Consider the following 72089-nt stretch of genomic DNA (forward strand, 5'->3'; position numbering starts at 1 on the left):
TTTGCACAATGTCCCAACTTCATTGGAATTGGGGTTGTATCAGTACAACACTACTAAATCCTCACTTTTACAGCCACTTTTCTTTGGACAAGTCAGGAGATGGATCCATGAAATCAATCAATCAATCAACTTTTTTCTTATATAGCGCCAAATCACAACAAACAGTTGCCCCAAGGCGCTCCATATTGTAAGGCAAGGCCATACAATAATTATGAAAAACCCCAACGGTCAAAACGACCCCCTATGAGCAAGCACTTGGCCACAGTGGGAAGGAAAAACTCCCTTTTAACAGGAAGAAACCTCCAGCAGAACCAGGCTCAGGGAGGGGCAGTCTTCTGCTGAGACTGGTTGGGGCTGAGGGAAAGAACCAGGAAAAAGACATGCCGAGAAGGGGGGCAGAGATCGATCACTAATGATTAAATGCAGAGTGATGCATACGGAGCAAAAAGAGAAAGAAACAGTGCATCATGGGAACCCCCCCACAGTCTACGTCTAAAGCAACATAACCAAGGGATGGTCCAGGGTCACCCGATCCAGCCCTAACTATAAGCCTTAGCGAAAAGGAAAGTTTTAAGCCTAATCTTAAAAGTAGAGAGGGTATCTGTTTCCCTGATCTGAATTGGGAGCTGGCTCCACAGGAGAGGAGCCTGAAAGCTGAAGGCTCTGCCTCCCATTCTACTCTTACAAACCCTAGGAACTACAAGTAAGCCTGCAGTCTGAGAGCGAAGCGCTCTAATGGGGGTAATATGGTACTACGAGGTCCCTAAGATAAGATGGGACCTGATTATTCAAAACCTTATAAGTAAGAAGAAGAATTTTAAATTCTATTCTAGAATTAACAGGAAGCCAATGAAGAGAGGCCAACACGGGTGAGATATGCTCTCTCCTGCTAGTCCCCGTCAGTACTCTAGCTGCAGCATTCTGAACCAACTGAAGGCTTTTTAGGGAACTTTTAGGACAACCTGATAATAATGAATTACAATAGTCCAGCCTAGAGGAAATAAATGCATGAATTAGTTTTTCAGCATCACTCTGAGACAAGACCTTTCTGATTTTAGAGATATTGCGTAAATGCAAAAGGCAGTCCTACATATTTGTTTAATATGCACTTTGAATGACATATCCTGATCAAAAATGACTCCAAGATTTCTCACAGTATTACTAGAGATCAGGGAAATGCCATCCAGAGTAACGATCTGGTTAGACACCATGCTTCTAAGATTTGTGGGGCCAAGTACAATAACTTCAGTTTTATCTGAGTTTAAAAGCAGGAAATTAGAGGTCATCCATGTCTTTATGTCTGTAAGACAATCCTGCAGTTTAGCTAATTGGTGTGTATCCTCTGGCTTCATGGATAGATAAAGCTGGGTATCATCTGCGTAACAATGAAATTTAACCAATACCGTCTAATATACTGCCTAAGGGAAGCATGTATAAAGTGAATAAAATTGGTCCTAGCACAGAACCTTGTGGAACTCCATAATTAACTTTAGTCTGTGAAGAAGATTCCCCATTTACATGAACAAACTGTAATCTATTAGACAAATATGATTCAAACCACCGCAGCGCAGTGCCTTTAATACCTATGACATGCTCTAATCTCTGTAATAAAATTTTATGGTCAACAGTATCAAAAGCAGCACTGAGGTCCAACAGAACAAGCACAGAGATGAGTCCACTGTCCGAAGCCATAAGAAGATCATTTGTAACCTTCACTAATGCTGTTTCTGTACTATGATGAATTCTAAAACCTGACTGAAACTCTTCAAATAGACCATTCCTCTGCAGGTGATCAGTTAGCTGTTTACAACTACCCTCTCAAGAATCTTTGAGAGAAAAGGAAGGTTGGAGATTGGCCTATAATTAGCTAAGATAGCTGGGTCAAGTGATGGCTTTTTAAGTAATGGTTTAATTACTGCCACCTTAAAGGCCTGTGGTACATAACCAACTAACAAAGATAGATTGATCATATTTAAGATTGAAGCATTAAATAATGGTAGGACTTCCTTGAGCAGCCTGGCAGGAATGGGGTCTAATAAACATGTTGATGGTTTGGATGAAGTAACTAATGAAAATAACTCAGACAGAACAATCGGAGAGAAAGAGTCTAACCAAATACCGGCATCACTGAAAGCAGCCAAGATAACGATACATCTTTGGGATGGTTATGAGTAATTTTTTCTCTAATAGTCAAAATTTGTTAGCAAAGAAAGTCATGAAGTCATTACTAGTTAAAGTTAATGGAATACTCAGCTCAATAGAGCTCTGACTCTTTGTCAGCCTGGCTACAGTGCTGAAAAGAAACCTGGGGTTGTTCTTATTTCTTCAATTAGTGATGAGTAGAAAGATGTCCTAGCTTTACGGAGGGCTTTTTTATAGAGCAACAAACTCTTTTTCCAGGCTAAGTGAAGATCTTCTAAATTAGTGAGACGCCATTTCCTCTCCAACTTACGGGTTATCTGCTTTAAGCTACGAGTTTGTGAGTTATACCACGGAGTCAGACACTTCTCATTTAAAGCTCTCTTTTTCAGAGGAGCTACAGCATCCAAAGTTGTCTTCAATGAGGATGTAAAACTATTGACGAGAAACTCTAACTCCCTTACAGAGTTTAGGTAGCTACTCTGCTCTGTGTTGGTATATGACATTAGAGAACATAAAGAAGGAATCATATCCTTAAACCTAGTTACAGCGCTTTCTGAAAGACTTCTAGTGTAATGAAACTTATTCCCCACTGCAGGGTAGTCCCATCAGGGTAAATGTAAATGTTATTAAAAATGATCAGACAGAAGGGAGTTTTCAGGGAATACTGTTAAGTCTTCTATTTCCATACCATAAGTCAGAACAAGATCTAAATATGATTAAAGTGGTGGGTGGACTCATTACTTTTTGAGCAAAGCCGATAGAGTCTAATAATAGATTAAATGCAGTGTTGAGGCTGTCATTCTCAGCATCTGTGTGGATGTTAAAATCACCCACTATAATTATCTTATCTGAGCTAAGCACTAAGTCAGACAAAGGTCTGAAAATTCACAGAGAAACTCACAGTAACGACCAGTGGATGATAGATAATAACAAATAAAACTGGTTTTTGGGACTTCCAATTTGGATGGACAAGACTAAGAGACAAGCTTTCAAATGAATTAAAGCTCTGTCGAGGTTTTTGATTAATTAATAAGCTGGAATGGAAGATTGCTGCTAATCCTCCGCCCCGGCCCGTGCTACGAGCATTCTGACAGTTAGTGTGACTCGGGGGTGTTGACTCATTTAAACTAACATATTCATCCTGCTGTAACCAGGTTTCTGTTAGGCAGAATAAATCAATACGTTGATCAATTATTATATCATTTACCACAGGGACTTAGAAGAGAGAGACCTAATGTTTAATAGACCACATTTAACTGTTTTAGTCTGTGGTGCAATTGAAGGTGCTATATTATTTTTTCTTTTTGAATTTTTATGCTTAAATAGATTTTTGCTGGTTATTGGTAGTCTGGGAGCAGGCACCGTCTCTACGGGGATGGGGTAATGAGGGGATGGCAGGGGGAGAGAAGCTGCAGAGAGGTGTATAAGACCACAGCTCTGCCTCCTGGTCCCAACGCTGGACAGTCACAGTTTGGAGGATCCAAAAAAATTGGCCAGATTTCTAGAAATGAGAGCTGCTCCCTCTAAAGTGGGATGGATGCCGTCTCTCCTAACAAGACCAGGTTTTCCCCAGAAGCTTTGCCAATTATCAATGAAGCCCACCTCATTTTTTTGGACACCACTCAGACAGCCAGCAATTCAAGGAGAACATGCGGCTAAACATGTCACTCCCGGTCTGATTGGGGAGGGGCCCAGAGAAAACAACAGAGTCCGACATTGTTTTTGCGAAGTTACACACCGATTAATGTTAATTTTAGTGACCTCCGATTGGCGTAACCGAGTGTCATTACTGCCGACGTGAATTACAATCTTACCAAATTTACGCTTAGCCTTAGCCAGCAATTTCAATGTCCTTCGATGTCGCCTGCTCTGGCCCCCGGAAGACAATTGACTATGGTTGCTGGTGTCGCTAACTTCACATTTCTCAAAACAGAGTCGCCAATAACCAGAGTTTGATCCTCGGCGAGTGTATCGTCGAGTGGGGAAAAACGGTTAGAGATGTGAACGGGTTGACGGTGTACACGGGGCTTCTGTTTAGGGCTACGCTTCCTCCTCACAGTCACCCAGTCAGCCTGCTTTCCCGACTGCACGGGATCTGCCAGGGGGGAACTAACGGCGGCTAAGCTACCTTGGTCCGCACCGACTACAGGGGCCTGGCTAGCTGTAGAATTTTCCACGGTGCGGAGCCGAGCCTCCAATTCGCCGAGCCTGGCCTCCAAAGCTACGAATAAGCTGCACTTATTACAAGTACCGTTACTGCTAAAGGAGGCCGAGGAATAACTAAACATTTCACACCCAGAGCAGAAAAGTACGGGAGAGACAGGAGAAGCCGCCATGCTAAACCGGCTAAGAGCTAGTAGCTGCGCTAAGCTAGCGGATTCCCAAAAACACACAAAGTGAATAATGTGCAAATAATCCAGAGGTGATTCAGCAGAAGGAGTGCCCCAATGAAGGCACCAAACAGGCCATGAAGCAGCACAGGCAACGCACGACAACAGCGAACGCACGACAACGGTGCTAAAATAAAATAAAAATAAAAAAAATAAAAAAATAAAAACGAAAGCGTTAGCAAGCTAGTTAGCTTGCCAACGCTAATGAAAGTTAGCTGATAAAAGTGCTCTGTCACGATGTTTCGACCGTTAGAGGTCTTCCTTAGGCGTTGGAGCACAGTAAAAAAGTTAAAAAAAGTAAAAAGGTAAAAAAGTCTTGAAAAAGACTGTTAGTTCAAGTCCAAAGCAGCAGGTAGCAGTCTCTGTGTAAACAGTCCCAACAGAGAGCCCAAAGAGTGCAAATGCAAACAGTGTGGTAAATCTGTCTGGTTTAGGTAGCTGAAAAAATAGTGACAGTGCAAGAATGAGAACAGTGAGGGAAGCCATCAAGACATCCATGACAGCAATGATGTACGACAGACTTCTCATTTATTGCCTTATATAGATTGGCACAGAGAGAAGAGAGAAGGCAGATCAAGTTTAGGCTCGAGTACCCCATGTGCCTTCTGGCAAACTGAAGCTGAAATTTCACATCATCTTGTTAGGAATTTCCTTCTCATTTGAAGCTCAAGTCGGTACACACACACACACACACACACACACACACACACACACATAGATAGATAGATAGATAGATGCTTGATTTCCATGAACAGATAGCTAGTTGCTTCACTGAAACATTTCTGTCTTTGCATGTTTGTCATTTGTTTGTTGTGCTTTGTTTATTTTGCTATTGGTGGGCAAACCAGATGGTCATCCCATTTAGTTTGGTCTGCTTGATGTTTCTTCCTGTACTCAAAAAGGCCTGATGAAGTTTTTCCTTGCCACTGTTGACAATGTAGTTGCTCACTGGGTGAGAAAGGTTAGTAGTTCATTTTTTAAGTGCTTTCATTGTCTGCAAAAAAAAAAAAAAAAAAAAAAAGCTTCCTAACAATAAACCATGGGTTTGTAAAGAATTTAAAAATGTCTTAATTAAAAGAAAACACATTTTTATAAAGGGAACAGTTATTAAAAGAAAGCAAGCTCTAAAGCGATATGAAAGGAGATAAAGAAAGCAAGACAGACATATGAGAAGAGGATAGAATATAAGTAGAGTAGCGGTGACATACGGACAGCCTGGAGAAGGGTCAAATGCTTGTAATCTATCACCCAGGGATCTGATAGTAGCAAGAAACTTTTCAAACCTGAAAGCATAAATTCCAAATGTGTTTAATATGTGCTATTCTTGCTTTGAAAAGCATAATTTCTCTGCAAATATTTTAGCCTTAAAAGACTCTCTTCAGTTTGATAACCACGTTGTGATTAGTCAGGAGAGGGTCACTGATCTTTTAAGTCAGGTTAACCTTCGGAAAGCTCTGGGTCCAGATGGCATTTCTGGGCGCACTCTGCAGTGCTCTGCTGATCAGCTTGGAAATGTCCTCCATCATTTCCTCCAAATGTCTGCCAATGGTGGGCAAATTCCTGCCATCTGGAAATCTTTGACTGTGATACCCACAAATGCTGTGCAACTCAGTGATTTCAGACTCATAAAAAAATCATTATGAAAGTAATATTAAAAACATTTTTGAAAAGATTATCAACAAAATTATTGTAGATTTTGCTTCAGCATTTAACACGATGTAACCTCATCTTTTTCCTAATTGAAATTTGCTAAGTGGTTTAACTTCTACCACCAACTTGAATTGTGGATTTTAGATTATTTACCAAATGTAGAGAAGTGGGTTCTTGTCAACAAATCTTATCAGATAGCATTACCAGCTCACAGGGTGACCACAGGGATACATCCTGTTGCCTTTACTCTTCTTCCTGTACACTGACAGATGCAGGAGTCACAGTGAGGGCTGCTATCTTGTGAAATGGCACTGATCTCTGTTTTCCTTCTTCAGGGTCCACACTCAGACCATACAAATGCTCTCATTAATTTAATTCGGTGGTATGATGGAAACTGCTTTGATAGAGACATACTCAAAGCGCGTGTCATTCATGTTGAGTGTGTTGTGAAAGTCAAGTCATACATATATCCTGGAAATGTTATGATGAACAACTGAAATTGGACTTGAATACAGATACCATTATGAAGTGTGATCTGTAGAGAATTCACTTCATTCACTACCTGAATTCCTTTTCAGTCAGTCCAGTTAGCCTTGTCATTTTATCAATCTTTATTGAGAACCTTCTGACACTGTCTTTTATCTGCAGGGTTTTTCAGCTTGACATTAAAAGACAAGAACATTTGAACATTGTTGAGATCTTTAAGAGATCTGTCTACACTTTGCAACCAACAAATTATCACAAAACTAAGACTATTTTAACGAGAGCCTGATTGATAAATGAGGGTAAAAAACACTTTGGCTATTGGAAGTGGTGCATTACATAATTTGTTCAGCACTGGCACTCCAATGGCATACTTTACCATGCTGTCAAGCACAGCTGGGACCCCATCATCCCTTGGTCACATTAGGTACAACAGACAGAAGCAAAGTGACCACATGCCATTATTGTCAGTCAGAGTGGTTACAATAGACAAATGGGTGCTATGCTGCTAGTTAGGCAAGACCTAAATAAATGAGAAGTCTGTTTATTGCAAATGCCAATGATCTAACATAGCTACTGCCAATCTGAGTGAAGGCAGTGTGATATAAGTTGTTTAGTTATTGATTATATTTATAGTTGTTTATAATTCAGTTCATGTTTAAATGGTAAAAGATCTAAGTTCACTCATTTTTTTAGACCCATTTGCTCCAATTAAGGGTCACAGGGGAGCTGGAACCTATCCCAACAGACATTGGGCAAAAGGTATGGTACACCTTGGACAGGACACCAGTCTATCACAGGACTACATATAAACAGACAAACACAGTCACACCAACGGTCAATGTAAAGTCTAAAATTCCCCTAACCTGCATGCCTTTGGAAGTGGGTGGAAGCCAGAACACCCAGAGAGAACCCACGGAAACACAGGGACAACATGCAAACTCCACACAGAAAGGCCCAGGTGGGAAGCAATCCCTGAACCTTCTTGCTGAGGGGTAACAGGGCTAACCATGAATCCATTGTGCTGCCCAACATCAAGGTTGTTGGCTATATTTATAGTTATTTGTAAGAAAGGTCATATTTACTCAGTAACACATCAAGCCTAAGGTACATTTCTTGTTTGATAAGGAAAGGTTAAGAGTGGCTTTTTATATATATTTCGGCAAATATATTAGTGTTGTAAATTTTTCACCCTACTGGTATCATATCTGCCACAAAAAAAAATCATATCATTGCACTCTAATTATAACTTCAGTTGGACATGTTCTCGTTAATTAACTTGGTGTGGACTTTAAAAGTTTGGGTGGCTTATTTTCTCAGTAATCATACATTAAGTGGATTTAACGGATGAAACTCCCAACATCTGCTAAAATTGCTAACATTATTAGTATACAACATTAAATCTGGCAAGAATTTTATTCAGTGCAAATCTTGCAACAGAGATGTCTTAGAAGATCCTTTAGGATGTTTCACCACATAAACAAGCCGTATTATTCCAGGTGTTTGAAATAAAATACTCCAAACAAAGAGACATCTCTCCACAACAGCAAGCAATCACAAATCATGAGTGTCAGTAAAGCTTTAAGCCAATCAGGGCAAACTTCTGTTGTCACAGGGGCGGTTCCCAGTTGGTGTAGCTGCGGAAGAGCAAACCAGTGCCTGACTGTAAGTGGCTTGCTCCTGTGAGGTTTTAGTGTCATGTGGCATGGTGACATTGTGCTGCACCGGAGAAAGTCAGACTAAATTTGGAACCAACATTCAATGTGTTAGGTCTAGACACAGAATAAAGTCAAATGCACCTAATGAAATTTATGCTGTGCTGAGAACCACTTTGCACCAGGTAGAAAATTGCACCCTGAATGTATTGGGCACAATTTTAATGTGTCTTCAATCTGCCTTTGACAAATAAATATACGTAGTTGTAGTGGGGGTTTCATGTTCATGTCTAAATACACATACTGTAAAAATTCTCTTGCTATTGCTATATCCTCCTGACTGCCAGGATATATATACGAGGTCTGTTAGAAAAGTATCCGACCTTTTTATTTTTTTAAAAAACCATATGGATTTGAATCACGTGTGATTGCATCAGCCAAGCTTGAACCTTCGTGCGCATGCATGGGTTTTTTCACGCCTGTCGGTTGCGTCATTCGCCTGTGAGCAGGCTTTGTGTGAGCAGTGGTCCACCCTCTTGTCGGATTTTATTGTGAATAAATGTCTGAACAATTTGGAGCTTTGCTGCATCAATTTTTTCCAGAAACTGTGAGAGACCTCCAGGTGGACACCATTCGGAAAATTCAAATGGCTTTCAGGGATGATTTTATGGGGATTACACAGATTAAGGAGTGCTCCAGCCGGTTTAAAGACCGCCCACAGCTGCTGAGAGCACGCCGCGCTCCGAGCGCCAATCGACAGGCTCAAACCCCGCTGAAACAACAAGATCATTTCCAACGTGAAGGCTTTGTTGATCCGGGACGTCGTCTGACTTACACAAAAATGGCAGGACACGTGGACATCAGTACTTTTTCGGCACATTCCACTGTTACAGGAGTTTTTTTCATGGAAAGAAAAGCGGACGGATGCGCCACCGTGCCGCTCATGGCGCGGCACAAAACCACCTCCGTGTTGGTCTCACAGGACGGCTTTGAGATGGGCTTTCAGACGGCTGTCGGTGGGTTTCAGTCGTGTGACTATCCGAGAAATTGTGGATGAGCTGGACATGCCAGAACATGTCCTGTGAGGCTTCATCACAGCATTGCTTTGCGCCATGCAGCTCCACCGCGACGCGTGGAATTCCTCCGCACGTCTGTCTCAATGTGCCGAAAAAGTGCTGATGTCCACATCTTCCGCAATTCCTGTGCTAGTCAGAGGACGTCCCGGATAAAACACAGCGTCCAGTTTGGAAAGTAACGGCACATTCCACTGTTACAGGAGTTTTTGTCATGGAAAGAGGAGCAGAGGAATTCCGGACGTCGGGACGGAGCCGCATGGTGCAAAGCAACGCCGTGATGAAGCCTCACAGGACATGTTCTGGCATGTCCAGCTCATGCTCAATTTCTCGGTTAGTCACACGACTGAAAACCCACCGACAGCCATCTGAAAGCCATCTCAAAGCCGTCCTGTAAGACCAACACGGAGGTGGTTTTGTGCCGCGCCATGAACGGCTCCATGGCTCATCCGTCCCGCTTTTCTTTCTATGAAAAAAAACTCCTGTAACAGTGGAATGTGCCGAAAAAGTGCTGATGTCCACGTCTCCTGCCATTTTGTGTAAGTCAGACAACGTCCCGGATCAACAAAGCCTTCACGTTGGAAATGATCTGGTTGTTTCAGCGGGTTTGAGCCTGTCAATCGGCGCTCGGAGCGCGGTGCGCTCTCAGCAGCTGTGGGCGGTCTTTAAACTGGCTGGAGCACTCCTTAATCTGTGTAATCCCCATAAAATCGTCCCTGAAAGCCATTTGAATTTTCCGAATGGTTACCACCTGGAGGTCTCTCACAGTTTCTGGCAAAAATTGATGCAGACATTTTATTCGCAATAAAAATCTGACAAGAGGGGTGGACTACTGCTCACACAAAGCCTGCTCACAGGCGAACGCAAACCGACAGGCGGTGAAAAAACTCACGCATGCGCACGAGGTTCAAGCTTGGCTGATGCAATCACACATGATTCAAATCCATATGGTTTTTGAAAAAAAATAAAAAGGTTGGATACTTTCTCACAGACCTCATATATAATATATATATATATATGTATGTATGTATGTATGTATGTGTGTGTGTATACTAGCTGGGGTACCCGGTGCTTCCCGGGTTAACCTGTTTTAGACATAAGCCAATGCCAATCATTTTAATCAAAACAATTGCCCAACATTATTTTTGTAATGCTGATGTCTTATAAATACTTGTATAATAGTTAATGGGCTAAAGTTTGTCCAGCAGAACTATAATGGCTGGACTCCACAAACTAAGTGGAAATACTTGGTTAAAAGACAAACACATTTGAAGTCCTTCATGCAGACTTTGTTTTGCAATCAAATTTGTAACAAAATTACACACTAAAGGTAGGTAACAGTAAATGTAAATATCAATGAATCAAAACTGATGTAGTGGTGTATTTCACTGTTTTCACATTGCAATTTTACAAACATAAAATGAAGAGAGAAGGGCTGATCTCAGTCAGAGGTGCTGGCTCATTGTTGCTTGTGGACTGCCTTTAATTTTACTCAAAAGTAGCTGCCAGTGTACTGGAGTCAATACTAAAGTTAATCGGTTTAGCTTTTAGCTGTCACTTCTGCTAAATGATTTAGGCATATATATATATATATATATATATATATATATATATATATATATATATATATATATATATATAATATATATATATATATATATATATATATATATGGTGTGGTGTGTGTGTGGGTGGTGTGTGTTGTGTGTATGTGTGTGTGCGTGTCCCGGTAGTCAGGGATGAGAAGCAAAAATGTACCCTTTAAACTTCTCGATTAAACTTCCATGACAATGTCACAGAAATGCCCACTAATGCAATGTGTGCTCAGTGTAACACCAGTGTGTTTCTCGAGAAGCAGCTCACTTCTATTTAAAGCACGATACACACAAGCTATTCTAATTATGTTCTTATGCTGCGTTCAGAACACTCAGACACTTGAAAAGACCCGACATAAAAAGCCCCACTTCCGCAAAGTGTGTTCATGTAATTACCCCAGTAATTTGAGACAACTACTTAGCCTATACCACAGGATACCTTTGGTTACCACTGTTAGATAATATCTGTACTAATTCCTTATTTTATACTAGTTCTCAAGTGTTTGCTTTGTTATCTGTTTAACAGTGTCTGGAACCTCGTTTAAAGTTTCAAGAAGAGTTAAGTTTCACTTCCATCACATGTGCAAGTTTCAGATTCAGAGAGAGCTCCCCCTGTTGGAGAGAGCCAGTAACATTAGAAATGTGAGACTAAACCACACCCACTGTAACGTCCACCGAGTATAAAAGGGTTGTACAAGCTACATACGGGGTCTCTTCACAAGATGGCTGCTGTCTGTGAGGGACCCAGGCCTGGTTTTCATGTGACCTTCAATAAACTCAAAATGAGAACTATAATGTTTTGGTTCTTGGAAAGGGGCAGTATTTTACATAAAGAACTGGGGGAAATTACACCATTATTCTTGAGGCTAAATGATAAGCTGTCAAAGACATTTTTGCTGATGTGTGATACTGGTAACTTAACTAACTGTACATAGAATGTAAACATATACATATAGTAGTAATGTCTTGTTAAAAATTAATTTAAAGATGCATTTTCAACATTAGTAACATTGTTGTCTCAGCAGTCACAACGGGGGCCACCATGCCTGTGACGTTAACTTGGGTAAATCAGGCACCTCGGGTTTCTCAAATTCCTCACAATTTTCTGAGCAAAAATTCTAACCCAAAGTAGCATTCAAGGCATTTTTGCCCATACTGGATGCCGGAATCTCTGAACTGAGGGTTCTGAACACAGCATTTCAGACCTGAAAATATGGTGTTGCAGGAAAAGTTCTACACAGAAACAAACATAATAATGAAGTTTTTTTGCTTCCACTACTTTAGCCAGCATCATTTATTTTTCTGAATATACAGTAGCTCATTTTGGCAAGCATTCTAACTGCTGCTGGCAATGGCTAGCATTCTGTCTTCAGCTTACTTTAGTTAGCACAGTGAGACATTAATTTACACCTCAAGGTCTGTTTTATAGAATTTACGGAGTGGAGAGTTGTTTCCAATTGTTTGTTTCACAGCCTGTACATATGGGGAAAAACTTTAAATGACTTTTTCTCGAGGCCGTCAAATATGGCCGTCGGGTATTGCGAAGGCTTCGCGTCCATCCATCAGTCCTATTACAGCCCTATTCACAGGGAACATTCTTGGGACACAGAACTTGGACAAGTTCAAAGGTGGCTAACTGTGATCTATTTTAAGTGTTATTTTAAGAGGTTAAAAAGTCACATTCTGTTTCAATCTGTTTGATCTGTTTTTGAGTGGCGGGGGTGACAGCCAATCAGAGTAGAGCTGCTCCATAACGTCAGTGGCTGCTCTCTCCAAAACCGCTTAATTTTGTGTGTTTATATACGTGTTTCTCATATATTATGTAAAAGCTAGGAAGAAATAAACACTTCTAAAACTAAAAACGTTGTTTTTGGAACCTAATAACACCTCTGAACTTAATATTTCACAGACAATACCATGGTGATGTCACAGGCTGGAAGCTAGCTGCAAAACTCAGTTTCGTAAATAAAACCTCTTTGTCATATATTATGTAAAAGCTAGCAAGAAATAAACACTTCTAAAACTGAAAACACTGTTTTTGTAACCTGAAAACACCTCTGGGGTCTGATCTACAAATATTCCTTGATTTGCACAATTTCCGCTCTTGTCAAAAGCTCATGTACACACACACACACACACACACACACACACACACACACACACACACACACACACACACACACACACACACACACACACACACACACACACACAAGACCTCCTGCAGACACTGTTAAAATGTAAATATTGTTTTTGATTGACTGATTGACAGAAGGCTTTATTGAACATGTACAAATTGTATGTAATTAATTAAACAACTGCATATTATAAAGAACATATTTCTCAAATGGCTGAGGGTTTTTTAGCATTGCGTTGTATTTACAGATATGGCAATTATAGGCTCGAAGATTTTTGTTGTTATTTTATCATGGTGCTATAGCACAAACTAGTAAAATCAGACAAAAGTGCATTGACTAAATATTAAATGTTATCGTGCAAATGTTTTGCTTGTCTAGCAATTTTTGGACTAGAAAGGGATTCAGACAATATATGGCAATATATGTCTCTGTTGGTGGCTTGATAGGCAATATGTCAAGTGCAATGTTCAAAGATTTGACTTTGTTTCGCTGCCTATCCTCTATATATTGGGATTTAAATGTCAATTCACAGCAAACATCAAGTCATTAAAATCTGACAGTTTGCATTCAGACAGAATGTGACATATCTCAACATGGACTATGGATTGCATTGATTTTAATAACACGTACATGTGGGATTAGCACATATTTATTAAGTCATAAGGGATATGAGACACTCTTTTCCTATATTCACTGATGTCACCTCATTTGTCTATGTCTTCACCTGAACAAATCTCCTAAAATACTGTAAATTCTTGGACATAAACTCAGTTACCCTGTAAATTTTGCCATGTTAAATTAACATTGCAGCAAGTGGATGTGGTCACATTCAAAATGGAATGTTCAGTCAACTTGATCAACACTATTAGAGTTCATTTCTACTGTGACAAAGTTGATTTGACACAATTTTCAGTGGCACTGCATGCACTAGCTGTAATGTTAATAATGCAAACTATACACTTTGCATATCATTTGCTGTGTAAAAAGATACACTTACAAGGAAAACGACAGGAAGCCCGAAAGGAAGAACTTTAACACCTGTGATAGGAATTAAATAGAATTCTCTTTAGAAAAACATCCAACTCCTCTCTGTCTTATCAAAGACTGCAGCCCACCCTCCTTTATAGAAAATGAAAATGTATCACACTACATTTTCTTGCAAAAATAAACATGCTGAGACATGTTATTAAAACAAAGCATTTGCACAGTGTGCGGTCTAATATGGCACAAAAAGTCTCTGAAAGACTTTAATCCATTTGTGTTATAATGTAGATTCATTTTGTTTAATCTAAGGTGGAAATAAATGAAATAATAAAAACAGTCTGATTATCTGCCTGTCTGGATCCTGCAACTGAAACGGTATTCATGCTCAGTACATGAGGTTAAGGCTTATAGCTTTTTCAATTTGAGATACAAGTATTGCTTTCCAATTTCAATTTGTTTAATTTTATATAGTGCCAAATCACAACAAAGCTGCCTCAAGGTGCTTCACATAAGTAAGGTCTAACCTTACCAACCCCAGCAAGCACAGAGGTGACAGTGGTAAGGAAAAACTTCCTCTGAGGATATTGAGGAAGAAACCTGAAGCAGACCAGATTCAGAGGAGTGAAGCCTAGATTTGATGTATTGTGAAAGAAAATCCTCCTCTATATCACTACATCATGAAGCTGTATAAGTGAAGATACAAAATGAAAAGCATGGACTATGCAGATTTTCTCCAATCACAGCTAGAGAAGCCTATAGGTTCTTCTGGGTTGTCTGGGTGTCTTGGTGGCTTTCCTCATGCTTCTCCTTCTTGCACAGTCACTGACATTTTTGAGAACTATCTACTCCATACAGATATAGTGCCGTACTGTTTGTATTTCTTCATAATTGTTGTAAATAAAGTCCAAGACATATTCATTGACTTGGAAATGTTCATTAGCCATCCCCTGACTTGTCTGAAGAAAACTGGCAATGAAACTGATTATTTAAAGTTAATATAGCAAGGGTTCCATTAATTATGCAGCCCATCATCTTGGCTTTTACTGTAAATTTTTAATTAACTTATATCAAGTTGTAAAGATTTTCTTTCATATTGAGTTCAAGGAAGATAATTTAAGAAATTTTTAAATGTTTAAATTTTGTATTTTTTGTATTTTCTGTATTTGAAATGGTTTAAACAAATTAAAATTTGTGAAATACCAAATGTTCCAATACTTTTGGAAGCCAGCAGTAGGTTTAAGCCAGGTTTCACATTAAACAATCATATAGTGTTCCATAATTACATAATTTATCAACAGTGATTTTGAGGACAGTGACCTTATGGTAAGGAGACACAAACTAAGGACCTCAGTGGGGTTGGTTCCAGAGTAATGTATATACGATGCCTAAAATTACCGTAGGTTTCGGTTTAAGAAGTTCCACGTGGGTTGAAGGTAACAGACACAAAATATTTGATGTTGCAGAAACAGTCATCCTCAATTTTAATGTTATCCAATGTAGTAATGGGTATTAAATTTGCAAACATATCCGTGGGACAGATATGTACATTTACCCATTTACCTTCAAAAATTTTTGGGCACGTCTGTGGAAACTTTCCCTCCCTGCCACATAAACTGCACCATCACAATAGTGGATTTTCCTTTTAATATTGAAAAGAAATGTCTGTTACATTTTTCCATTCTTGATAGTTAATTTCAAATGTGCCTCTTCCCAGTGCCTTCAGACATTTGACTCTGTTTACTCTGGAGTTTTGAGGTTCTTTTTGAACTCATTGCCATGTTGTGTAACTAAGGGTTAGCCACCCCTTTGCGGCTCCATGTCAGGCCAATCTCTGGTATCCACTTATTCTTATCATCTCAGATACATGTTTATGGGCCCCTTTACACATACACTCAACAAAAATATAAACACAACACTTTTGGTTTTGCTCCCATTTTGTATGAGATGAACTCAAAGATCTAAAACTTTTTCCACATACACAATATCACCATTTCCCTCAAATATTGTTCACAAACCAGTCTAAATCTGTGATAGTGAGCACTTCTCCTTTGCTGAGATAATCCATCCCACCTCACAGGTGTGCCATATCAAGATGCTGATTAGACACCATGATTAGTGCACAGGTGTGCCTTAGACTGCCCACAATAAAAGGTCACTCTGAAAGGTGCAGTTTTATCACACAGCACAATGCCACAGATGTCGCAAGATTTGAGGGAGCGTGCAATTGGCATGCTGACAGCAGGAATGTCAACCAGAGCTGTTGCTCGTGTATTGAATGTTCATTTCTCTACCATAAGCCGTCTCCAAAGGCGTTTCAGAGAATTTGGCAGTACATCCAACCAGCCTCACAACCGCAGACCACGTGTAACCACACCAGCCCAGGACCTCCACATCCAGCATGTTCACCTCCAAGATCGTCTGAGACCAGCCACTCGGACAGCTGCTGAAACAATCGGTTTGCATAACCAAAGAATTTCTGCACAAACTGTCAGAAACCGTCTCAGGGAAGCTCATCTGCATGCTCGTCGTCCTCATCGGGGTCTCGACCTGATTCCAGTTCGTCATCGTAACCGATTTGAGTGGGCAAATGCTCACATTCGCTGGCGTTTGGCACGTTGGAGAGGTGTTCTCTTCACGGATGAATCCCGGTTCACACTGTTCAGGGCAGATGGCAGACAGCGTGTGTGGCGTCGTGTGGGTGAGCGGTTTTCTGATGTCAGTGTTGTGGATCGAGTGGCCCATGGTGGCGGTGGGGTTATGGTATGGGCAGGCGTCTGTTATGGACGAAGAACACAGGTGCATTTTATTGATGGCATTTTGAATGCACAGAGATACTGTGACGAGATCCTGAGGCCCATTGTTGTGCCATACATCCAAGAACATCACCTTATGTTGCAGCAGGATAATGCACGGCCCCATGTTGCAAGGATCTGTACACAATTCTTGGAAGCTGAAAATGTCCCAGTTCTTGCATGGCCGGCATACTCACCGGACATGTCATCCATTGAGCATGTTTGGGATGCTCTGGACCGGCGTATACGACAGCGTGTACCAGTTCCTGCCAATATCCAGCAACTTCGCACAGCCATTGACAAGTGGACCAACATTCCACAGGCCACAATTGACAACCTGATCAACTCTATGTGAAGGAGATGTGTTGCACTGCATGAGGCAAATGGTGGTCACACCAGATACTGACTGGTATCCCCCCCCCAATAAAACAAAACTGCACCTTTCAGAGTGGCCTTTTATTGTGGACAGTCTAAGGCACACCTGTGCACTAATCATGGAGTCTAATCAGCATCTTGATATGGCACACCTGTGAGGTGGGATGGATTATCTCAGCAAAGGAGAAGTGCTCACTATCACAGATTTAGACTGGTTTGTGAACAATATTTGAGGGAAATGGTGATATTGTGTATGTGGAAAAAGTTTTAGATCTTTGAGTTCATCTCATACAAAATGGGAGCAAAACCAAAAGTGTTGCGTTTATATTTTTGTTGAGTGTAGTACAAATGTGGTCGACTTGTGCATGAAGTGTGCATGAAGCAGGAATCGTATGCAAACATGTAAAATCTAACACCTCGTACACCTGCTGTTACAACTATTTGCGCACACCAGTGGCTGAAAGACAGAGTGTGCGCTGTGAGAGCCCATCTAACCCTCTTGCGGCAGGTCTTGGCCAAATTCCAGTTGACACACATGAACATCTAACACCGCTCATTTGGCACTTAGTAAATGTGTGGCCATTCACACTATTAACACAAAAACAGTCAGCGGGCGATCACTGTCGAGCTGGATGTGAAATTTGTCAAAGTGCCCTCACAACTGTGGAGCTGCAAAAATCCACACACATGTGGTGCATGTGCCTCGCATGTGTGCGCATGTGTCGCACGCACACATGTTTATGATACATTAATGTTGGTTTTTATTTTAGAATCTTATTTTCCAAAATAAATAAAAAAATTAAAGATTTCTGTCCAGACTGGTTACACACTGTTACACACATGGTTTACAGTGTAATTTAACTCCTCTTAATGTATACCATTATTTCATCAAATTCTCTTGCAGTTATGTGCATGGTTGATCATTTTTCTAGTTATGGAAATATTAAAACATTTGTGTTGTTTCCTCAGCTGAACCACTGTCTGTTTGAGTAGAAGTACCTCAAAAGGTAATTGATGAAGTTTAACAACAGAAAATGGAGTCAGCAAAAAATCATATCCTTATTGGCAACAAAAAGCATTCACTTTTAGTACTTTGGTGGTACAACCTACATGGGCTTTTCCTCCTAAAAATCTGCAACTTTAGAATCTAAAAGTTATATTCTTATAACAAGAAAGCTGTTAGTGATCTTCAATGTTAATTATGCAAATTCTATCATTGACAACAAAAAGGATAACATAAATTACAACATTTCAACCAGAGTTGCCCTAAAATACTGATTATGAGTTTAAGAAGATTTCGACTGTAAAATAAAGTGAAACTAGTATTCAGTACAAGAAAAAGTACTATAAAGTGAAAACCCTAAATGCACAAATAATAAGTCTTATTAAAAGCATGAAAGACTATAATCCAGATATTAATACCAGACATTAAAGTGAATTACAAGAAGATTTGGAAGGATTTGAGATGGAAGTCGCACATAAGGTGGAATAGCCAGATAGTGTGACGTGCTGAGGAAGGGAGGAGGCCGTGCTTCAGTGAAGTTAGAGGCAGTAGATTTGACCCATGTTTACACAGCCTGCTGTGTTGGAGTGAGAACAATGAAGGTACGACTTAAAAAACACTGCAGGAGTTACAGCATCAATAACGGACAAGACACAAAATAAAAGCTACAAATCCTCATTTGTACTTGGGGTAACTTTACTCTTAAATTGGGGTTACTGTGTTTGATGGAGCATGCTGTTTGTTTTTGAAAACAGAATACAAGATTAGGACAGGAAGGGCCAGGTTTAAGGAAACAGGAAAACTGATGCAAGGAAATGAGCCACGTCACCGGCCAGCCCCCCAAACAGTCTGTACTAAAAGTAAAACTGACCCGACACAAGTATGGAGTTCTTACTCAAGTCCCCGATGAAAATTATACTCCTCACAGGTATGTGATCTTTATCCTATATGGCAGGACTGTGTTTCATGTATATTAAGGAGGCATGTTCCTATAGAAATTAAATGTGAGATGTGAGAATACTTTAAAATATAAAAAAATGTGATGATGTAAAAATGTGATATTTTGTTATTCTTCAAATGCAATATAAACTTTGTCCTATGTACCACCATGTGTCCTATGTACCGCCATGTGTCCTATGTACCGCCATGTGTCCTATGTACCGCCATGTGTCCTGAAATAGGCTGGAATATGGTTTTATACAAACACGCACACACACACACACACACATATATATATATATATATAGTATCACATCCCAGTCTAGAGGCATATGCATATCACAGACTAGTTACATTTATTAATATTCACGAGCAATGATTTATACATTCTGTGTCTCCTTCTTGTGTTTCCACAGCATGGCTCTCCAGCCTCATGGACCCATGCAGCTTCGCTGGCATTTGCAATTCTTGCCATCAATTCGCAACGTGCAAGTCCCTGAATGGATCAAACAAGGCCTGTTTCTGTAACCATGGATATACTGGAGACGGAACAACATTTTGCCATGGTGAATATAAAAAGCCGTAAAACATTGCTGAACACAGAGATGACACAATACAGTCTTGCTTATGGTTGCCATAGAAGCTTGCACTATTAGTGCAGCAGATAAGAGAATATTTACAGAAGAATCCTGCAAATGGTGATACTTGTAGAAGCACAAAATTTGGGACTAATACACCTTAGACATTACTCTTTTGAAAAAAAAAAAAGATTGGTCATTTGAATTTTCAGTAGGCAGCCAGGTAGGGGTCAACTGAAGAATTACACAGGGGTCAAAATTAATAGATGATCTAATCATATTGAAAACTACACCACATTATTTGTCTGATGACAAAGATTCCTAAAAGGTATAGCTTGGACTGTCTGTGACTGAATGTTACGGCGTTATGGTGTAAAAACAGCAAAAATGGTGACAAAGGTCAATTTCAGTTTGTACAGGGGTCAAAAGTGGTAAAAAAGTGATGCTAATTATTGGCTGAGTTAATAGGATTTTTAAAAGAAATAGTTTACACCATGGGTCATGCTTAGATATCATGCTACGGGTTAAGATATGTCACATGTCACAGAATCCAATGGACGTCAACCTTTACTTTGCAGACCAAACATTCATCACAGTCAATACTATTCCATTTATTAATCCTATTAGCTCAACCAATAATTTCCACCACATTTACCAAAATTGGAACAACTTTAACTTTCTACCCCTGTACAAATGAACCTTTGTCTCCATTTTTGCTGTTTTTACCCTATAACTCCATAACATTCAGTCACAGACAGTCCAAACTATACCTTTTTGGAATTTTTATGCTGAGACAAATAATGTGGTGTAGGGTTCAATATGACTGGAGCATCTTTTAATTTTTAGCCCTGTTTCTTCAATTGACCCCTACCTGGCTGTCTATTGAAAATTCAAATGGCCAATTAGTTTCAAAAGAGTAATGTCTAAGGAGTATTTGTCCTGAAATTGTTGCTTCTATCACCATCTGCAGGGTTGTATCAGTTATCTGCTGCACTATATATTTTAAGAAACCTTTAACAAAAATATACCACCACCATAAAATGTAGAGTTAACCTCGAACTGCTATGAGGATTACTCAAAACATTTTCCAGCAAAGTGTTTTTAAGCACTTTTATCAGGAACTAATGCAAGTACTATGATTATGGTCAAGATGACACAATCCCTTGAAGGGAATATTGACTTCACCTGATGCCTCAGTTGCCGTATATTACATAGTAGTTGGTAAGAGGTGTACTTGAGAGTAGTTGGTAATAGTGATAAAATCAGGACCACATACATAAATAATATTCAAGTTCACCTTGCAGTGCAGTCTGACCCAGAAGCACTGCATTATGTCAAAACATAATGTAGGAACATCATGACATTTTTACAGCCTCCCAGGGGTATCGAGCTCTGAAGAATGACATCATTTATACATGACAACACTCAACCTGGGTTTACCCTGTGCTTGCTTGCTTGCTTGCTTGCTTGCTTGCTTGCTATCTATCTATCTATCTATCTATCTATCTATCTATCTATCTATCTATCTATCTATCTATCTATCTATCTATCTATCTATCTATCTATCTATCTATCTATCTATCTATCTATCTATCTATCTATCTATCTATCTATCTATCTATCTATCTATCTATCTATCTATCTATCTATCTATCTATCTATCTATCTATCTATCCAGACAGAATGACAGACACACAGCATGTATATAGTATGCAAATATGAACTTTTTCGAGAGAGATCAAAATGTCTGAGAGGTTCTGACTGGCCGTCAATAGCATGTTTTTAATGAATACTTATTCAGGAAATTATTTTGAAACTAATTATTCAAAAATAACTGTTTTAAAAAAGCTGTTTGGGTGTAGAATAGAACAGGAATACATTATTGTCATTGTACAAAATGCAATCAGCCATCCATTTTTTTGTTTTTCTTCCTCTTTTGTCAAATCACAAAAACTCATAAAATATTGAGTCACACATTTTCTGAGCTAATTTGATTTCAGCGCAATGTTGTTCTTCTGTTATTGTTGGTTTCTTGTTCTAACCACGAGTCGATTCGCACATTTGAAGATGAGTTGTAACAGAGACTACTGCTGCGTGAAGATATAGCCCTCTCATACACTTATTACTACACACAGCTAAAGTGAAGAAATGTCCTTTTTTGTCAAGAACTGTCAAATAATGCCTTCGAAAGAAGAAAGGAACATAGTTAAATTTTATGTGTGGTGAAACTTTTTAAAATTTTTCTTATCTTGTTCCCTTTCGGCTTTTATGTGATCAAGCTCATTTATGATTGTTGCTATTTCAAAACATGCAGATCCTGTTTGTTGGAGATTTGCTTCTCAGAAAATTTGAAAGCTTTGTATCTTTTTGTATATACAAATTGTTGTCCTTGGTAACATTTATTAATTTAAATAATTAATTTTCTTGTGAACACTTGGCTTCAGAACTCAGCAAATGTCATTCACAGAGATTTATTGATTTGATGGGTCTCCCAGAAACTGCGCAACCTTTTTTTTTTTTTTCATTTCTGACCATCAATCTGCAAAATCACAGAAAAAGAACCCAAAATGCTAAATTATTGCAAAACAACCAAACAAAATAATACAAAAAAGCAAAGTTCAGTATAAGGGAGTTCCTAAATTTCAGTAAATTAAGTGGATCTGATACAAATTAATTCTATTTAATATTTAATATATTAATATATTTAATAGTTCACCCCTAAATGTTGTACACTAATTCTAGAGTAAATTAAGTATTTTATGTTGTTGTTGTGTGACTTACAACTGTACTGCTCTAAAAAAGTTACTGATTAAATTAATTTTTTTATTAGCACAATAGAAATTCATAACAAAATATTACAACTTACGAAAATAATATATATACATAAAACAATAAAAAAAAAGATACAATGGGCCTCATGTATCAACGTACGTACAGCGATATTTGAGTGTATATGGGGTGTACGCCAAAACGGCTGCGCTACTTGGCATTTGTTTACACACGAGAGAAAAGTGAGAAGATGTTCATGTCTGATTGAGAAAAGTGTATAAAGTGGTTTTACAGCTTTGAAACGTCTATAATAATTGTAAAAAATAATGCTGACTACGTCACGGTTTCGCGTATTACGGGCTATTTTTAGAACGTAACTCCCGCGATAAACGAGGGACCACTGTAACACTTTTTTGATTATACTACAAAACAACTGATACGACGGCCGCTTTTGACGCTCTATTGGCACGCGTCGTGATTGGTGGAGTTCTTTTTCTTTGCTGTCTTCCTGGCTTCCATGTCGTAAAATGAGGGTGTGTCTGAAGCGGAGTCTGAATATTTATGGGCGTGTTTATTATAATTACAATAGTTTTCACCCGCCGCATTTTTCAAGGTGTCGTCAGGCGTACGCTGGAAATGGGCAGGTGCACACTGCTTGATACATGTTAGGGCAACTTTGGTGTACTTAAAATTTACACCGTAAATTTACGCCACAAGTGCGCAACTTTGATACATGAGGCCCAATATGAGCATACTGTGCAAGGGAGTCGTAGAAGCCAAAGAGGCCTATCAAAGACCCACTCCCAAACAAAAAAATCACAGCAGTATACAACAGTATTATCTCATTCACAAAGTTTAAAACATTTGAATTAAATTAAACCAGGTAATATTAAGTTGTCATTATAAATACTCATGTAGGAGCTTTACTTTTAATCCACTTTTATATCAGTATAAAGTGATGGGTGAATTTACAAGATGTACCATATTATTCCATGATTTAACACCATGATATCTGATGTGACACTGATAACGAGTCATTCTATGCAACCATTATTGCAAATGTGAGGTCTGCCTTGTTGGATAATTATGAATTTGATGGTTATGCCAAAAATAATATTTGATAAAAGAAGGCCAATTAGTATCATAAAGAGCTCTGAAAACAAATGTACAGGTCAGGAAGATATTTATATAAGAGCTGCAATTTGAAAAACAAAGGTACACTTGGAGCACAAGGTTTCGAAAAAGTAGCTATTCTAACAATTTTTTTTCTGTAAAAGAAAATTTTGTTTATATAAGTTGCAAAGACACTTCCCCATACAATATTGCAGTAATTTAAGTAAGGATAAACTAAATTGTAATATAATGTTAAAAGACATTTCTAATGTATTAAATGTCTTATTTTGCTTATAATTCCTACTGACTTAGTTATTTTTTTACAAACATCAAATCAAATCAAATCAATTTTATTTATATAGCGCCAAATCACAACAAACAGTTGCCCCAAGGCACTTTATATTGTAAGGTAAAAGCCATACAATAATTACAGAAAAACCCCAACAGTCAAAACGACCCCCTATGAGCAAGCACTTGGCAACAGTGGGAAGGAAAACTCCCTTTTAACAGGAAGAAACCTCCAGCAGAACCAGGCTCAAGGAGGGGCAGTCTTCTGCTGGGACTGGTTCAGCTATGCTCTTTCCAACACAATTTGTCATCCATCCATGCACCCAAGAAACATGTAGAAGAAACCTCTGATATTTCTTTGTTGTCTATATAAATTTTAATTTGATCATGATTGTATTTTTTATTGCCAGCAAATTACATAAAATGAGACTTTTTTTTATATTTAACGATAATTTATTAACTTTGAACCACATTGGATAATTCAAGAGATCATTATTTAAACTTTTAAACAAACCATCTATATATTTACTGGAAATAAAAAGGTTAGTGTTATCAGCAAACAATAATGGGAATGCTGTAGTAGAAATGGATGCAAAATCATTGATATACAGTATATTATGAATAATAGCAGTCTCAAAATCGAACCTTGAGGAACTCCACACTCTATAGAATTAATTTCTGATTCCAAATTTAGAAAAACATACTGTTTTCTCTCTAATAAATAATTACTAAGCCATTTATGAACAGTTGCTTTAAATCCATATTTATAGAAAGCAAAATTTCATGATTTACTGTATCAAACGCTTTTGAATGGTCTAAAAACACACCAATTCCAAATTCATTGTTGTTTAAAGCTGAATGAATTCTATGCATCAGTTCAATCAGGGCCATATATATGCTGAATGATTTTTCCGAAATCCATATTGATAGCTGTATAAAATTGAATTCTTAAGCAAATGGTCATTTAATCTTTTATAAACAAGTTTCTCCAAGATCTTTGATAAGGAACAAATAGAAGGCACATTTAATGGGCCAAGTCTTCTCCACTACTAATTTGTACCATGGCTTTCTGTTAGTTTTGTGTTGACTTGATCACTTTGGGAGATAAATTGGAAGATATTCATTGAAACATGTATTTTTCTGTTGATACTGTATTTTTAAATTAAAGAAACCTAATCATGGTACCACAATGGGTTGTGGTAAAACAGAATATTGGCAGTTTTGCTTTCAGAATTTCAAGCAGGAAGGTTTATAATTTGTGAAGACCAGGTTTTGATGTTTGCAGCTCATTGGCCTGTGGTAGTGATATGGAAAAGCACCAGCTGACACTGACAGAGGCAATAAATTAACAAATAAATAAATTACAAGATTCAACCCTATGGTCAATAAAGTAGGCGGCCCTTAAAGGGTCATACTCAAATTTGACCTTGTCCTACATACACTCATTTGGGATGCTCCATTACAATTTGGTGATAATATGATTAACTTTATTCAAGTTATCATGGGAACAAAAGTAAACACTTTGCTCCATAAAGTGGGCGGCTCTTCGAGGATCTTGATGAAATTCAATCATGCTGAAATTTGAACTTGTGCAAAATACACTCTTTTGGTATGTTCTGTTAAAATTAAATGAAAATATGATGAATTTTATTTAAGTTATTATGGGAACAACAACATAAAAAGGGTGGTTCTTACAGCATCTTGATGAAATTCAATCATACTGAAATTTGAACTTGTCCAAAATACACTCTTTTGGTATGTTCTGTTAAAATTAAATGAAAATATGATGAATTTTATTCGTTATTATGGGAACAACAACATAAAATGGGTGGTTCTTACAGCATCTTGTGAAACTCAATCATGCTCAAATGTGATTTTTGTCCAAGATGCACTCATTTTAGATGCCCAATTCAAATATGGCAGAAATCTGATTTTTAAGAGAACATTCACATTGTTGAGGGTAAAAGAAAGTGGAAGTTGATGGACCAACGGGCTCACTAATGGTGCACATTTCTGTGTCATCCTTCTGGCCTTACAGGGATAAAAACAATAATAAAATCAGAGGGCTTGGGGATGAAATTCAGTTTGTACTAAAACCTCATGTTTTAAACATCGGCTTCATTTTTCATCAATTGCTAAACAAAAGCAAAGCAACATTAGGCCATCAAAGTGAATTTACGGATGTAGTATTTGGTGGAAGTGACACTTACTGAGCTATTTCCCTGAGAATTTAGTCACCTCCCTTTGGAAAGCAAAGGATTTCCCCTCCTGGACAACTTTTGTACACAAGGTACAGAGGAAAGGAAGGACACTACGTTCATCATAACGAGCCAAACTAAAATAACAGTGGAAAGTCGAAGCAGGTCAGTGTCAAAATATTGACAGAACACAGATGGAAGGTGTGTTTGACAATAAATCTGGAACAGCACTGTCTCTAACGAGGGAGTCGTGTCTTTGTCAACCTGAATGTCAAAATATTAAATGTTTTAAGTAACACGAAGTTCTCAAAAATCAAATACAGGCACCAGCAGACAAAACAAAACGAAAAAGGTTTAGATAAAACCACCACAAAGTGTAACCATCATTAAACCTTCTGGGCCCTATCTTGACAGTCTGCAGCTCACATTCTAAAACACACTGTGCAAGTGCATTTGGAGTGTTTACAGTTTTACTTTATTGTTAATACCGACAGTGAGGTGCAGAGTGTCAAACGGTTGTCTTTAGTCCGTTAATTTATTTATGGGTGTGAAGTAATCAGATTATCATTGGTCAATCACTTGATGATAGGCTCAGTAGGTGACAGAAGTGAGAGGTTTTCTGTGAGGAGATGGATTTGTGTATAAACCAACAGAGAGCACAGTGAATCATTTTTAGTAGCAGCGTGTACTACAGCTCACTGAGGTGACAGCAGTTAAGCGCATCATTCCTGCTACATCTCGTCCTCCTCCTTCATCTCTGCTCCCCCGAGCTGCGTATCCCACCAGGCGCATAACAGAACCACATTCAGACACCCGTGTCTTGAGAATCCCCTTCCACAAACCAGAGAAGGAAGACAAACAATGGATGACTATGGTACAAAAATGAGTTCTGTAAAGTTTTGCATTTTTCCATGAATTTTTGATTTAATTCCTTTTTAAATTTAATTTACAACTCTGTTCCATTTTAGCTTGATGAGTGCTAATGAGCACTAATCTACTCTAACCTGAGCACAAAAGCACATCCTTATGTACAAGCCTATATCCATTACACTTTATCCATTACACATGAAGCACATACTTGCAAATAGATCTTTGTCAGTATGTCAGTTTTCGTACAATTTGGTTCCATTTACCGACTTTGTATCATGACCGCCTTATTACAAAAAGGTAGTAGTCAAAGTAGTAGCCAAACATATGGAACAAGGAAGCTAAATCCTGTATGGCATAAGCCGATTGTTAGTAGCCATAGAAGTGATGTTAGTTGAAGAATTGGTTCCTGTCATGATTTTTCCACTGAGCCTGCGACAGACTGGCGTCCTGTCCAAGGTGTATCCTGTCTCATGCCCTATGACTGCTGGGATAGGCTCCAGACCCCCCACCCAAATAGACCTTAATTGCAGTAAGTGGGTATAGAAAATGGATGGATGGATGGATGGATGATTTTTCATTAGGTTCCGGAATGCAGATGTAACTACTTTTTCACTTGTCTAATTTTAAGTAAAAATAGCAAATGACAAGGATCTATAGAGGCATCATACAAGACAAATAGTGAATGTTTTCGTGCAATGGAAAACATTTGTTGAACATTTGATGGAATGTTCCATTCAGTGCAAGCCGCATAAGTTTTCCTCTACTGCAAACATTCATTAACAGGAAAACAAAGAAAATCAAAAACAGGCAGCACACAGGAAGGCGTGAATGCTTTTATTTAAATCTGTTAAGAGTTTGATACACTGTAACAACAAGACCAGGATGAGACCACAGCTGTGTTTCATCATGTTCCAGCTATCAGACGACTGAGGCTCAAATTTCAGTCTTATATAATAATTGTAGACACTGTAAGGTAAACTAAAGTCACAAGATAAGTATGGTATTTGGACACATTCTCATCATGTGCAACCAATGTACAAATCTAAATCATGTAAATGGATTAACAGCATGTTTTGTGGTTCAGTTTCTCAGGCTCAAACAAGTTCAGCTTGTTTCATGTTGTCTGTTGATAGACAGTTTGGGAATGTTTTAAAGGAAGTAGAATATGATGTAACAGATTGAGGAAAAGTGATATTGATTCTTGAATAGTTTATCATCATACTTCCTGACATGATAGGACTACTGATTGTGAATATTAAATTTCTGCTTGCCCTGGTTGCCTAAGGAAAGCTTAATTTGTATATTATTTGAAATAAAATACAAAAATCTAATGTAATCTAAGAAATCTAATAACATTACTCAGTCACCAAATTGTCATAAAGTGTAAAAAGGTGTTTTATTATCATGAATTATTTAGATTTTTGTAAGAGGTAAAAAAAAAAAAAAAATGTGTTAGAACAGAGGTGCAACCTTGGCACACATTTCGAGGAGGAGCAGAGGTACATTATTCACACATTAACTCAGAGAGTATAAGACAGATTGTGGTCTGCAATGATATGGTTCTTGAAACATGCGAGATGTAAATACATTTTTATGCTGATCCAGATGCAAAATAAACGTTTCTTTTGTCTTCAACAGATTGAGGAAGGTTTTCATTTTACCAGCATTTCCTGAGTATGAGCACCTGTTAAAGTGCCCCTTCAAGAGGAAAAATCCATATATAACTCGTACATTTTGCCTGCATTATCTCCTCTTTCATTTGAGATTTTTGTGCATTTTTGTTGTGTACTTTTCATTATTGCCAATTGTTTTTTTTATTATTAGAGTTTATTTTTAGTGCTTTGATTCATGGGAAATTCTGCATAAATAGTTATTATAATTATTATGTGTGATTTTTCGGTATACAAGTCACACTGTAGTATAATTCGCAGGACCTCCCAAACTTTTAAAAACCAGCATAACTTATACTCTGGAAAATACGGTATATCTTTTACAGAAAATGCTGTGGACTTATCTGAACTTACACCTTGACTGAAAACTTTTAAACTAAATTTTCCACTCCAGCAAATATTGCAAATATTCAAGTTTATTAAACCGTACAGGGCCTCTATACCTGGTGTAAAGGAGTGCACAGCTGAATTGTGTTCATTTTTGCACCCATGTCGCTGTTTGTCAAAAAATGTGGTATGGTCTGACATTGTATTGTTGCGCTATTGTCCGCTACCAGAACATGTTTGCACCTCGTCAGCAACCAATATTTCTTGTATTGAAGAAGAATGTTGGTGATCTAATATTTCCAATGACAGAAAATTTAGTATTGTTTAATTTGTATGTTAGCACCGTTAGCACAAATTAGCAGGTATTGATAACTTGATAATCAGTAACTTAGCTCCACTGTTTCACAGTTACTAGGGCAATATTCCAGTTATAGTTTTTAATAACCACACCCAATCCACCTGTAATGAAAGTCAAAGCCAAGTAAGCAACAATGTGCATGAATCAAACACCCAAACAAGATTGAGCCTATTAGCATTAGCTTCTTTGGTAACTATGAAATGGAGGTGTGTTTGAGCTTCATTCATCAATTATAGGTGATGACAGTCTTGCCCATGCTTAACCTCTTTACCCATTTATGTGTTGGATGGGAGTTAGGTGGAGTCAAGTACAGCCAAGATGGCATCATCTGGAGCATTTGAGCTTCAAACCCACACTTCTAGAACCCTGGAGGGTCTGTCCATGATATACACAGTCTGTTATAAAGAATCATGCATGTTTGGAATTTAAATGTCTGAACATATTTAATTTTGTGTTGGGTCTTGATCCTTTTGGAAAGACTGAGGTGGCTATACATAACTGAACAGTTCAAAGGTCACAAGGTTAATCCGGCAGAGGTATACAGTCTACTACACGTCAATCTTTACTGAGTTTGTTTTACTTTTCCTGACAATGTTTACATTCTACTCCTTCATACTGTAGACGACAACGAGTGCCGGAATGTGACGAATATCTGCGGGGACAAGGGGAACTGCACCAACACCGAGGGCAGCTACTACTGCACATGTGTACATGGATACAATTCGACAGGACAGGAACAGTTTCGACCTAATGATGGCACTGAATGCATCGGTAATGTCTGAATGTCAGCGTCTTTGTTCACACAGTATTATGAAGGGGCTAGATTTTGTTTTGACAGGGAGCATGCATGTTTATATGTAACATTACTGATTGCATGTCACATGCAGACTGTTCTGTGTGTGAGAAAGCAGTTATTGCACAGCTGCGAGTGTCAACTCTTTTCTTTTTCATTGCACCGAAGACGACAAACATATTAGAGGTGGCTTCTTTTCCCCTTTGACTTTCAACTCCCCCGCTGTGAGAAACCATTTTTTGCTCAATACATTTGTCCTGTGTTATGCGAAGAAACGTTCCTGCACGTTCATCGTCTTACACAGGAGACGTCTCGACAACTTGTATGGGGGACTTATGTAGCAACACTGAACAAAAACTGAAATTCAACAAGAATTGTGTTTTTCCTAACAGCTATACAGTCGATTGACAAATGGGATTCTCTGTACGAACACAGATACTTAAAAAAAATACTTAGTCACATAGACTTCAGTATCGAGTGATGAAAATAATAATGTTGCCTTCTTTATTTTCATGATATTTCCAATTGTTTTCATTTTGTCATGTGTGAATTTTAATTATGAAATTTAGCAGGGCTCTTTGAGGAAAAAAGGGCTCATAAAATTGATTGGCTCCACCCCTTTTAGCAGATTTGCAACAAAATTTGATGACATAAAAAACATGTTTAAAAATAGCTTTGGCAGACATGACACCACTTTTTCATGTCGGATGTGATAGTGATACAGAAACATTTAAAATCTGTAGATCTGATACCATTTTCCCAAACTTAAAACAACTAATCTGTTAATAAATACATCTATCCGGATGTACTTGTCTAACCTAGCTGTCTAATGAATATCAATGCAGACTGTCCAACAAATATTTTACTCCACTAAAGGAAGACATATATTGTACACAACGTGCCTCATATGTACAATAGAAGACTCGGATTGGAATTTTTTAACTCCACAGTCTAATTTCATCCAGTTTTGGTCCATATCGGATTGATACCAAGCTGGATTATTGGATCGGCACACTCCTAAAAATTAATTTAAATTCCTTTTAAGCATTTTGCTAGTTTTTTTTTCACATTGTTCAACTTGTTTTACAAGTATATATGTAGTGTTCACATTTCTTATATATTGTTTTCCCACTTTTCAGAATATGTCTTTGTACTTGTGACTGTGAAACAAATTATCATTTAAAATTTTCATTTTCATTTTTTCTGGCAACAACCGTAAAATCTGATGGTCTTTTTTTCAAAACTTTTGCAAATGTTTCATATTGTTTTAAAATAATTGTTTTAAATGTCTGTTTTTGTCTGTTATAGAGACTATGAAGTCTTTGAGATCTCGTAGCCCATCGGGCCGGTGCTCATGCCCAGTTTCTCTAACCTGGATAGCATGTTAGTCCGTAACAGCCAAGGCCAGTATAGACTTACAGCTGGATGAACTGGGACAATGGAGACAAAGTATTGTTTCTCAAGATGACATACCACTCTGGTATTTTGGTTGGCAGTTCAACACTGGTGTCACCAAACCACCTGTTCTGCACACAATTGTTTTTTTTTTTTTGTTTTTTTTTGGACTAAATCAACCATTTTCAACAGTCTTTACAGAATTATGTGCTTTAGCACAACATCCTCCTTCCTTTTGCAGTGTTTTCATATAAAATGTAAACAATTTTGTCCTACCTCTGTGAAATTATATTATCCCACATACTGGTGCATATTTTTGACAAATTTAAGGAAACTTTGTTAACTTGCTCCAGCTTGCAATTTAAAAAAATAAATTTCAAACATTTTCTGGATCTCTTGAGTGCTTCCAAATATTGATTTCTTTTCAGGTCATAATCAGATTTCTTAGCAAGTTGGATCAAAATTGATTGAATGTATTTTCTTTAAAGGACACTACCTTAAATTCATCATGTTTAAACAGCCCCCCCCCCCCCCCCCCCAAAAAAAAAAATCTCTGTGTCTTTTTCTTTAACGGGACCTGATGTCTTCATTTGCATCTTTCAGATATTGACGAATGCAAGACGGGACAGATCTGTGGCCCAAACACACGCTGTCATAACACGAACGGCTCGTTCTATTGCACCTGTCAGCGTGATTACATCCCGACTTCAGGCCCTCCACACTTTCATCCAGACAGTGGTGTAAGATGTGAAGGTCGGTAACACAGAATGAGGATTGTGCACAAACTCTCTTATGCAATGCATTAGGAAAATGGTGCCACCCCTAATGTTACTGATGTTTCAGGAAATGTTAATATTTTTAAAAAAGAAGCTCAGTGTGGTGTTATGTGCTAAGTAGTTCTCATTAAATTAAGATGCCTGTACCATCACTGATCCAGGAGAAATGATGCCAAATTATTCAGTAATCAAAAAGATAATTTTTGATCATTATTATCTTCCAGAGCACCCCAGAAAATACTGCCACGACAACATTGGGTGCATCACACAGACTGTCAACAAAACACTTGAATATGTAAGTGTCTCTCCTAATGATTTCACCTGAATGTGGTTAAAAAATAGATATGGTGACACTGCCCTCTGTTGGGGGGTGATAAAGAAAACATGGACGTGAAGCAGGCTGGAAAATGTTCCACAGTTAAGAGGACACACACAATGTTTGGCTGAAACCAAGTTTAAACAAGAATTTCGCCATGTGGAAATGGTGTAGTAATGGTGAACTTTAGGGCAATGTGAAATTGTATTACAAAATTCTTCCAGGCATGCATATGGAAAATATAGTGTAATATTTATAATTACGAATAAGAAATATATATAAATGTTTAAAAGCCCGAAAACTGTTTTTACCTCTTTTGGAGGAGGTGCAAGTCTTAATTATGGGACCAGAACCCCCAGTTCCCCCTGTAATTCAAACTATGAGTAATTCAAACATATGTTGTAATCACCAGGATCTATTTCCCTCCTCTTTCTGGTTCAATAAGAATCAAGAAAAATAGGAGATCTTCCCTTTTAGCACTACTGTTGGTGCAATCAGCAATGCAACTGCTTTTGGGCACAATTATATGGTGTGTCACTTTAAAATCAGAGGTATAATTTAACTGATTATTATTATTATTATTATTATTATTATTATTATTATTAAATGTCAATTAATATAAATGTCAAATATGAATGTAAATGGTAATACAATTAGTAAAAAAAAACTTTGAATCAACATGAACAATAAACATTTATATATAATGCATATTTTCACATTTACATTTAACAGAAAGATTTAAATTTGAGATTTTTTTTATTATTTAGCACAGTATTTTAAGAAATTTGTGCTCAATAATAATCATTTAAAAATACATATTTGATTTTACAAGCACACCCTATACAACTAAACTACAAAGTATCACAAACCAGTCTTTGGAGACTTAGTACTGTTTTACCCTTTGCACTGGTTGCTATGGTGCACAATACATTGGGCTTTCACAACATCACAAGAAAACTCTTTTTTTATTGCACCCAACTGCAGCCGTCTGATCTCAGTCTGTGAATTTGTTGCTTTGCATGTTGAGTTTCAGTCAAAAACTGTGTGCTGCCTTGTATCATTGAACACAGGAGAGAAAGCAGCTCGTACGACTTCAGCGTGAGCTACAAGCTAGTTGAGGGAGCACGCTTCTTAAAAGCAGCAGCAATATGATGATTTGGTCAATTCACAGTCTGGATCAAACAAAGGGAAAATATAGTGCTGCTGCTGTTTCTTTTATCTACAGACATTTTATGGAATATGAGATTACTGAAGGCATGTGAAATTATTGATTACTCTCACTGTGTCAAATAACTGAATATATTGTTTCCCTTTGAAGATGAACAACCTCACAGAGCCCCAGAGTCGACTGAGGGAGATTGCCAAACAGACGTCTGGTGAGCTCACCTCAGTGGAAGTGATCGCATATGTCGAGGCCTTGTGTCAGTCTGCATCAATGCTGGCAGCCAAAGAACAGGATTACGCGGTCAAACCATCCCTCATCAACGCAACTCTCTCAGTAAACTTCAAGCTTTCCTCTTTCTTATTCAAAATGTAGATTCTGTCATCCTGCTTTGAACTATTTTACAAAGACAGTGTCTTACTGACAGGCCAGTTCTGTTCTTTTGTGCACATAGCTCAAGAAACTTTTTCCAAAACCTATAATAGTAATTAAATTAGCACTCTGCGGCACAACAGGGATTTTAATCAAATTAACCCAGACCCATATTCCAGTTTTTCAACCTCAAAAACGTGTGTGATGTCTACATTATTTCCAATAAAACTGATGAAAGTAAAGGAAAAATACCCTCATTCAAAATGTATCCAAAAGTCAAAATGAAATTTTCTCGGTATGTACACAGCTGTCCCAGTAAATTTAATTCACATCTGTTACTGAATTTTTGTTTTATTCTGATGATACATTGCCTGTATCATCAACGCCTGCGACAACGCCAATGGGCTTCAGGATTGATTTATTTAGTTATTTTATCATCACTATGAAAGAATCTAGTTTCTTTTCAGCTTCTAATTTAACACAGAAAACATTTAATTTATTTATGCATTATTTTAATATAAAGGTTGTGTACGTTTGTATGGAGAGTATACACACACACACACACACGTAAAACATATGTGTATATGTCATAAGTATGTGAATGCTTGTGTGTAATGCTGAAATATTTTGTTTTCAACAGAAACTCGTAACAGCAGTAAATAATTTGGTGGAATGGGATGAACATGTGGCTTGGCGCAGACTAAAAGAAGAACGTCGGGAACATACTATCACCAAACTGCTACATGCAGTTGAAGAAAGCGCTCTGACGTTAGCCGGCAGCTACAGAACTCCAGCTGAGCTTGAAATCAAAGCCACACAAATGGGTGAGATATTAAAAATTTGGCTGCAATTTATTCTTCTGTGTGTGCAGATTGCACATTGTGAATATTTGTCACTTCTCATTCTTTGATATCCATGTTTCATATCCCCCAACCACAGAATTGAAACTAATCACTTTTGAAGTCCGTAACACAAAAGCCAAGCTGTCTGCTTCAATGGGAGGAGATCATATAAATTTAACCCCAAAACTGAGCACAGAAGAGGGCAGAAATGGTGAGAATGTGCTGTTTAATTTAAGACCAAATGAATACACTGTTTCAAAGTGCTTGGGTGTGCTGCGGTGTTCTTTTTATTATAGGCAGTATACTATACATGTAGTAGGTCACACAAATTACTTGTGTATGTTTTTATTTCAAAATCGAATACTATAAGTTGTTATTTATTGTCGAGGCCTTGGGGGATGTCTATAAACCTTCCCTTCCAATAAAAAGTGGTAACATGTCCAAAACTATGGTTGTTACGGCATCAACACAGAATACACAACTTTATTTGGGCATCTGTCAGCAGAAATATATCTATGCATAAACTCATGTTTATTTTTAATTCAACGTGATATAAAGTGAAGAGGATGATGAAATGACGTTCCAGTCATTGTGGTCAAAATGCGAATGAAGTACTGCACAGATATTTTCTTTATGAGGTCACTGCTGACTTGGTTTAACTTCGTTAAGAAAAAGTTTGATTCCCAATAAGCTTGACTTTTAAACTTTTCCTGTCCACCAGGCAGCGCGTCGGCGGTGTTTGTGCGATATGACAGTGTTGGTGACATCCTAAAGCCGAGGAGCAACCCAGGTGTCAGCGACAACTCGCAGTATGCGGGAACAGGGGAAATCAGTGTCAACTCCCAAGTCATCGCCGCAGCCATCAAACCCGCTGACGTTTTCCAGCTTGACCATGTCACCTTCACACTCAAGCACAATGAGGTAAAGAGCGTTGAGGCTGGCTGGTTTACTGTTTCGCTCCTGCACTCTTAAGGTATACCGTCTGAATGTATGCTGCATCACTGTCAGTGTTTATGTGCAACAAGTGGTGGCAGATCTGTTTTATTCTGCCTCAGTCTTGGTGTAGACTTGATGCTGTTATATGCTCAATAACTAGAAATAATTGCATTGTGACAATGCAATTATTGTTATGCCTGTGCCTATTCTGCTTATACATCTGGAGTTCAGCCGGAAAGGACATCAAGTGCTAAACCAACATGTAGATCCTTGATGGATCTGCTGTGCCATAAAAATAACGTGAGGAGCTGAAAGAAAGACAGACTTGCATTTTATACTGAAGGGTTACTGATCTTATATATTACATGTTAATGAAGACAATAATTGTTTCACATTTGTAAGATCATTTAGTGGCCATATTTGATTTAGAAAAAGTTGAATCAAGACATCTAATAAATTATTGCAATTAATTTAAATACACTGGTCAACAATTAACACATAATACAGTAATAATAACAATAATAATAATAATAATAATAATAATAATAATAATAATAATAATAATAATAATAATAATAATGAACACAAACTGTTCTTGTATTAACCATTTCTGTGAAACATAGGAAACATTCTGCCCTACATGTCTAAAAATGTTAATTTATACGATAAAATGTTATTTATACTCGTAAAAACTGCTGTTTTGTTTTTTGGCTGTTGTAGGTAATTGTATTCTTGCAGTGTAACTGTGTGTTCTAGAAAATGTTCAAAAACACAGAAACCGGCACTGAAACTGTGCAAACTTGCACATTTTATTTGCTGTTCACTGTACGTTTAAAGTTATAGGTGTGGACTCTTTCATTTTATTTAGTTTTTACCATGTACATTAGACCTGTTCAAAATGTCAAATGTTTCAAAATCTTTTGGGCCACATGTTGTTGTTGTTCCACGAATAAAATAAAAGATCTGTGCTAAATTTTATTGTAATCGGACGTTGTTAGGGGTCCCCCACAAAGCAACAAGCAATGTTGTAATCCAGTAATTCCTGTCATGTTCTCCTCTGGGTGACCAATCAATCACCACTTTTTGCAATTAGAAGCATATCACCTGTACCTGTAAAAGAAAAATAATGGTATCAGAGTCTTCTCCCATTAGGGTGATGTTGCCTTGCCAGCAGAGGGAGAGGAAAATGTCACTCTGGGGGACCTCTAAATCTTATCAGACTGAGTTCAAATTTGGTCTGCACCTATAAAACCCCAAGTGGAACAAAAACAACATGTGGCCCGAAGTCTGTCCCAACTTTTATTTTTTCACTACATAACATGAACGGCCATAATGTACATCATTAAAAGGGTTTTCTTCTTCATCACTATAATTTTGTTCCTTTGTATAAAAATAAAGGATTCACATTCTTCTATCACTAATGTGATCAAAATTTACCTTTTCTGGAAACAATAGAATTTTGATCCATAACACTGAAAATACAGCAACAACATGCCATGATTGATATGTAAATTCAGTTAATTCAGTTATTGGGTGTTAAATGGCATTGCTATGTCAAATATGCTACTGTTAGAAAGAAATTCTGATTGAAAGTACCAAAAAAATGACAAAAACATAAATATCACAATTGTCTCCAAAGATCATGTTGGTAACAACTCAAAATTTGGACAAATATTATATAAAGATTTTGCTAATTATGAGCTGGACAGATAAGACAAAACTCAAACAGTTCTGGTGTGTCATTTGTCAGTAATAATGTTTGTTACAATTACAACATTTTACAAAGTTTTTGTTGTAGATTTATTAGATATGGAATTTCTAGTTTTCAGTCGGGAATCCAGAGTTCCCAGTTTTCACCAAATGCAGCATGAAATTTGAATTTTGTTTGTGCATTTTCTCCTTCCTGTCACCTGCAAAATGTCACGGAGCAAAGTTACTGGTTTTGCTGTGGAATTTCCCCCTAAATACAAACTTTTCCAGCAATAAAATTAGCTGTAATGTTGTGATTTGCCACAGAAATACAGGTACTTTCTAATAACTACCAAAAGAAAAAAAAACAAAAATAAAAATCTACATCTACATGTCATCATTGTTCCCATTTATCTCTAAAGCCCATCGATCCTAAAAGTGACGTGAGTAAATGTGCCTTCTGGGAGTACGAGACATCAAGCCTGCAGGGCCGCTGGGCTACTCATGGATGTAAGACCGTCCATGTTGACAACAACGCAACCACCTGCTCCTGCAGCCACCTTACACACTTTGCTGTCCTGATGTCTTCTGGACGAACTAATGTGAGTGATGATACAACTAGCCATACCACAGTATGACGGAAGAAGTTTTTCTTTTCCTTTCTTTTCTTTTTCTTTTTCTCCAAGGGATTTTTTAATATTTCACTAAATCACTGATGCTGACCAAATATTTATCTTCTCAGAAGATAAATATTGAATGAGTGAAATCTGTGAATATATATATTTTTTAAATAAAAAAATTATTTAAAAATAAAAAAAAGTTTAAATGAATTTGATTTGGTTTTCTTTACATTTAATTTATTTCAGCATAATACTTAAAATTTTTAAAATTGCTGTTTCAAATGTATTTTGGCTGTAATCATGCCAAATGACAGGCCGACGTCTGAGACACATATTGTGTAATGCCGTCATGCATATATTTTGTCATGTGATTCCAAGCAGACACCCCCCCCCCCCCCCACCCCCTAAAAAAACAAAAAAACATTTGAACTTGAGCAAGCAGTGAAACTGTGAATGAAACACCTCCCTTTTCATTTGCTTTTCAGCTGGTGGGCCATAATACTGTCCTGACACGGATCACCCAGCTGGGAATGATAATCTCCCTCATCTGTTTATCCATGTGCATCTTCACCTTCTGGTTCTTCAGTGAGATCCAGAGCACCAGGACAACCATCCACAAGAACCTCTGCTGTAGCCTCTTCATGGCCGAGTTCATCTTCCTGGTTGGGATCAACATGAACAGCCATAAGGTGAGTTCTGTAAACAGTATAACAGAGTGAGGCTACAAACGAAGCCAGTCCTCGGGAGTAGCCAAGAAGATGGGCTGTAGAGAGCCCCTGAATATGACATAACTTAAATAAAATAAATAATAAAATAACATCTAAGTTGGACTGTAGGAGTACTTTTGAAGATAATCCATTGGTCTTCCTATGTATTACTCAGATGTGGCTTATTTGTATCACCTTTTTTAAGTTCATCGTCAATATTTCAAAGTCTATTACTCCCATCATGTAGTTTAGTCAACACCTTCTGAGGTCTGTCCCGAGGCACAAAGCACGACACTAAAACTAGCTACAGAAATAAAACTTGAGTTTAAAGTGGATATGACACCTAAAAAATTAGGTAAAACTGAATTTCAAAAATATACATACAGTGTAGTAAGCTGAAAGTGGTTTTAATCATTATCACTGAGAAATAAAGTTTGTACAGCTTCTCAAAAGTGTGTTTCTTGGAAAGCGCGCTGGCAGCGTTCCATCAGCGGTCACGTGATGCCGTGACGTCACAGCGTGTAGAGTTCCGTCTTTGTCTGTTAGATTGACAACAGGAACAAATAGACCTCAGCATGGACAGTGACGAGACTGAGAACTTTTCTGACTCCTTTTCAAGTGTGGATTGTTTCTGTGAGGAAATCGAGACTGACTCGGATCCTGAGGATGTTGCAGCAGTGATTAGACCCTACAGATTCGAGCCGTATCTTTCGGACGAACATTCAAACCAGGAGCATTCTGGCAGTGAAAATAATGTCGACGGTGCTTATGGCGGAGCCGAAACAGTGGCAAGAGACGTGCCAGTTCTGATGGATTTTGAAAGGCTGCAGAATACGGAATGGTAAGGGAGGCTTTGATTTTTGTTGCTGCTGTTTATAAAACTCTAATTATAGCATTTTTAATTCTAGCATCTGTTTATTGCGTTTGTTATTTTTCTGGAGCCGCAATAGTGTAGCTACTACTTGCGGACCACCGTCATTACCTTCGGGTTTTTGCCGTTTTCGAGTGCCTGGCATTGCATTCATCCGTGTTTAGTTACATTATTTTCACGAAAGAACAGGAAATAAACGGTGAAAGTTTCGAAAAAGATCACCGAAAACAACAGTGAACATGGCGCCACCGTGTTTACTATGTATTGCACTGATATTTTTACAAGTTCCTTGACCATTTCAAGATTACTGTGAACATATTATTTGGGGTTGACACTTTAGGTGTTCCTGTGAGCGGTGAGAACATGGAGACGGTAGAGGAAAATGACTGCTGTCGGGAGCAAATGCGGGTGTGCGAGCGGCAGCCCGACATTTCGTGCATCACACAACACTGCAGCTTTTGATCAATCTGCCTGGACTTGAAAAGGCTCAAACCTTTCGCCCTTGTGTTTGTGCAATATGCTGTGACACACTGGTAAGGCATATCGACAAACAAGTCCCTGAGAGCTGTGTTTAATCAAAGTTTCTGCCGCTAAAAAAAGTGTAAACAAAGGCCAACAGGCGCGCAAGCTGATGTGGTCTACACGTAGTGACGTATTTCAGATTTGGTGCTTAGCAGAAAGCTGGTCACGGGGCGTGCACATTTTTCAGTGGCGGGACATTCAAATGTTGTATATAACAAGAGAACCACGTCCATTTTCCCAAAATGCTTAGGTTGAATGAATTATATAACCTTTGTTACATGTAATAAGACTATGTTGTCTTTAACTGTCATACCCACTTTAAATATTGGTTTTTGCTTTGTAATAGCCATTGTATAATAAATATCTTGGTGACCACCAAACCTTACCTTTTGACATGAAATACACTAAAAAACAAGCTCATTTCAAGCTACATGCATATCACCTTCTGTTTTGCAGCCCACTTGTGTGGTGACACAAGTAGGCTGGAAAACAGAAGGTTACTGTTTCAAGACCACCCATGCCCATTCTCTGTGCAATGTAGAGTTGCATGAGAAAGAGCTTCAAGCGTAAAACCTGCCAAAACAACATCCAGATCCATATCAGATCCACTGTGGTAATCATGAGGTAAAACACAGAAAGGTAAAAAAAAAAAAAAAAAAATAGAAATTTAAAAAAATTATTATAATCCTATTCCCTAAGGCAGTCCCAGGCACGTCCTGAAGGTGGAAGACAACTCTATATAAGCAAAGCAAAGTTTGTGTTTGGATTGATCTCATGCATCAAAGTTAAAATTCAATAAATAATCAGTTTACCCTCATTATATGCCCTTTTATTTCAGAGACATACAAGATGGTGTATTTATGGTTTTGGAGTTATCATGTTAATCTGGAGGGTTTACAACCATTTACCATCATCTGTCTACTATAGGAATAAACTTACAATTGTTTGGAGAACAGTGATGTCTAATATACCAGAACCCTGTACTCCTAACAACCACCCATGCCCCCCTCTGTAAATAATCTAGCTCCGCGACTGTTAGTGTGATACTGATACATGGAACAGCCAGAAGCACAATTTGCACAAGGAACAGTGTGCACGGAGACAATGAGCTAAGAGCAGACACAAATAAATTTATGTGGTGCAAAATACATTTTTGTTTGCTCATATCAAATACTTCTGTACTTCGTCATTTAATGTACAAAATGTAACCTATGTGCTTTTAAAAATTGCTGGGAGGTGAACAAAGTGTTTCATTTGGGCACAAAATGGCTCAGCACAAAATGTCCCATTGTGTGCTTATGAATGAAGCCCAAATATAATTTTGTAGACATCTGCAATGCATCTGAATAAATTACAAACTGTCTGAGGTTTATGCTGTTCAGTTGCACAGGTAGTCTGCAGCCAGCTGTTTTTTTTTTTGTGTGTGTGTTGCTTTGTTTTTATCTCTTCCTTTAACATCTTTTCTCAGATAAGAATTTTTCAAGACGAGGATCGCATCTCATTATAAATGAAACAAACTAACGTGTAAAGCCTGCAGATAATATGCAAAATCACAGACGGGGGAAAAAAATTGAATTTTTTTTTTACACCTTCAACAACTACCACCCCCCCACCACCACCAACACCACCAAAAAAATCCACCCCCCCCTTACACACACACATCTTTATCACACCTTTTCTCCTCTTTTGTCTTTTCCTTTGCAGCTGTTCTGCTCAGTTATTGCAGGGCTGCTGCACTATTTCTTCCTCGCGGCCTTCGCCTGGATGTGCATCGAGGGCATCCATCTGTACTTGATAGTGGTTGGCGTCATCTACAACAAAGGCTTCTTGCATCGTAACTTTTACATCTTCGGCTATGGAAGCCCAGCAGTGGTGGTGGCCATTTCTGCAACGCTGGGTTACAGATATTATGGCACCGATAAAATGTAAGCAGAAAAGATTTGATCCTGTTTATAATCCTATGTAAAATGACATGAAAAATTTTCATCATTTAAAAGTCATCCATGTAATATTTTGTCAGGAGGGGAGGGGGGTCACTTTAACTTTTTTTATTTTTTTTAAAGACCTATTTTACATTTATTACATTTATATGGTCTAACCTCAGTGGCGGCTCCAGGGATTTTTTTCTGCAGGTGCTATGGGGAGCTTGGCATTTTTATGAGGGTGCTATGTGCGCGACGGCTTTCTACTATACCTCTGCCACATTCGCGGGCATGCATACACATAGCCACATTCTGATCTGCGACAATCACTAATGACATACAGAATGACCAAAATCACACACACAATCCTGAGCTACTGTTCAATACACATATTCACAGACCTCCACATGTAGTCTGTAGCCTAACGGAAAAAACAGCTCTTAACAGCAGACAGAGAGAAAATCTTTCACCTACCATTGATGTCTTCATAACAGCATAATGCGCCTGTTGTTGTGGTTAACAGCAAAACCATCAGTGATTTGGTTCCTGTTCAGAGGCCATGTTCTCTGAGGGGTAATTGCCAGGAGTGACACCGGGTCACTGGTTTGTCTGTGCCTACTGCTGTTCCTCAGGTAGCTCTTTAGGCCACACAGACTTCACTTCTTTTCAATTCCACTCATGGATATTTGAGCAGGAAAAAAATGAACTTGAAACTACACTCACTGCAGTACGACATCAACATTGATGCTGAAAAACTCGTCCATGACTTTGTCTCCTCTAGGCTTGACTGCTGTAATTCCCTGCTCTTTGGATCTCTGGAAAAAACTTTCAAAGGCTCCAATACATTCAAAACAGTGCAGCTGGAAATCTGATGAGCGTATGTAAACAGGAGCACATTAGACCTATACTCCATAACCTTCACTGGCTACCCATCACCTACAGAATCCATTTAAGATTGCTCTTATCACCCAATAGTGCATCCATGGCAATGCCCCCCGTTCACCTCAAAGACCTCCTCACTCCCCACACACCCTCCCGTTCACACAACACAAATCTTCTCCGTCTCCCCTCGCACCAAACTTCACACCATGGGAGACAGGTCCTTCTGTTCAGCTACCCCTCATATTTGTAACTCCCTCCCTGATCATCTGAGGGCTCTACAAACTGTGGAAGCTTTTAAAAACGTCTCTAGACATGTCTGTTTAGACAGGCCTATCACACGTCTCAATAATTTGAATCTGTTGTATCTTAGTCATTTTATTCTATTTTACTATTTTATTTTGGTTTTATTACATACCTGTGACTGTTTTTATCTTAAGATTTTATGTTTTTATTCTCTTATTTTTCCTTGGTTTTATTTGTTCCTGTAGCACTTTGAGATTTTTATTAATGAAAGGTACCTTATTATTATTATCATGACATTGTGGAACGTCATGTTACTCATTTTGCGTAAAACAATCAGTTCTGTTGATGAATGATTATTTTCTTTTATGAGTGGAATATTTATCAAATCACATAAATCTGAAAATGCCAGAAGTGTCTTACTGTGGAAAAGTGAAAGGATGATGTCATCGCCCTGCCTCTATAACATGTTGTTAACAGTATAATTTAACAGTCTAATTTAGTTCCTTTTTTTCTTGGTGGTGGGACAAAGTGCTGGTGTCCTCCAGCTCAGTCTGAGAAACTCATCCAGAGCAGACAGATGCTGAGGGGTTTCTTTAAAAACTTGAATTAATTTACGCATTTCCAGATGTCATCTTCCAAAACACGAGTGTCATTTGCACAACAGTTTTCAGATTAACAGGTCAACAGGTTAGATTAAAAGACTTTATTTAATCCATAAACCGGCTTCTGAAGTGTTAGCTTTCGTCGCTACATTAGCCCCACTTCTTCTTCCCCATTTTTTGTAGAAGCGGTATAGTGCCACATAAAGGCCTGGCATGTGTACTACAGCATTTTCACACAGTTTCACTAGATCTGTGACAACGGAGATATTTCTTGAATGGAACACTTTTTGAAAATGACAAAGAAAAAGATTGTATAGCAGAAGTTCAGTTTCAGTGTAGACTAGGCCTTAAAAACATGGGATGAAATTAAATTAAAATAATAAAGGAGGAGTTTTTTTCTTGGAGTTGCTATGGGGTGCTATGACAAATCCAGGGCGAGCTCTAGCACCCCCTAGCGCCCCCTTGCCGCTGTCCATGTCTAACCTTACCAACCCCTAGAGCAAGCACACAGGTGACAGTGGTAAGGAAAAACTCCCTCTGATGATTTGAGGAAGAAACCTCAAGCAGACCAGACTCAAAGGGTTAACCCTTTGAGTTACAAGGTTTTTACAAAGTTTAACAATGTTTTCTAAAGTTTGGAAAAAACAAAACATCAGCTACAATAATTTCATGCATGGGATCCTGCCGTCAGTCCAGTATCCCGCTGTCCACAGATGCCACTCTCGAGTATTTCCCTACTATTGCAGATCATTAAATGTCTTCAAAACAGCATTAACATTTGGAGCCAAAAAGGTCTCGTATATGAGGTTATACAGCTTAAAAATATTTCATTTTCAGATGTCTTAAGAACTGACCTGTTTCTGACCCTGTTGCTTTAAATGAAAATAAACTGTTGCTTGCCACATGCCCTCTCCATTTGTAAAAGAGCCATCACTGTTTTTATTGCTGCACCCATGTCCTGAAAAGTGAGGACTGGCTCAGAAGGCATGTCTCACAGACAAAACATTAGTCCAGATGTGGACTTCCATGACATAATTCACTCAGGTGTTAAATGGAACCATTTCAGGTCTAATTTTACCTTATACCACACGGGTTCTGAGATACACATATATAGAATTGTCACATTTTAATAACATTTAACCTGAAACCCAACAATACTTTAACTGGCAGACAAATTGAATAATTTTAATCATAAAACTGATCTGCTACTTGCAGGGAATAAGACAGAAGCAGTTGTTAGATTGTTGACGCTTTCTCACAGTCACTAACAAAACTGCAATTTTGCAATTACAATTCTTACACCTCAAATTTTGTGATACCATCATGAAAATCTACTATATTTCCTGACTCTAGTAAATTAATAGATTAAATCACTTTTTATGATGCCACCACAAACTTGGCGTGAGATCAGATTGGCTCTGGATCGGTATAGTGGATCTGTCATGGATCCCTGTGTTGAGTTATCACAAGTATTATGAAGGATATCCTTACTGGTGCAACTCTAGATGTAGCTAGTGCAGCAGATAAGTGAAACAACCATGCAAATGGTGAAAAAAGCATCAAATTTGGCAGAAATACTCCTTAGACACTCCTCTTTTGAAAAAAACTGATTGGCCACTTGACTTTTCAATCGGTGGTCAGGTAGGGGTCAATTGAAGAATTACACAGAGGTCAAAATTAAAAGATGCTTCAATCATATTGAAAAAATATTCCACATTATTTGCCTGATCATAAAGATTCCAAAAAGGTATAGTTTGTACTATCTGTGACTAAATTCTATGGAGTTACAGGATAAAAACACCAAGAATGGTGACAAATGTCAGTGTCATTTTATACAGGGGTCAAAAGTTATAGTTGCTCCAATTTTGGTAAAAAAGTGATGCAAATTATTGGTTGAGCTAATAGGATTAATAAATGGAATAGTGTTGACAGTGTTGATTGCTTGGTCTCCAAAGTAAAGGTCAAACAAGGTCTATGTCTATTGGATTCTATGACATGTGACATACGTTACCCCATAACGTGTTAAGTAAGGATGATACATGGGCCAAACTATTCCTTTTTAAAACCGTGTTAACTCAACTAGTAATTTGCATCACTTTTTACCAAAATTGGAGCAACTTTAACTTTTGACCCCTGTACAAAATGACACTGACCTTTGTCACCATTCTTGCTGTTTTTATCCCGTAACTCCATAGAATTCAGTCACAGATAGTCCAAACTATACCTTTTTGGAATCTTTATGATCAGGCAAATAATGTGGAATAATTTTCAATATGATTGGAGCATCTTTTAATTTTGACCTCTGTGTATTTCTTCAATTGACCCCAACCTGACCACCGATTGAAAATTCAAGTGGCCAATCGATTTTTTCTAAAGAGGATTGTCTGAGGTGTATTTCTGCCGAATTTGATGCTTTTATCACCATTTGCAGAATTCCCCTCTAAATATTCTCTTATCTGCTGCGCTAAGCCTAGAAGGAGTTCTGGGGACAGGTGGGCTTTGAAACAAGTGCATTCTTGTTGTGAGTCAAAACTGCCAATTAAAAAAAAATGCAATTTTGTTTGTGACTGTGAGAAAAGGTCAACAGTCTAATAACTGCTTCTGTCTTACACCCTGCAAGAAGGAGATCAGTGTTATGATTAAAAATATTCAATGTGTCTGCCAAGTTTCTGTAAGTAAGAATAAACTGATAATTTGGGTGATGATAGATGCAGGTGAGGACCAGTGAACTATTTTGGTCCATGTTGCCATCTTTTAACATGCAAAATGACCATAACATAAAGACAGACAGATTTATCAATTTTGGTTGCAGCCTTGTTACTAATTGCAGGGTCCTGGTGATCACTTAAGGTCACTGTTGCTTGTTGTTTTAGAAAAAGGAACTTTGTTCTCATTGAGATTGCGGTTTGATAAATTAATGAAAGATTAAAAAGATCTCACAAGACAGACTAAATTTTGATGAGTGTTTGTAAAATAACACTTTGTATTCTAGGTGTTGGTTGAGTACAGAAAACCACTTCATTTGGAGTTTCATTGGGCCAGCGTGTTTGATCATTCTGGTAAGATCAGAGAAAATAATTTGTACCTGATGGCTTTTTTCATGTATTAAACACATTTGTGAAAATGTTAAGTGAAAGCGATTGCTTCAAAGAGAAAAATGCATTTGTGTGCTTGTTCTGGCCTTTGACAGGTTAATCTTTTAGCTTTTGGAGTAATCATCTTCAAAGTGTACCGGCATACTGTTGTGAAAAAGCCTGAACTCAGCCACTATGAAAACATCAGGTAGGATTGCTTGAACTTGAGCAAAATTATTTCATATATTCTATCTTGTTCCATCTCAACATCATTCATAAAGTTAATACTACTCGTTAAAAGTACCTGTGGCTGTGGAGACAGTAAGGGCTACAGGAATCCAACATTTGACCCAGTAATCCTGATTGTCACCCAAATGGTTGACCTATGTTCTTGAATTGACCTGTGTGTGCCACATTTAGTGTAAATTGAGTTGAAAGTCAAATTCCTTGACATTTGCCAAAATCAATTCTTTAAGGGCAATTTCAGGGTCAGCCTACATTTGTGTACCAAGTTTAGTAGAAATCATCAAAGTACCTGGGAGGAATAGGCCAGCAAACAGACAGACAGGCATGACCTTGGCCCCAGTGATTGGCATTTGGTAAATTTGTCCTCAACTGGTGCCTAGCAGCTGACTTAGAACTGGTGCAGACCAGGGGAATCCGACTGTTTAATTAAAACAAAGCACCCTCAAACCCTTCTGCATATGTGAGCCAAGTTTAGTGTAAATTGGAGGAAACACTTAACTTTTTACTATTGACCCCAATGACTTTGACCCCAGTGACTGACCTTTAGTAAATTCTATCTCCCATGGAGAATTCCAAAACATACCTAAATATGTGTGTGTCAAGCTTGGTGGAAACAAAGTGACAATAAAAATTTTGATCTTTACTCCAATGACCTTGAACTTTGCCAAAACAAACCTTGTAAGAACTATGGAGGGGAACTTTGGGATTGACTATAATCCACATATGGAAGGAAGGAGTAGGGTAACAAACAGACAAACACTGCTCAAATGATCATGATCATTTGTTTTTGCACTCACAGGTCGTGTGCTCGTGGGGCCGTGGCCCTTTTGTTTGTGCTGGGGGCCACCTGGACATTTGGAGTCTTGCACATCCTCCATGAAACCTATCTGACTGCATACCTGTTCACCATCACCAATGCTTTCCAAGGAATGTTCATCTTCATCTTTCTCTGCGTCTTATCAAGAAAGGTAAAACACACCAAGTGGTCAACTGGTGGTTCATTAACCTTTGAAAAGCCTTCAGTTCTCTTTTATAGCTTTTCTTTACAAAGCAAATATTGCTTTTAATTATGGTTAGCAAACCAACACAATGAAAGTGAAATGTAACCCGTTTTATCTTTCCAGACAAATTACTCACTCACTCACTCACTCACTCATCTTCAACCGCTTACTCCAGTTAAGGGTCGCGAGGGGCTGGACCGTATCCCAGCAGTCATAGGGACAATTTAAAGTTGCCACTCCACCTAATCTGCATGTATTCGGTTGTGGAAGGAAGGCGGAGCACCCGGAGGGAACCCACGCAAAAACGGGGAGAACATGCAAACTCCGCACAGAAAGGCCACAGGTGGGACTCGATCCCATGACTTGCTGTGAAGCAACAGGGCTAACCACTAATCCACCGTGCTGCCCAGACAAATTACAAAAATGAAAAATACTATTTATATGATATTACATTATTTTCTGAGATTATCAGCCATGACATTTTGGCCATGCAGCACTTTTGTTTGGGTATGATCGAGTGTGTATGTTCCTCAGTGTTGAGGACCCCACCAACTGAAAATAAACAAGGTGATGCCCACATTTCACCTGGCCATGGCTGATGGATGGTTATTTTCAGGAGATGGGAGTAGAGAAGTGGTCTGCCTAGGTGGCTGCCATCCAGGACTTAGGGTAGTTCCATAATATGCACATCACCATGCTCTAAGACCTGACCTTATTTTACGTGATGTTATATTATTTTAATATCTTACAATATTTCACTGTATTTATATGACCATACATTATTACATTATTTCGCTTGATGTTATTTTGTATTATATTACATTATATTGTTGTGGTATTGTTTTCGGTTCTGTGTGTCTGTTCAATCGTGTGTGAACAAAATTGCAGACAAACAGCTGAGAGGATGGAGGGTCAGCTAGGACAAAGTGAGTTGATTTTAAAGTAAAAAAAAAAATAAATAGTCATATATCAGGATTCTATTGGTCACTTGCCTTCTGACCTTGAAGAAGTTAGTCCTATATCAGCCCTAAGACATGTTGGTGCAAGTGCTTATCCCTGAATTCCATATTGTGAAGAGGGTGAAACACCAGTTTACGCCCCAGCCAAGAACTCGCTCACAGCTGGGTGTTCAGATGATGCAGAGGAAGTGACTTGCACAGATATGTCGTGTGCCCGACATTCAAGCCCAGGTCGATGTTGGATAAAGTCTTTCAGTGTTGAACAAAACTGACCAGATGTCAAGGCCACACAGAACCATATATTTAGGGAATAACCCTGTTGTGTCTGATGATTTGCGGACGTTCATGCAGATTATACAGTCGCAAATTGGGCTTTACCGGCAACGGGTTAGCGGAGCCGGTAAAACGGATATTTGGGACCATAATCCAGCATGAACGTCCACAAATCAAGGGGGTTATTCCTATTCTAATCCAATTCCATCGTTTGCATGGTTTATTTTTCTGTAGGTAATTCAGGGTGCGTAGTAATCCATCAAATGTGAAAATCCATCAAATGTGAAATGGTAATTCTGTATCAGAATCCACATCAATACTTTAGTATACGGTAGCTTAAATTCACCCATTTCTGTATCGTCATCGGTGCGCAACTTTCTCTTGCTCTCAGTTAACAGTGCCATTATTGACATCTGCGTCGCAGTGCGCGTAGCTCGTCAGGGCGTGGAGTAATACATTAAATCTGAAATGGTCTAAAATTTTGCGACCTTACACCCGATATTATACAGTCTGAAATCTCACATGATTAACCAATCAGATTTGCAGAAAAAATGTAATTGGATAAGAATATGGTATCACTACTGTAAATCACAAAGAATTTATTTGCATGAATCAGTATCAAGCGCATTTGTACATTTTCTTTGTATGATGCAAAACGTGGTTTATTTTTCTGCCTTGATATTTGATATTTCGATCACTTTTTCCAAGTTTAATGTACAGTCTAAATAATAATAATAATAATAATAATAATTTAATATTATTGTTAACATTGTTATTATTATGAAACATGTAAGGTACAGGTCTTGTACACTCTGAATACCCCCTTTGCCATTATATTATATTATATACAAGTTTAACTTCTATGAACTTCTGTGTCATTCCAGATTCAGGAGGAGTACTACAGGCTTTTCAAAAATGTGCCGTGTTGTTTTGAATGCCTGAGATGAATTCCTGCACCCAAAGGCTGATGATTCACGCCATGTGTATAGTTGTCATCTCTGCACTGCAGCTTTGCAATATCCTGTGACTCAAGCTCTCCTATTTGGAAAAACATAGATGGAGGAATTGTAAAGTACAGCTGGCTAATAAATAAGTACATAAAGCTTGGTCATCAAACTGTCTTTTTCTCTGTTTGAAAGACTGCTGCTGTGTGTACACAGCGTTCGTTTTATGCTCAGGATCACTGTGTACACACACATAGCTTGTTCACCACCTATCAAAATTTAGGATTTTTTCTCTTTGATCAGAAATATACTGCAAATAACATACACCCTGTTGTATCAGTGCTTGTTGATGCTTTTGTTGTGTTTAAAATGAATATGTAAATTATTAAAATCAATGTGGTAGACATCACTTTTTGTTCTTCGCTTCTTTTGTGTAAAGGTCTGATTTAATGCATTAGTTTTCACGCTTAAAACATGAGCTGTGAGGATGATGGCGAGCTTCTGATAGCAGTTGGTAGCTGATACAACAGCACCATCTACTAGACAGAAAGAGGAACATGCTCCACTGCAACAGCCACTCAGTGTTCATTCAATGATGATGAAAGTTTTATGCTTTGCAAAGCATTTTGAGATGTGCTTCAAGATTTTTTTGACTGCTTAAGAATACACTACACCTGAACCTTCCTTTTCTCACAGAGAATATAAATTTTAAGCTGCATCAAGAAAGTATTCACAGCGCTTCACTTTTTACACATTTTGTTATGTTACAGCTGTATTGCAAAATGGAGCAAATTAATTTTTTCCCCTCAAAATTCTACTCACTACACTAGGGAGCCCGCCTAGGGACATGGTGGTTAATTTTTTTGGCCCAGATTATTGCGTTCCCTCACAATACCTTTTGCATTCCCTTGCAATATTATTGCGTTCCCTCACAATAACCTAGCTCACGCCTAACAGAGCACACAGTGAGTGGAATCACGTGGGGGGGGGGGACTGAACACATATGCGCGTACGCACACACACACACACACACACAGCAGAGCAGGATTCACGAGATGAGGGAGTAAGTTTCTACAACTTGCACAGTTGTAAGATTCCGGATGAAATATAGTTTATTTATACAACAGTGATAGTAAGTAGCAACACCTGTTAGTGTGCCTTATGAACATTATTTTTTCTTTTCTTATGCCAAATAAAATTTGGTCCCTTGGCAAAGTAAGCCCTTCGAGACAGTCTCCTGTGTCTCCCGAGTGGACAATATGATCCTGACATCCTCCTTCCTGATGGACATACCTTTTTCTAGGCATCTGGCATGCATAACTCGGTAGTCATGCAGGCTTCCAGAGCTTCAGAGTCCCCCTCCCAAATAAGGCGCACGGCATCATCTAGTGCATCATATCTCCGCTGAAACAGACCATTTTTCTTTAAAATTTACGTCAGTCTTCATGCACATAATCACATTGTGTCTCACAGATAAGGCCTCCAGTATATTATTGTATGTGAGCCCCAGGTTAAAGTAAAAATCACCTTCTGGTTATCCATAAAGTGCAATTCATCCAAACGATTCAAAGAACCCGTGTGTCGCCAGGCTGGAAATATGGGCTCAAAAGTTATTTCGAGGGAACCCAATAATATTGTGAGGGAACGCAAAGTATTACGAGGGAACAATTTGGGGTCAAGAGGGCTCTGGAGCAGTTTTTCATCCAGGATGTCTCTGTACATTGCTGCATTCATCTTTCCCTCAATCCTGACTAGTCTCCCAGTTCCTGCAGCTGAAAATCATCCCCACAGCATGATGGTGCCACCACCATGCTTCACTGTAGAGGTGCCTGACGTTCACACCAAAGAGTTCAATCTTTGTCTCATCAGACCAGAGACTTTTGTTTTTCATGGTCTGAGAGTCCTTCAGATGTCTTTTGACAAACTTCAGGTGGGCTGCCATGTGCCTCTTACTAAGGAGTGGCTTCTATCTGCACATTCTACCATACAGGCCTGATTGGTGGATTGCTGCAAAGATGGTTGTACTTGTGGAAGGTTTTCCTCTCTCCAGGAATGCTGGAGCTCTGACAGAGTGACCATCTGGTCCTTGGTCACCTGTCTGGTGAATCCAATGGCTCACTTTAGATTGGCGGCCAGCTCCAGGAAGAGTCTTGGTGGATCTGACCTTCTTCCATTTATGGATGATGGAGGCCACTGTGCTCATTGGGACCTTCAAAGCAGCAGAAATGTTTCTGTCCCTTCCCCACATTTGTGCCTCAAGACAATCCTGTCTCAGAGGTCTACAGACAATTTCTTTCACTTCATGCTTGGTTTGTACTCTGACATTCACTGTCAACTGTGGGACCTTATATGTAGATAGGTGTGTGCCTTTCCAAGTCATGTCCAGTCAACTGAATTTACCCCAGGTGAACTCCAATGAAGCTGGAGAAACATCTCAAGGATGATCAGTGGAATCAGGAAGCACCTGAGCTCAGTTTTGAGCTTCATGACAAAGACTGTGAATACTTATGTACATGTGATTTCTTAGGGTTTTTATTTTTAGTAAATTTGCAAAAAAAATCTGAAAACCTTTTCATATTATGGGGTATTATGTGTAGAATTTTGAGGAAAAAAATGAATTTCATCCCTTTTGGAATAAGGTTGTAACATAACAAAATGTGGAAAAAGTGAAGCGCTGTGAATTTTCCAGATGCACCGTACTTCCAACAACCTGTCTGTGGGGGCTGCAGATTCTGAACAACTGTGTCAGATCAAGCAATAAAATGATTTTATCTGGTTTATGTGGTGACTGTGACAGGCCACAACACTGCTGAATTAAGACAACACTAGCACATGCAGAAAACACAAATGCAAAAGAAATCCAAACATCAATTCTACAGAAGGCAGTTGCATCAAAATCATTGCACATTTTTAAAAAATAAACTTAAAAACAAAGAAGGCAACCTGCAGCACATGCAAGTTTAATTTTCTGTGTATTGTCTGCTGCAAATTCAGTAAACACACTCAATTACAGAGGCTTTGCAAAGCTCCACAATACATTTAACTGAGCTGCTATGTGTTAACAATCCAGTCCATCACAGTGATCCACTTTTTAAAACTACCTGGTTAAGATAACTGAATAGATAATTGGTTGAGAACTGAACATTTTTGTTTTGTTTTGTTTTGTTTTTTTTCTGATATAATTTGTTTTGTTGTAGTGTGCATTTTTTTTAATGCTTTCATTCCTGGGGAAGCCCAAAATAGATTGTTCTTATAATTAATAATAATAATTGTTGTGTGGGCCGCCAGAAGAGGAGATACTGCTGGCCCACCACCAGAGGGCGCCCTGCCTGAAGTGCGGGCTTCAGGCACGAGAGGGCGCTGCCGCCACGGACACAGGGGGTGACAGCTGTCACTCATTATCTCATGACAGTTGTCATCCATCTACACTTCATCATTCCACTCCATAAAAACCTGACGTTATCTCCACCTCGTTGCCGAGATATCATCTACCTGTGAAGGTAATATTCTCAGCCTTAACACTAAACTGTGTCTTAGTCTGAACTCTTTTTGCAGCCGCTTTCCTGTGGTGTTCCTTATCTGAGAGATTGGCGTTTGGTGTGATCAGCGACGGCTTCACTTCACACCCCAACCAGATAAGTGGTTAGACAGGAGCTGCACGAGTGTGTATTAGAGGTGGAGGTGGAATTCCCACCATTGTTGTTTCTGGGTGTGCAAGCACCCACATCTGACTGTTTTTGCTCCTCGCCAGCAGTACCAGATCCGACACACGGAGACGGTGGCCACCTGGGGACTTGGAACTTGGCAGCTCCAGTATTCTCCGGGTTCGGTGGCGGAGGAAATCGTGTGGTTCCGGTTCTTCTCTGGACAGACGTCTTCTATCCTCGAGCCTGCCCACACGTCACCTTTGTGGATTGACTGTTTGCTCAAATTCTGTAATCCTCTGTGTTTTTGTTGTGCTCTTTCACAACAGTAAAGTGTTCATATTCGACTCTTTCATTGTCCGATCATTTACGCCCCCTGTTGTGGGTCCGTGTCACTACACTTTCCCAACAGGATATCTCGGCCAGCGTCATGGATTCCGAGGGGCGTCAACCATCTGTTGGACAACCAATGGAAGAGCAGGGTGCACAGGCGTCTGCAGGAGGCATGATTGGTGAGTTGCAGCAAATCCTCACCGCCTTTACCGTTCGGTTGGATTTGATGTCCGAGCAAAATGTCATCCTTAACCGCAGGATGGAGGCTCTCACCGCGCAGGTGGAAGCGCATGCTCAGGGCGCTGCTGCAGCTCCTCCTCCTGCCGACCCGGTGCAGAATATAGACGTTCCACTGGTCGTTCAACGACTCCCCCCACCATCCCCTGAAGCATACATAAGTCCCCAGAGCCGTACGGAGGTTGTGTGGAGACGTGCGCGGACTTTCTTATGCAGTGTTCGCTCGTCTTTGCACAACGTCCCGTAATGTATGCGTCTGATGCCAGTAAGGTGGCTTATGTAATTAATTTGCTTTGTGGTGAGGCACGCGCTTGGGCTACAGTGCTTTGGGAGCAAAATTCACGGCTCCTTACCACTTATACTGGGTTTGTGAGGGAATTCAAAATGGTTTTTGATCATCCTAATAGAGGAGAGACTGCTTCAACTGTGCTGCTGTCAATGAGACGGGGCGCCGGAGCGCAGCCGAATATGCAGTCGATTTCCGCATCGCGGCTGCGAGGTCCGGCTGGAATAACGTTGCGCTCCGCGCCACCTTCATAAACGGACTGTCGTCGGTCCTGAAGGAGCATCTGGTAGCCAAGGAAGAACCGCGGGATTTAGATGGGCTTATTGATCTCGTTATACGGTTAGACAATCGGTTAGAGGAACGCCGTCGGGAGCAAGACGAAAGACGTGGCCGGGCATGCGCCGTCCCTCTCCCTTCCGGGTCCGAAAAGGTTCCGCCCTCCCCACGCTCCACAGCCTCAACGCTCCATGTGGCTACAGCTCCCCCTGCTGACGAAGCTATGGACACGAGCAGGGCCACATTTAGACCACCTAACAGACAGAGGAGGCTGGCCCGCGGGGAGTGCTTTGTCTGCGGCTCGAGTGAGCATCTGCAGAGAGACTGCCCCAAGTGGTTAAACACCAACACCCGCCCCTAGAAACTGGGCTTAGGGTGGGCCAAGACCTTCACGTGGGACATACACATATTTCCACACAACTCCCAGTTACAATCCTGAGCGGGGATTTAACCCTTCAAGCCCCAGCACTGGTGGACACGGGGTCAGAAGGGAATCTGCTAGACAGCAGATGGGCTAGGGAGGTAGGGCTCCCTCTGGTGGCGCTCCCTTTGCCATTGCAGGTGCGAGCACTAGATGGCACCCTTCTCCCTTTAATCACGCACAAGACACAACCTGTAACTCTGGTGGTGTCTGGAAATCATCGGGAGGAGATCGAGTTTTTTGTGACTCCTTCTACCTCCCGCGTGATTTTGGGCTTCCCTTGGATGTTGAAACACAATCCCCGGATTGACTGGCCGTCTGGGGTGGTGGTTCAGTGGAGCGAAACCTGCCATCGGGTGTGTTTAGGATCCTCGGTTCCTCCCGGTTTACAGGCTAAGGAGGAGGTCAAAGTCCATCCCAATCTGACGGCAGTGCCGGTTGAGTACCACGATCTTGCTGACGTCTTCAGCAAGGATCTGGCACTCACCCTTCCCCCGCACTGTCCGTACGATTGTGCCATTGATTTGATTCCGGGACTCATTAGCTGCTGGGCTGATCCGGAATTCCACCTCCCCGATGGGTGCAGGTTTGTTTTTTGTGGGCAAGAAAGACGGCGGACTCCGTCCATGCATTGATTACAGGGGGCTGAATGAGATTATGGTTCGCAATCGATACCCGTTGCCCCTGTTAGATTCAGTGTTCACGCCCCTGCATGGAGCCAAAATCTTCACCAAGCTGGACCTTAGAAATGCATACCACCTGGTTCGGATCCGGAAGGGAGACGAGTGGAAGACGGCATTTAACACCCCGTTAGGTCATTTTGAGTACCTGGTCATGCCGTTCGGCCTCACTAACGCCCCCGCGACGTTCCAAGCTTTGGTTAATGATGTCTTGTGGGACTTCCTGCACCGATTCGTCTTCGTATATCTGGACGATATACTCATCTTTTCTCCAGATCCTGAGACTCATGTCCAGCATGTGCATCAGGTCCTGCAGTGGTTGTTGGAGAACCGGCTGTTTGTGAAGGGCGAGAAGTATGAGTTTCACCGCACCTCTTTGTCCTTCCTGGGGTTCATCATCTCCTCCAACTCCATCGCCCCTGATCTGGACAAGGTTGCGGCGGTGAGAGATTGGCCCCAACCAACAAGCCGTAGGAAGCTGCAACAGTTCCTCGGCTTTGCAAATTTCTACAGGAGGTTCATTAAGGGCTACAGTCAGGTAGTTAGCCCCCTGACAGCCCTGACCTCTCCAAAAGTCCCCTTCACCTGGTCGGATCAGTGCGAAGCCGCGTTCAGGGAGTTGAAACGACGATTCTCGACTGCACCAGTTCTGGTGCAGCCCGACCCTGGCCGCCAGTTTGTGGTTGAAGTGGACGCCTCTGACTCAGGGATAGGAGCCGTGCTATCCCAGAGCGGAGAGACCGATAAGGTTCTTCACCCGTGTGCCTACTTTTCTCGCAGGTTGACCCCGGCTGAACGGAACTATGACGTCGGCAACCGAGAACTCCTTGCGGTGAAAGAGGCTCTTGAGGAGTGGAGACACCTGTTGGAGGGAGCGTCTGTGCCGTTCACGGTTTTCACTGACCATCGGAACCTGGAGTATATCAGGACCGCCAAGCGGCTGAACCCCAGGCAAGCCCGCTGGTCACTGTTCTTCAGGCGTTTTGACTTCTGGATCACCTATCGCCCCGGGACCAAGAACCAAAGATCAGATGCCTTGTCCCGGGTACACGAAGACGAAGTCAAACTGAGCTGTCGGATCCACCGGAGCCCATCATTCCGGAGTCCACTATCGTGGCTACCCTCACCTGGGACGTGGAGAAGACCGTCCGGGAGGCCCTGGCACGGAACCCGGACCCTGGAACTGGACCAAAAATCGTCTGTACGTCCCACCAGAAGCCAGAGCTGCAGTCTTGGATTTCTGTCACGGTTCCAAGCTCTCCTGTCATCCAGGGGTGCGAAGGACCGTGGCAGTTGTCCGGCAGCGCTTCTGGTGGGCGTCTATGGAAGCCGACGTCCGGGAGTATATCCAGGCCTCCACCACCTGTGCCAGGGGCAAGGCAAGACCATAAGAGGACCCAAGGACTTCTCCCAGCCGCTCCCGGTGCCTCATCGCCCCTGGTCCCATAGCTGCCTGGATTTCGTCACGGGCCTCCCGCCGTCCCAGGGCATGACAACCATCCTCACGATAGTGGACCGATTCTCCAAGGGGTGGCCTCCCAAAGCTCCCAACGGCCAGGAAACTGCTGACCTCCTGGTCCACCACGTCATTCGTCTGCATGGGATACCAGCTGACGTAGTCTCGGATCGTGGTCCCAGTTTCCTATCAAGTCTGGAGGAGTTTCTGCAGGGAACTGGGGGCCACCATGAGCCTCTCGTCCGGGTACCACCCACAGACGAACGGACAGGCAGACGGGCCAACCAAGAGTTGGAACAGACCCTCCGCTGTGTGACATCCGTACACCCGACGGCCTGGAGTAACCATCTGGCCTGGATCGAGTATGCACACAACAGTCAGGTGTCTTCTGCCACTGGCCTCTCCCTGTTTGAGGTGTGTCTGGGGTAACAGCCCCCGTTGTTTCCCGTGGTGGAGGGAGAGGTCAGTGTGCCCTCGGTCCAGGCCCACCTGCGTAGGTGCCGTCGGGTGTGGCGCACCGCCTGTTCTGCCTTATTGAAGGCCCGGACGAGGCTAAGACCCATGCAGACCGACGGCGGTCCCCGGCCCCTGCATACCAGCCGGGCAGGAGGTGTGGTTATCAACTAAGGACATTCCCCTGCAGGTGGACTCACCCAAAACTGATGGACAGATTCATTGGACCCTTCAAGATCATCAAAATCCTCAGTCCTGCTGCAGTGAAGCTCCAATTCCCGGCTTCACTGCGGATCCACCATGTTTTTCATGTCTCCCGGATTAAACCACAGCTCACCTCACCCCTCTGTGCTCCCGGTCTGGCACCGCCTCCTGCCCGGATCATCGACGGGGAGCCGGCTTGGTCTGTGCGTCAGCTCCTGGACGTCCGACGAATGGGCCGGGGGGTTCCAGTATTTGTGGACTGGGAGGGGTATGGACCCAAAGAACGCTCCTGGGTAAAGAGGAGCTTCATACTGGACCCGGCCCTCCTTGCCGATTTCTACCGCCGTCACCCAGACAAGCTGGTTGGGTGCCAGGAGGCGCCCGTTGAGGGGGGGGGTCCTGTGTTGTGGGCCGCCAGAAGAGGAGGTACTGCTGGCCCACCACCAGAGGGTGCCCTGCCTGAAGTGTGGGCTTCAGGCACGAGAGGGCGCTGCCGCCACGGACACAGCCGGGGGTGACAGCTGTCACTCATTATCTCATGACAGCTGTCATCCATCTACATTTCATCATTCCACTCCATAAAAACCGGACGTCATCTCCACCTCGTTGCCGAGATATCATCTACCTGTGAAGGTAATATTCTCAGCCTTAACACTAAACTGTGTCTTAGTCTGAACTCTTTTTGCAGCCGCTTTCCTGTGGTGTTCCTTATCTGAGAGATTGGTGTTTGGTGTGATCAGTGACGGCTTCGCTTCACACCCCAACCAGATAAGTGGTTAGACAGGAGCTGCACGAGTGTGTATTAGAGGTGGAGGTGGAATTCCCACCATTGTTGTTTCTGGGTGTGCACGCACCCACATCTGACTGTTTTTGCTCCTCGCCAGCAGTACCAGATCCAACACTCGGAGACGGTGGCTACCTGGGGACTCGGAACTTGGCGGCTCCAGTATTCTCCGGGTTCGGTGGGGGAGGAAATCGTGTGGTTCCGGTTCTTCTCTGGACAGACGTCTTCTATCCTCGAGCCTGCCCACACGTCACCTTTGTGGATTGACTGTTTGCTCAAATTCTGTAATCCTCTGTGTTTTTGTTGTGCTCTTTCACAACAGTAAAGTGTTCATATTTGACTCTTTCATTGTCCGATCATTTACGCCCCCTGTTGTGGGTCCGTGTCACTACACTTCCCAACAAATAATAATAATTTACGTACATAGGTCACTGGACAATCCAAGCTAATAAAGAAAAAGTTACATCTTCCAAAAAGTATGGTCCCTCATTAAGCCAGCTCAGTTTTGTTACTTTAGTTGCAATACACTGTACATATCAGAAATCAGTAAAAGTCTCCAGGGTACACAACTGGTCTTCTGTTGTCAGTACGTCCCTTCTATTGTGGAGCGTTGCAGAGTGTTTGTGCAGACGTTTCGGGTACATTCTGTGAATTTGCAGCAGACACATTATTAAAATTAATGGTTATATCAATATTTGCTTGTATTGTCTGTTTGCAAAGATGTCCTTTCCATGACAATACAGATGTAATCAGCAAAAACGTGTGCAATTTTTGTGTGCAGGCTGCAGGTGCGATTAAATTAAAACAATCATATTGTGAACACTGTGACAAAATGTTAAGCCAAGCTGACCGGTGACACTGACACAAGTTGCATGTCAAAAATAAGTGATTTTTCTCATGAAAGATAAATGATTAGATGAGACAGTGCTGGAAAAACCCCAAAGCACAGCAGAGTACAAACTGAAAATCACTTCAAGACAAATAAACAAGCACACTGGTTGTTCTGTGATGCCCCCCCCCCCCCCACACACCACACTTTTCACGCTGATAAATGTGTATGTGTATGCTTCTAACAAAGTTTTTAGATAGAATATATGAGTTCCCCCAGTTTTGTTAAGCAATTAAATGTGCGATTTTTACGTTGTTTTTAAATAAATCATGTTGTTGCATCCATATTATTTAAGGAATATTAAATAACTGCATTTAAATACATTATGACTGATTATCAAAGAATAAATACAGCACTACTATTTCCAGCAACATAACATTTTTACATTGTCCAAATACTATTGCTATAATATATATTAATTATAAAAGCTGATTTTTTACATCTGTCTTCACCATTTATATTTAAACTTATCTTTGGCATTCATCCATGTCACTCATGTCAGTGTCACCGGTTTGTCCCTTGTTGCTATGATCACACTGTGTGGTTCCTTTTTAAACCAAACCCCCAGCCTGCCCACAAACTTTGAGTATATAAAGTAGTGATTTGAAAAATTACGTCTGCACCTGACTATCAAGATGTGGGGTCTCCTGTTCTGTTGCCTTGTGGCCTTGGCCAGTAAGTTTTTGTTTGTTTTTTCCCATTTTCCTTCTTTCTTAATTACAGCTTAAATGCCTCAAAGTGTGTGGCTGAGTCACTAAATTCAATAAGCTTTAAACAAAAATAAATAAAAAAACTGTTTCTAAAATATTGTTGTATTCAAAAATAAAGAAAACTGTGAAAGTTAAGAAGTTTGGAACTTTTGGGGAAGTGATGGTTGAAGCAGTGGGCTCGGTTCAAATGCCTGTCAAACTTGAAAATCACTCAGAGCCCTTGGGCAAGGTCCTTAGTCCCAGGTCGCTCCCGGTCTGTAGTGAGTGCCTTGTATGGCAGCACCATGACAATGGTGACTGACTCGGATCCTGAGGATGTTGCAGCAGTGATTAGACCCTACAGATTCGAGCCGTATCTTTCGGACGAACATTCAAACCAGGAGCATTCTGGCAGTGAAAATAATGTCGACGGTGCTTATGGCGGAGCCGAAACAGTGGCAAGAGACGTGCCAGTTCTGATGGATTTTGAAAGGCTGCAGAATACGGAATGGTAAGGGAGGCTTTGATTTTTGTTGCTGCTGTTTATAAAACTCTAATTATAGCATTTTTAATTCTAGCATCTGTTTATTGCGTTTGTTATTTTTCTGGAGCCGCGATAGTGTAGCTACTACTTGCGGACCACCGTCATTACCTTCGGGTTTTTGCCGTTTTCGAGTGCCTGGCATTGCATTCATCCGTGTTTAGTTACATTATTTTCACGAAAGAACAGGAATAAACGGTGAAAGTTTCGAAAAAGATCACCGAAAACAACAGTGAACATGGCGCCACCGTGTTTACTATGTATTGCACTGATATTTTTACAAGTTCCTTGACCATTTCAAGATTACTGTGAACATATTATTTGGGGTTGACACTTTAGGTGTTCCTGTGAGCGGTGAGAACATGGAGACGGTAGAGGAAAATGACTGCTGTCGGGAGCAAATGCGGGTGTGCGAGCGGCAGCCCGACATTTCGTGCATCACACAACACTGCAGCTTTTGATCAATCTGCCTGGACTTGAAAAGGCTCAAACCTTTCGCCCTTGTGTTTGTGCAATATGCTGTGACACACTGGTAAGGCATATCGACAAACAAGTCCCTGAGAGCTGTGTTTAATCAAAGTTTCTGCCGCTAAAAAAAGTGTAAACAAAGGCCAACAGGCGCGCAAGCTGATGTGGTCTACACGTAGTGACGTATTTCAGATTTGGTGCTTAGCAGAAAGCTGGTCACGGGGCGTGCACATTTTTCAGTGGCGGGACATTCAAATGTTGTATATAACAAGAGAACCACGTCCATTTTCCCAAAATGCTTAGGTTGAATGAATTATATAACCTTTGTTACATGTAATAAGACTATGTTGTCTTTAACTGTCATACCCACTTTAAATATTGGTTTTTGCTTTGTAATAGCCATTGTATAATAAATATCTTGGTGACCACCAAACCTTACCTTTTGACATGAAATACACTAAAAAACAAGCTCATTTCAAGCTACATGCATATCACCTTCTGTTTTGCAGCCCACTTGTGTCACCACACAAGTGGGCTGCAAAACAGAAGGTTACTGTTTCAAGACCACCCATGCCCATTCTCTGTGCAATGTAGAGTTGCATGAGAAAGAGCTTCAAGCGTAAAACCTGCCAAAACAACATCCAGATCCATATCAGATCCACTGTGGTAATCATGAGGTAAAACACAGAAAGGTAAAAAAAAAAAAAAAAAAAAAAATTTAAAAAAATTATTATAATCCTATTCCCTAGGCAGTCCCAGGCACGTCCTGAAGGTGGAAGACAACTCTATATAAGCAAAGCAAAGTTTGTGTTTGGATTGATCTCATGCATCAAAGTTAAAATTCAATAAATAATCAGTTTACCCTCATTATATGCCCTTTTATTTCAGAGACATACAAGATGGTGTATTTATGGTTTTGGAGTTATCATGTTAACAACAATGGTTTACAACCATTTACCATCATCTGTCTACTATAGGAATAAACTTACAATTGTTTGGAGAACAGTGATGTCTAATATACCAGAACCCTGTACTCCTAACAACCACCCATGCCCCCCTCTGTAAATAATCTAGCTCCGCGACTGTTAGTGTGATACTGATACATGGAACAGCCAGAAGCACAATTTGCACAAGGAACAGTGTGCACGGAGACAATGAGCTAAGAGCAGACACAAATAAATTTATGTGGTGCAAAATACATTTTTGTTTGCTCATATCAAATACTTCTGTACTTCGTCATTTAATGTACAAAATGTAACCTATGTGCTTTTAAAAATTGCTGGGAGGTGAACAAAGTGTTTCATTTGGGCACAAAATGGCTCAGCACAAAATGTCCCATTGTGTGCTTATGAATGAAGCCCAAATATAATTTTGTAGACATCTGCAATGCATCTGAATAAATTACAAACTGTCTGAGGTTTATGTTGTTCAGTTGCACAGGTAGTCTGCAGCCAGCTGTTTTTTTTTTTGTGTGTGTGTTGCTTTGTTTTTATCTCTTCCTTTAACATCTTTTCTCAGATAAGAATTTTTCAAGACGAGGATCGCATCTCATTATAAATGAAACAAACTAACGTGTAAAGCCTGCAGATAATATGCAAAATCACAGACGGGGGGAAAAAAATTGATTTTTTTTTACACCTTCAACAACACCACCCCCCCCACCACCACAACACACCACCAAAAAATCCACCCCCCCCTTACACACACACATCTTTATCACACCTTTTCTCTCTTTTGGTCTTTTCCTTTGCAGCTGTTCTGCTCAGTTATTGCAGGGCTGCTGCACTATTTCTTCCTCGCGGCCTTCGCCTGGATGTGCATCGAGGGCATCCATCTGTACTTGATAGTGGTTGGCGTCATCTACAACAAAGGCTTCTTGCATCGTAACTTTACATCGTTCGGCTATGGAAGCCCAGCAGTGGTGGTGGCCATTCTGCAGCCTGGGTTACAGATATTATGGCACCGATAAAATGTAAGCAGAAAAGATTTGATCCTGTTTATATCCTATGTAAATGACATGAAAAATTTTCATCATTAAAAGTCATCCATGTAATATTTTGTCAGGAGGGGAGGGGGGTCAACTTTAACTTTTTTTATTTTTTTTAAAGACCTATTTACATTTATTACATTTATATGGTCTAACCTCAGTGGCGCTCCAGGGATTTTTTTCTGCAGGTGCTATGGGGAGCTTTGGCATTTTTATGAGGGTGCTATTGTGCGCGACGGCTTTCTACTATACCTCTGCCACATTCGCGGGCATGCATACACATAGCCACATTCTGATCTGCGACAATCACTAATGACATACAGAATGACCAAAATCCACACACACATCCTGAGCTACTGTTCAATACACATATTCACAGACCTCCACATGTAGTCTGTAGCCTAACGGAAAAACAGCTCTTAACAGCAGACAGAGAGAAATCTTCACCTACCATTGATGTCTTCATAACAGCATAATGCGCCTGTTGTTGTGGTTAACAGCAAAACACATCAGTGATTTGGTTCCTGTTCAGAGGCCATGTTCTCTGAGGGGTAATTGCCAGGAGTGACACCGGGTCCCTGGTTTGTCTGTGCCTACTGCTGTTCCTCAGGTAGCTCTTTAGGCACACAGACTTCACTTCTTTTCAATTCCACTCATGGATATTTGAGCAGGAAAAAAATGAACTTGAAACTACAACTCACTGCAGTACGACATCAACATTGATTGCTGAAAAACTCGTCCCTGACTTTGTCTCCTCTAGGCTTGACTGCTGTAATTCCCTGCCTCTTTGGATCTCTGGAAAAAACTTTCAAAGGCTCCAATACATTCAAAACAGTGCAGCTGGAAATCTGATGAGCGTATGTAAACAGAGGCACATTAGACCTATACTCCATAACCTTCACTGGCTACCCATCACCTACAGAATCCATTTAAGATTGCTCTTATCACCAATATTGCATCCATGGCAATGCCCCCCGTTCACCTCAAAGACCTCCTCACTCCCCACACCCTCCCGTTCACACAACACAAATCTCTCTCCGTCTCCCCTCGCACCAAACTTCACACCATGGGAGACAGGTCCTTCTGTTCAGCTACCCCTCATATTTGTAACTCCCTCCCTGATCATCTGAGGGCTCTACAAACTGTGGAAGCTTTTAAAAACGTCTCTAGACATGTCTGTTTAGACAGGCCTATCACACGTCTCAATAATTTGAATCTGTTGTATCTTAGTCATTTTATTCTATTTTACTATTTTATTTTGGTTTATTACATACCTGTGACTGTTTTTATCTTAAGATTTTATGTTTTTATTCTCTTATTTTTCCTTGGTTTTATTTGTTCCTGTAGCACTTTGAGATTTTTATTAATGAAAGGTACCTTATTATTATTATCATGACATTGTGGAACGTCATGTTACTCATTTTGCGTAAAACAATCAGTTCTGTTGATGAATGATTATTTCTTTTATGAGTGGAATATTTATCAAATCACATAAATCTGAAAATGCCAGAAGTGTCTTACTGTGGAAAGTGAAAGGATGATGTCATCGCCCTGCCTCTATAACATGTTGTTAACAGTATAATTTAACAGTCTAATTTAGTTCCTTTTTTTCTTGGTGGTGGGACAAAGTGCTGGTGTCCTCCAGCTCAGTCTGAGAAACTCATCCAGAGCAGACAGATGCTGAGGGGTTTCTTTAAAAACTTGAATTAATTTACGCATTTCCAGATGTCATCTTCCAAAACACGAGTGTCATTTGCACAACAGTTTTCAGATTAACAGGTCAACAGGTTAGATTAAAAGACTTTATTTATCCATAAACCGGCTTCTGAAGTGTTAGCTTTCGTCGCTACATTAGCCCCACTTCTTCTTCCCCATTTTTTGTAGAAGCGGTATAGTGCCACATAAAGGCCTGGCATGTGTACTACAGCATTTTCACACAGTTTCACTAGATCTGTGACAACGGAGATATTTCTTGAATGGAACACTTTTTGAAAATGACAAAGAAAAAGATTGTATAGCAGAAGTTCAGTTTCAGTGTAGACTAGGCCTTAAAAACATGGGATGAAAATTAATTAAAATAATAAAGGAGGAGTTTTTTTCTTGGAGTTGCTATGGGGTGCTATGACAAATCCAGGGCGAGCTCTAGCACCCCCTAGCGCCCCCTTGCCGCTGTCCATGTCTAACCTTACCAACCCCTAGAGCAAGCACACAGGTGACAGTGGTAAGGAAAAACTCCCTCTGATGATTTGAGGAAGAAACCTCAAGCAGACCAGACTCAAAGGGTTAACCCTTTGAGTTACAAGGTTTTTACAAAGTTTAACAATGTTTTCTAAAGTTTGGAAAAAACAAAACATCAGCTACAATAATTTCATGCATGGGATCCTGCCGTCAGTCCAGTATCCCGCTGTCCACAGATGCCACTCTCGAGTATTTCCCTACTATTGCAGATCATTAAATGTCTTCAAAACAGCATTACATTTGGAGCCAAAAAGGTCTCGTATATGAGGTTATACAGCTTAAAAATATTTCATTTTCAGATGGTCTTAAGAACTGACCTGTTTCTGACCCTGTGCTTTAAATGAAAATAAACTGTTGCTTGCCACATGCCCTCTCCATTTGTAAAAGAGCCATCACTGTTTTTATTGCTGCACCCATGTCCTGAAAAGTGAGGACTGGCTCAGAAGGCATGTCTCACAGACAAAAACATTAGTCCAGATGTGGACTTCCATGACATAATTCACTCAGGTGTTAAATGGAACCATTTCAGGTCTAATTTTACCTTATACCACACGGGTTCTGAGATACACATATATAGAATTGTCACATTTTAATAACATTAACCTGAAAACCCAACAATACTTTAACTGGCAGACAAATTGAATAATTTTAATCATAAAACTGATCTGCTACTTGCAGGGAATAAGACAGAAGCAGTTGTTAGATTGTTGACGCTTTCTCACAGTCACTAACAAAACTGCAATTTTGCAATTACAATTCTTACACCTCAAATTTTGTGATACCATCATGAAAATCTACTATATTTCCTGACTCTAGTAAATTAATAGATTAATCACTTTTTATGATGCCACCACAAACTTGGCGTGAGATCAGATTGGCTCTGGATCGGTATAGTGGATCTGTCATGGATCCCTGTGTTGAGTTATCACAAGTATTATGAAGGATATCCTTACTGGTGCAACTCTAGATGTAGCTAGTGCAGCAGATAAGTGAAACAACCATGCAAATGGTGAAAAAAGCATCAAATTTGGCAGAAATACTCCTTAGACACTCCTCTTTTGAAAAAAAACTGATTGGCCACTTGACTTTTCAATCGGTGGTCAGGTAGGGGTCAATTGAAGAATTACACAGAGGTCAAAATTAAAAGATGCTTCAATCATATTGAAAAAATATTCCACATTATTTGCCTGATCATAAAGATTCCAAAAAGGTATAGTTGTACTATCTGTGACTAAATTCTATGGAGTTACAGGATAAAACACCAAGATGGTGACAAATGTCAGTGTCATTTTATACAGGGGTCAAAAGTTATAGTTGCCTCCAATTTTGGTAAAAAGTGATGCAAATTATTGGTTGAGCTAATAGGATTAATAAATGGAATAGTGTTGACAGTGTTGATTGCTTGGTCTCCAAAGTAAAGGTCAAACAAGGTCTATGTCTATTGGATTCTATGACATGTGACATACGTTACCCCATAACGTGTTAAGTAAGGATGATACATGGGCCAAACTATTCCTTTTTAAAACCGTGTTAACTCAACTAGTAATTTGCATCACTTTTTACCAAAATTGGAGCAACTTTAACTTTTGACCCCTGTACAAAATGACACTGACCTTTGTCACCATTCTTGCTGTTTTTATCCCGTAACTCCATAGAATTCAGTCACAGATAGTCCAAACTATACCTTTTTGGAATCTTTATGATCAGGCAAATAATGTGGAATAATTTTCAATATGATTGGAGCATCTTTTAATTTTGACCTCTGTGTATTTCTTCAATTGACCCCAACCTGACCACCGATTGAAAATTCAAGTGGCCAATCGATTTTTTCTAAAGAGGATTGTCTGAGGTGTATTTCTGCCGAATTTGATGCTTTTATCACCATTTGCAGAATTCCCCTCTAAATATTCTCTTATCTGCTGCGCTAAGCCTAGAAGGAGTTCTGGGGACAGGTGGGCTTTGAAACAAGTGCATTCTTGTTGTGAGTCAAAACTGCCAATTAAAAAAAAATGCAATTTTGTTTGTGACTGTGAGAAAAGGTCAACAGTCTAATAACTGCTTCTGTCTTACACCCTGCAAGAAGGAGATCAGTGTTATGATTAAAAATATTCAATGTGTCTGCCAAGTTTCTGTAAGTAAGAATAACTGATAATTTGGGTGATGATAGATGCAGGTGAGGACCAGTGAACTATTTTGGTCCATGTTGCCATCTTTTAACATGCAAATTGACCATAACATAAAGACAGACAGATTTATCAATTTTGGTTGCAGCCTTGTTACTAATTGCAGGGTCCTGGTGATCACTTAAGGTCACTGTTGCTTGTTGTTTTAGAAAAAGGAACTTTGTTCTCATTGAGATTGCGGTTTGATAAATTAATGAAAGATTAAAAAGATCTCACAAGACAGACTAAATTTGATGAGTGTTTGTAAAATAACACTTTGTATTCTAGGTGTTGGTTGAGTACAGAAAACCACTTCATTTGGAGTTTCATTGGGCCAGCGTGTTTGATCATTCTGGTAAGATCAGAGAAAATAATTTGTACCTGATGGCTTTTTTCATGTATTAAACACATTTGTGAAAATGTTAAGTGAAAGCGATTGCTTCAAAGAGAAAATGCATTTGTGTGCTTGTTCTGGGCCTTTGACAGGTTAATCTTTTAGCTTTTGGAGTAATCATCTTCAAAGTGTACCGGCATACTGTTGTGAAAAAGCCTGAACTCAGCCACTATGAAAACATCAGGTAGGATTGCTTGAACTTGAGCAAAATTATTTCATATATTCTATCTTGTTCCATCTCAACATCATTCATAAAGTTAATACTACTCGTTAAAAGTACCTGTGGCTGTGGAGACAGTAAGGGCTACAGGAATCCAACATTTGACCCAGTAATCCTGATTGTCACCCAAATGGTTGACCTATGTTCTTGAATTGACCTGTGTGTGCCACATTTAGTGTAAATTGAGTTGAAAGTCAAATTCCTTGACATTTGCCAAAATCAATTCTTTAAGGGCAATTTCAGGGTCAGCCTACATTTGTGTACCAAGTTTAGTAGAAATCATCAAAGTACCTGGGAGGAATAGGCCAGCAAACAGACAGACAGGCATGACCTTGGCCCCAGTGATTGGCATTTGGTAAATTTGTCCTCAACTGGTGCCTAGCAGCTGACTTAGAACTGGTGCAGACCAGGGGAATCCGACTGTTTAATTAAAACAAAGCACCCTCAAACCCTTCTGCATATGTGAGCCAAGTTTAGTGTAAATTGGAGGAAACACTTAACTTTTTACTATTGACCCCAATGACTTTGACCCCAGTGACTGACCTTTAGTAAATTCTATCTCCCATGGAGAATTCCAAAACATACCTAAATATGTGTGTGTCAAGCTTGGTGGAAACAAAGTGACAATAAAAAATTTTGATCTTTACTCCAATGACCTTGAACTTTGCCAAAACAAACCTTGTAAGAACTATGGAGGGGAACTTTGGGATTGACTATAATCCACATATGGAAGGAAGGAGTAGGGTAACAAACAGACAAACACTGCTCAAATGATCATGATCATTGTTTTTGCACTCACAGGTCGTGTGCTCGTGGGGCCGTGCCCTTTTGTTTGTGCTGGGGGCCACCTGGACATTTGGAGTCTTGCACATCCTCCATGAACCTATCTGACTGCATACCTGTTCACCATCACCAATGCTTTCCAAGGAATGTTCATCTTCATCTTTCTCTGCGTCTTATCAAGAAAGGTAAAACACACCAAGTGGTCAACTGGTGGTTCATTAACCTTTGAAAAGCCTTCAGTTCTCTTTTATAGCTTTTCTTTACAAAGCAAATATTGCTTTTAATTATGGTTAGCAAACCAACACAATGAAAGTGAAATGTAACCCGTTTTATCTTTCCAGACAAATTACTCACTCACTCACTCACTCACTCATCTTCAACCGCTTACTCCAGTTAAGGGTCGCGAGGGGCTGGACCGTATCCCAGCAGTCATAGGGACAATTTAAAGTTGCCACTCCACCTAATCTGCATGTATTCGGTTGTGGAAGGAAGGCGGAGCACCCGGAGGGAACCCACGCAAAAACGGGGAGAACATGCAAACTCCGCACAGAAAGGCCACAGGTGGGACTCGATCCCATGACTTGCTGTGAAGCAACAGGGCTAACCACTAATCCACCGTGCTGCCCAGACAAATTACAAAAATGAAAAATACTATTTATATGATATTACATTATTTTCTGAGATTATCAGCCATGACATTTGGTCCATGCAGCACTTTTGTTTGGGTATGATCGAGTGTGTATGTTCCTCAGTGTTGAGGACCCCACCAACTGAAAATAAACAAGGTGATGCCCACATTTCACCTGGCCATGGCTGATGGATGGTTATTTTCAGGAGATGGGAGTAGAGAAGTGGTCTGCCTAGGTGGCTGCCATCCAGGACTTAGGGTAGTTCCATAATATGCACATCACCATGCTCTAAGACCTGACCTTATTTTACGTGATGTTATATTATTTTAATATCTTACAATATTTCACTGTATTTATATGACCATACATTATTACATTATTTCGCTTGATGTTATTTTGTATTATATTACATTATATTGTTGTGGTATTGTTTTCGGTTCTGTGTGTCTGTTCAATCGTGTGTGAACAAAATTGCAGACAAACAGCTGAGAGGATGGAGGGTCAGCTAGGACAAAGTGAGTTGATTTTAAAGTAAAAAAAAAAATAAATAGTCATATATCAGGATTCTATTGGTCACTTGCCTTCTGACCTTGAAGAAGTTAGTCCTATATCAGCCCTAAGACATGTTGGTGCAAGTGCTTATCCCTGAATTCCATATTGTGAAGAGGGTGAAACACCAGTTTACGCCCCAGCCAAGAACTCGCTCACAGCTGGGTGTTCAGATGATGCAGAGGAAGTGACTTGCACAGATATGTCGTGTGCCCGACATTCAAGCCCAGGTCGATGTTGGATAAAGTCTTTCAGTGTTGAACAAAACTGACCAGATGTCAAGGCCACACAGAACCATATATTTAGGGAATAACCCTGTTGTGTCTGATGATTTGCGGACGTTCATGCAGATTATACAGTCGCAAATTGGGCTTTACCGGCAACGGGTTAGCGGAGCCGGTAAAACGGATATTTGGGACCATAATCCAGCATGAACGTCCACAAATCAAGGGGTTATTCCTATTCTAATCCAATTCCATCGTTTGCATGGTTTATTTTCTGTAGGTAATTCAGGGTGCGTAGTAATCCATCAAATGTGAAAATCCATCAAATGTGAAATGGTAATTCTGTATCAGAATCCACATCAATACTTTAGTATACGGTAGCTTAATTCACCCATTTCTGTATCGTCATCGGTGCGCAACTTTCTCTTGCTCTCAGTTAACAGTGCCATTATTGACATCTGCGTCGCAGTGCGCGTAGCTCGTCAGGGCGTGGAGTAATACATTAAATCTGAAATGGTCTAAAATTTTGCGACCTTACACCCGATATTATACAGTCTGAAATCTCACATGATTAACCAATCAGATTTGCAGAAAAAATGTAATTGGATAAGAATATGGTATCACTACTGTAAATCACAAAGAATTTATTTGCATGAATCAGTATCAAGCGCATTTGTACATTTCTTTGTATGATGCAAACGTGGTTTATTTTTCTGCCTTGATATTTGATATTTCGATCACTTTTTCCAAGTTTAATGTACAGTCTAAATAATAATAATAATAATAATAATAATTTAATATTATTGTTAACATTGTTATTATTATGAAACATGTAAGGTACAGGTCTTGTACACTCTGAATACCCCCTTTGCCATTATATTATATTATATACAAGTTTAACTTCTATGAACTTCTGTGTCATTCCAGATTCAGGAGGAGTACTACAGGCTTTTCAAAAATGTGCCGTGTTGTTTTGAATGCCTGAGATGAATTCCTGCACCCAAA

At 39.8% G+C, this 72089-nt stretch overlaps 1 protein-coding gene and 2 long non-coding RNA genes across 3 annotated transcripts in view; all 3 read left to right on the plus strand.

Annotated features, from left to right (window-relative positions):
* The first annotated feature begins 19089 nt into the window (after positions 1-19089).
* Positions 19090-50946, plus strand: adgrl4 (adhesion G protein-coupled receptor L4). The gene is made up of 16 exons (XM_034179942.1): positions 19090-19208; positions 19636-19785; positions 30012-30161; positions 32182-32331; positions 32579-32649; positions 33989-34168; positions 34845-35028; positions 35144-35257; positions 35768-35967; positions 38094-38273; positions 38777-38980; positions 42096-42316; positions 47033-47099; positions 47231-47322; positions 48160-48328; positions 50478-50946. Exons 1-16 carry the CDS (start codon positions 19163-19165, stop codon positions 50538-50540), a joined length of 2241 nt encoding a protein of 746 aa, XP_034035833.1. The 5' UTR covers positions 19090-19162; the 3' UTR covers positions 50541-50946.
* A 12892-nt stretch (positions 50947-63838) lies between these two features.
* On the plus strand, positions 63839-69725 carry LOC117519505. The gene is made up of 4 exons (XR_004563309.1): positions 63839-63870; positions 68574-68640; positions 68772-68863; positions 69701-69725. It is a non-coding gene; the product is annotated as an uncharacterized LOC117519505 (long non-coding RNA).
* A 29-nt stretch (positions 69726-69754) lies between these two features.
* The window catches only part of LOC117519506, a 2727-nt gene continuing 392 nt past the window's right edge, over positions 69755-72089 (plus strand). Inside the window, exons 1-2 of the long non-coding RNA XR_004563311.1 lie at positions 69755-69867; positions 72012-72089. The exon at positions 72012-72089 is cut by the window's right edge and continues 392 nt beyond it. This is a non-coding gene — a long non-coding RNA (uncharacterized LOC117519506). The remainder of the gene's footprint in view (positions 69868-72011) is intronic.

Source organism: Thalassophryne amazonica, chromosome 10 (assembly GCF_902500255.1).
Source record: "Thalassophryne amazonica chromosome 10, fThaAma1.1, whole genome shotgun sequence".
NCBI lineage: Eukaryota > Metazoa > Chordata > Actinopteri > Batrachoidiformes > Batrachoididae > Thalassophryne > Thalassophryne amazonica.

Coding starts and splice junctions, on each gene's coding strand:
- adgrl4 (XM_034179942.1), top strand. CDS start 19,163: ATGGAGTTCTTACTCAAGTCCCCGATGAAAATTATACTCCTCACAG. Junction 35,968..38,093: donor TCACACTCAAGCACAATGAG/GTAAAGAGCGTT, acceptor TTATCTCTAAAG/CCCATCGATCCTAAAAGTGA. Junction 47,323..48,159: donor AGCCACTATGAAAACATCAG/GTAGGATTGCTT, acceptor TTGCACTCACAG/GTCGTGTGCTCGTGGGGCCG.